At 40.6% G+C, this 72,089-nt stretch overlaps 2 protein-coding genes and 1 long non-coding RNA gene across 3 annotated transcripts; all 3 read right to left on the bottom strand.

Moving 5' to 3' along the window:
- Positions 1–18,541: 18,541 nt before the first annotated feature.
- On the bottom strand, positions 18,542–58,998 carry LOC131240266 (beta-hexosaminidase 3-like). The gene is made up of 15 exons (XM_058238389.1): positions 58,876–58,998; positions 58,456–58,768; positions 52,968–53,042; positions 48,614–48,649; positions 48,359–48,470; positions 37,170–37,240; positions 35,017–35,147; positions 34,865–34,930; positions 34,032–34,132; positions 31,854–31,913; positions 24,136–24,169; positions 21,512–21,610; positions 21,346–21,405; positions 20,592–20,842; positions 18,542–19,004 (listed from the first exon to the last, which is right to left on the bottom strand). Exons 2-15 carry the CDS (start codon positions 58,756–58,758, stop codon positions 18,838–18,840), a joined length of 1,566 nt encoding a protein of 521 aa, XP_058094372.1. The 5' UTR covers positions 58,759–58,768; positions 58,876–58,998; the 3' UTR covers positions 18,542–18,837.
- A 4,098-nt stretch (positions 58,999–63,096) lies between these two features.
- On the bottom strand, positions 63,097–64,503 carry LOC131238631 (uncharacterized). The gene is made up of 3 exons (XR_009167992.1): positions 64,441–64,503; positions 63,626–63,730; positions 63,097–63,222 (listed from the first exon to the last, which is right to left on the bottom strand). It is a non-coding gene; the product is annotated as an uncharacterized LOC131238631 (long non-coding RNA).
- A 1,582-nt stretch (positions 64,504–66,085) lies between these two features.
- LOC131240264 (uncharacterized) lies at positions 66,086–71,059 on the bottom strand. The gene is made up of 6 exons (XM_058238388.1): positions 70,770–71,059; positions 70,382–70,554; positions 67,865–67,972; positions 67,668–67,739; positions 66,420–66,474; positions 66,086–66,273 (listed from the first exon to the last, which is right to left on the bottom strand). The coding sequence occupies exons 2-6, from the start codon at positions 70,547–70,549 to the stop codon at positions 66,254–66,256; spliced, it is 423 nt and encodes a 140-aa protein (XP_058094371.1). The 5' UTR covers positions 70,550–70,554; positions 70,770–71,059; the 3' UTR covers positions 66,086–66,253.
- Between the last annotated feature and the right edge of the window lie 1,030 nt (positions 71,060–72,089).

Here is a 72,089-nt window from a genome sequence, read left to right as displayed (position 1 = left end):
TTTTATTTTCCCTTCATCCATGTCGGTATGATCTTATGAACAGGTTAGATCACAAATAAACATCACTATGGGGCTAGCAGGGTTTCAATGGTGGAAATCATTATTCCCACTGTTTCTCATGGTGTGATACACTGGAGCCTTTTATATGCTTCAATTTTGGGCCCAACCCCTTAAATGAGGTGTAAACACGGATGGACGGTGTGGATAGACCACATACATTCATGGCGGGCCCAACTGAGTTTAGTCAATACGATAAGAGCGTACTGACTAACTCATTCGCAATCTGAATTCAAATTTCGTGCCGTGCAAGGCATGTCAATACAGCAGCTTACAGGCCGGATGCGGATTTCAAAGTTCTTGTGCAAGGATGCTGGGTGGGGCCCATTGCAATGTACGTTATAAATCCATTCCATCCATCCATTTTTAGAGCTCGTTTTAATACATTCTACCAAAAATGAGGTGGATACAACTTCCAAGTAGGTCACACGAGAGGGAAAATTGGGGAAAGAAATTTCTACCGTTGAAACTGTCACGCCCCAAACCCAGAAATCGGATTCGCAGGAATCCCGATCACCGAATCTGGTGCCGACAGCCTCCGTAGTACCCCATTCTCGGGTCCTAGCGTCCATACGCCAGATTCCGATCCTGGGATCCTACAAGGAGGATTTTTAAAATTTTTTTTTTTTGTACATTTAACTTATAATAAGCATAACCACAAGATTACCCAATTGACAAAGGCAACATCATCATCACATATCCACTAATATAATCATTTGAGTACAATGCTGAAAGGGAAAGTACATATATCGAAATCAAAGCTCCAGAATACAACTGCACGCTCTAAGCTCAACGCTGCTGCAACCTAATAACACCTATACGCATCTGTCGTGCATAAGCTTATAGAAAGCTTAGGGGGTGGTGTAAGTATGTGCACAAGGTAAGTGTCAAGTATTCAATACAATGTCATTATCATACAAACTGGAAGTACTGGTAATCCATAAATCGTACAATATCGGAATAAACAAAGATACTAGCAAGATCATGAATTATCTGAATAAGCAGAAATACTGACAAGAGCAAGAATTATCAGAGTAAACAGAAATACTCACAAGATCATAGATCATACGATAACAGAGTAAGCGCAAATACGAACAAGTCCATGAGCCAATCAATATCAGAATACGCAATATATAACAGCTACGCAAACGAGGAGTCATAAAGAGCCAAATATCAAATGCCGAGAATGCAATGGGGTATATAATTCTTATGTGTTCACAAATACGTCAACCATATCTAGACCATATAAATGCAGAAGCACAGTAACCCAAGATGTCGTATGCCGCGGATGTAATGCAATATGCGGTGCGAATGAAATGACCATGCTGGAGTGTGAAGTTGGGATGGTAGTACGTAGTATCGCAAGCTATGGGGTCCATCACAAGGGACTTCTATCCAAACCAGTCCCATACCTAAATTTGGATAGTCAGACTCAATATGGTAAACTCTTGATCTCAGGTAAGTCGCGCACCCCAACCGAAATCCTGGCCATTGCGAAGGCACACGTAACAACTAGTTGCATATCACCAACCCGAGTAGATAGTGAATGAATGAATGCATGAATGAGTATGCAACTCCTGCTCACTAAATCCACATATCAGTACGGTTCATCTCTGGGATCATCACCGGGGTTTAGTACACTCCAAATGGCACTGCCGCTCTCCCAGTCGCACAGTCCAAGTGAGCGTAAGAAACCTCACTATCCGCCTGACCAATAGTCTGCCATTACCTATCCGGCATGTCGATAGCGGACCCATTCACGAGCTGGTCAAACTCAGCCTAGTATTGTCCCCTACCCTCGGGCGGGTAAGGCCACACCCCCTCCCAACCGACCACGACACAGTGGGAGACGCGACCTCCTGGTATTCGGCACTCGGGCGCTCATGTATCCACTCGGTCTCGACGTTGGGGCGTCTCCTGGCCACGAAGGTTTAGGAATTTTCACCCAGGGACATCTATGGCGCCCGTATGCTAGAACAAAATATTTCCGGTGTCCCATTTGGCCATCCACGATACGCCTGTGGAGGCTACGACCCTGGTGTCGCTAGGGCGTACAGTAATCATAATGCGAGATGCATGAGTCATACAATCCAGTCATGCATCAATCCTGTGCATACTGCGTGCTCAAGTGAGATAACCTTCGCCTATCAGGGAGTCTCATAACAACATGCTCAATGACATATGCAATGATCAACCACATCTCATAACAAACATGCAGATGATGCGTATGGGCATGTATCATGATGCTATGCTGTCACATACTCATAATCGGTATCAGCAACCGGCATCGACAATCGACCCCGACAATGTGGACATTTAACCAACATTGCCCCCCAAGGAATGGCCCTCATGGATCCTAACATATAGTGGACCCATGACCTCACACAAGGGCTAAATATAGAACACCATGGGCCTTACTCAAGAGCTTAATACATATCACGATGGGCCTTTCACATGGGCTTAACATACATCACAATGGCTCCATAGCCTAGCCCTCAAACACACCACAATGGGCTTCGTACAATCATAATGGGCCGCGTCACATGGGGCTAATACGCATCACATGGGCTACATATACATGGGCCTTTATACATCATAGTGGGCCTCAACCTACGGGCAGAATATACATCACAATCGGAATCCATAATCGACCACGATGATTGGCCTTGATCGATAATCAGCCAATCGACCACAACAATCATAATCGGTAGTCGATAATCAGAATCGGCAAATCAGTCACGTCAATTAGAATCGGTCAATAATCAGCCTCGTTGATTGGTCGAACATGGCCTATGGGAAGGTCACAATATGAACATTCAACCATCATCGCCCATCAAAGTGGACATTTAACCAACATTGCTCCCAAGTAGTGGCCCATGTAGAGTCAAACATAAGGTGGGCCCAAATATCCGACAGGTGGCCTCAAATAGTCATCACAAGTGGGCCTTACACACGCAGCCATGGGCCTACGCATCACTGTGGGTCGATATATTGGGCCGCACACATCACGGTGGGTCGCATCAATGGGCGTCAATCCAACAAATGGGCCGCATCAATGAGCCAGAAATACATCTCGATGGGCCTCATCACATGAGTAGGAATATTTCACAATGGCCTCACTAAATGGGTCGGAAACACATCTCAATGGGCCACGACGTATGGGCCGAGTATATATCACAATGGGCCACGACCCATGGGCCGCTACCCGTGGGCCTCAAATACAAGTGGGCACATTAATGGGGCCCATATATAAACCTCAGGTGGGCCCTGCTCATGGGCTTCAAATACATAATATGTGGGCCCTACCCATGGGTCTTATACGCATCAAATGGGTCATGCGTCATGGGCCCAATACATGTCACAATAGGCCTTGCATCAATGGGCCGCACTAATGGCCTCGTACACATCAAGTGGGTTGTATCAAATAGGCAGCATTAATGGGCCTCGACCCATGAGCCCTGATATATATCATAATGGGGTGCCTACCCTGGATGGCGTGGATAAAAATACATCAAAGTGGGCCTGACAAATGGGCCACAACATACATCAAAGTAGGCCTCATAACATGGTCATACATACATCAAATGGGCCACACCAATGGGCCTCATGTATATTAAATGGGCCATACTCAAATATAAGTGGTGATAATGATTTCCACTACTAAAATTTTCAAGGCCCGCCATAACATTTATTTCCCATCTAATCTAATCATAAGGTCTCAAGATTTCAAAGATAGTCGTTCAATCCTCACCGTGCACTATGGTCCACTTGATAAATAAATCTATATTATTTTCATCCTAAACCTTAAAATCATTTTTCCAAAAATGGTTGGACGGTTGGATGAAACACATGCATCGTGGTGAGTCCCATAGGGATGGAAGGCATAGATAAGTCACATATCCCGTTATGGAGGTCCACAATTGTGGACACAACACATACATAAATGGGTCTTAAGTAAGACCCACCAAAATGTTTATTTTCCACCCATCCTAGGGCCCAACATACTGTCCATCCAAACTGGGGCCAACATGATGTTTATTTTCCATCCAAACTAGTCTGGTGATAGGGTCACATGGGCCTAGGGCCCGCTATAATATTTATTTGCATCCAACCTGGGCCACTGTAATATTTATTTGCATCCAACCTGTTGATAAGGTCATATAGACCTGGGGCCCACTACAATATTTATTTATTTATTATTATTATTATTATTATTATTATTTTAACCTGTTGATAGGGTCACACGACATTGAGACCCACTATAACATTTACTTGCATCCAATCTGTTGATAAAGTCACATGGGCCAGGGGCCCACTGCAATGTTTACTTGCCATACAACCTCTTTATAAGGTCACGTGGACTGAGCCACTGTAATGTTTATTTGTCCACCAAACTTTTGGTACGGTTATGTGATCCTGGGGTCCACCATGATGTAGTTCACAAATCCAACCCATTCATTGTGTGTGTCCCACCAATTTAAGGGTCCAAACCGAGTTTCAGGTGGATCCAAGTTGCATGTGGACCCCAGCAATTGATTCCATGTGGCTTGACATACCACCGCATAAAAGGTGATGGTGTGGGCCATATGAGAACTTTTTATGACTGATTTTTGGAACCAACGTATCAAAAAAGGGGACCTATTAAATGAATGGCATGGATGTAAAACATACATCATGGTAGGGTCCACAATTGGGGTCCCATTACGTTGGACGTCCCGAGAGTCTGGACGTCAAGGTACATGCATGCATATTTATTTATTTTTTTTCTTTTATCCTAGGTGGGACCCACATTAACCAGATCTACTCCGTCCATTATATGTGTCCCATAAAATTAGAGGTCCAAACCAAGTTTCAATCACATCCAAAACTCAGGTAGGCCCCACCAAATGATTTTATATGTTTAGGCATGTTTTCACATGATTTTAGATGGTGTGGCCCGCCTGAGTCCCGTATAAGGCTGATTTTTGGGATGGACACTTGGTTTGTATGGACCCGTCAAATGCACGGTGTTGATGGTCGACACACATCACGGTGTGGCCCACAGCTGGAGCCGTGAGGCCCAGCTCGTCCGCTGGCAGTGACAGCAGCAGCGTCAGCGATGCTTCCTCTTGTCTTGTTTTTTTTTAAGAGAATAGTTTTTCTAAAGATTTTCCATGGTAGGGCCAACATCAGGGAAATCCGTCCCGTCCATTAACTTCTACGGATCAAGACAAGCCAAACAACACCAATATGCAGCATATTTGGCAAATAAAAACATCAAGATGGTTTCTTTAACGGTAACCACTACTATTTCCTATAGTATGGCCCAGTTGATTGTCAGATCAGCCTCATCTTTTGGCTCAACGTCTAAAATGGGCCGAGAAACGAAATGGACGGCGTGGATTTTATACATACACCAAGGTGGGGCCTGCATCAACAGCCCATCCCAAAAGCCCCTTTTTTTTTTCTTTCTCTGGACGATTGTACACCCACTGTCCTCATACTTTACAGTGGCAACGTCCAGCGTCCCTGGACGCTGGACCGTTGTTTAAGATATGCATTTTAAGGTGGGCCCCACCTATGGACATGTTGTCCAGATGGGTCACTCAAATAGTTGAATGATGTGGGTAATACACACATCAAAGTGAGGTCCATTTGATGAGCCGTTTGAACATTCACAACTCATTAAGTGGGCCACACAATCACATCTTCATAGACAAAACAAATGAACAAGAGAGGGAGAGAGAGAGAGAGAGAGAGAGAGAGAGAGAGAAAGAGAGAAACACCCACTTGATCTTCTCATTCTTCTTCTTCCCATGGGTTCATAAGCCTTCCAGGACTCCTTCTAATGGTGGAGATGGGCTTCTAAGGGTTAGATTAGGAAGGATCTAGATGTAAGAGGGTTGGAAATGGAGCTTGCTTAGGACGTCCATGGCTAGCAATGGGAGTGAAGAAGAAGAGAGAGAAAGTGAGAGGATAGAGAGAGTGAAAGGATGGGTTGTAAGAGGTGTAATAATGAGTTTTGAAAAAAAAGGAGAGCATTTATGGGGTAGGCTAGGTAAGGGGGGTAGGTTAGGTTGTAGAATAGGGTGATGTCATCCCTAGGATGACATCATCCTCATTATGATTATGGAAAAATGTGTACACCATGGCCCGCAACGTGTGGTCCACCGCTATGATCGTACACGGGTCATATCTTGAGATCTAGACGTCGGATTGACACACGAGACGCGGCATCGGAATCGTAGCGACGACATGGTCGCAATGACATAGGTCGCGGGTCGAACCGACTCAAGTGAATAGGGTGTGACTCACAGTCAAGCGCAAATGAAATCTACAGGTCGCGGGTCACCAAAATTCGACCGGGAGGACCACAGAGGCATACGGAACGGTACGAGCTAGGATACGGGTCTTACAGAAACCGTACTGGGCTCCACCTTGATGTTTATATGATATCCAAACCTTTTACAAGGTTTTTCCCAATGGGATGAAGTGAAAACACCAAAATTATAGCCCGACACAAAACTTTCACGGCAATAAAAACGCTTCAACGATGCTCACTGAATGCCCACTTTTTCCTCTTGTATGGGCCACGTGACTGTTGGATATACCTCATTTTTGGTCGACATCCTAAACTGATCTTATAAAACGGATGGATGGGATGGATTTCTCAAAAACATTTCGGTGGGCCCCACCTAGCATCCTTGCACAGGAACAAATCCGCATCATTACAGGCTATAGCTGTGTGTAGATACGTGCCGTGCAAAGACAAGCGGAGACTCGCCTCAAGCTCCGAGTTGTACGAACAGCCTAAATGAGATCAAAATTACATGGCCCACACGACGTATTTATCATATCCATACTGTTTATCCACTTTTCACGATCATTTTAGAGCATTTGAAAAAAAAAATGACCCACAGACCCAACCGATCCGAACCATACCCAACCCGATCTGACTCAGTTTTCTTGACCGAGTCGGACTCGGTTCGAGTCAGGCCAACCCTACATCAGATCGGGTCGGGTCAGATGTCCCAGACTTGGTCCCGGATCGGGTTTCGGACCGATTCGAGTTGGACCCAATCCGATCTGACTCGGTTCGTTGCCCAGCTCTAGCTGTAGGTACGTGTCGCGCGAAGAGGAGCACGGATGCTCCTCGAGCTCCGAGTTGTACGAACGGTTCAAAGGAGATCAAAGTTACATAGGTTGCTTGTGTTGGTTGCAGGCATGGCCATGCCAGGTTGCTCCGGTTGTTGCATACCCATGTTGTGGGCCATGGTTCCCATCATAGTAGCTAACATCTATTATTGTTGTTACATAAGAAGCAAGATCTGACCCATTTGGTCCATAGCCGGGGTTGTCAGAGGCGCGGATGCCGTGGCTTGAGTTGGCGACACTTCCGGTACCACTTCTTGGGTAGTACTACCCGTATTATGGGAACCGGCCGCCCCTTGGTGACCTTGTTGATCATCTAGAGTTAAGTGATCCCTCTCAACCAGGCCGCCATGAGGTAGGCGGACAAAACGATCCTCACGTCGAGAGCTCATTTCCTGGAAAGACATTCCTTAGAGGGTTAAACACTAGGACATCGCCCATGCAAAGGTCATACGCAATATACAAGGCCTATAGGTTCCATTTGTGAGTATAGGCAACTATACATACAAAGCATTCACAAGGCAACGAGAAAATTTCAAGGCAATCCATACATTCATATTAAATTCAAAATGTCATCAGCATGGCCAACTACCTCCTACGGCATGGATTACATGTGTCACTAGCTACTCCAAACATAAAGAAAATGCAGCCTAATTAAAGCAAAAAGTTCCAACTATCCTTCAATACATGGAAGTAATTCTAATTGATTCAAAACAAACTACTAATTATCAGTAAGTTAAGCTATCAATCTTCTGGGTCGGACGAGGACGAGGGTGCTTCCTCCCCTTTGCTGCAGCAAATCAAGGTTTTCATGGCCTGATATATTTTCTTGTTCCATTTCTCCTGCTTTGCTTGGTGCCTTGCTTAGTTCTCCTCGATCTTAGCTATCTTCGTCGAGCGTATCCAAGCGCTCGCATATGTCTGGAACGGTAAGCGCCCCTTCGTCGATCTCCTTTGCCTTTTCAGCCCCTTAAGTATCTTCAGCTTCTTCCTCACCCTCATCACTTTTATCGCCTTCTTCTTCTTCCTCATCAGCATCCCTAAATTCCTCAATGTGTGCATGTTGTTGTTTGGGTCCCATTCCTATAAGGTTTAACATCTTATCACCTAAGATTTCTGTCGGTACAGGGTTCCCATTTGATCCGCCTATCCCATACTGTCAGGCCATATGGCAGACTAGGCGGCCAAATGGAAGGACTATGTCCTTCCATGTTGCCTTAGCGGCCTTCACGATTTGGTGGAGTACTATGCTGGGGGAGCACACATCTGCTCCTGACTCACCTGATAAAAGAATTCCACCATATAGCGGGTGCACTCAGTGCTGTTCTTCAACCTCGGGTATAGATTATAGGTAGCAATGTGGTGAAGTAACCGATATTCAGGGGGCCAAGCTTGTCGCGTACAAGCCGACATCCCATGTCCATTGCGTCGCTTGGCCGCACAAGAAGCAAGTTCGTTCATCGCGGCCTCGACCCGATTCTAAATTCCTTTCGTCAATTTGCACTCCCCCTAATGGCACTCCCAGTATTTTAGAAAAATCCTCAACTCCAAAGTGGATGTTCTTGCCACGTACTATAATATCGAATCCCAATGACATTAATTGAGGGTTCCTATTTCGAGTGTAAAATGCTCTGGCTTGCCCCTCATCGGCCCGCGAACCTCCATAAAACATGGGAACCCATCCCTTCTCCATAAGTTGATTGAGTAGCAAGTAATTACCTAACAAATGTTCCTCCACGGAGGCCTCAAAGGTGACCTAGCGCACGCGGAAATTTCTCAAATTTTCAATGGGCGTTTCGTCGTCTTGCATTAAAAGCTCCCTTTGGGCATCGTTTCGTCTCTTGGATCGAACTTCCGAGCTTGGTTTCCCTTTTGGATCGGCCGCCTTCTTGCTTCGTCTTTCTCGGCTCGGCCCTGCATCCTCGGGAGCCGGTCGTTTCTTCCCCATAAGGGAGAGGACCACCGAAATGGAAAAGAATGAGGCAATAGTTGCAAGGAAGGCCATCTCCCTTGGCTAAATGTGGATTGGATGTGAGGAATTTTCTTTTTTGGAAGGGTTTGAGAATGAGCCTTTAGAGAATGGGTCTTTAGAATGGGGTTTGATGTTGGGTTTTAGGAATAGGTTTTGCAAATGTATGTTGGAAAGGGTTTGGGAATGGATTTGAGCATGGGTTTTGAGAATGGGGTTTGATGTTGGGTTTTAGGAATGGGTTTAGGAAAAGTTTGAGACTGGGTTTTATGAGTGGATTTGAGGAAGGGTTTTAGAGTGGGTTTTGTGAATGATGGTGTGACATGGATAGAGAAAAGAGGGTTGTGAAGGAGGGGAGGATGGGAGTTTATTGGAGAGGTGAGTCTTGAGAATGGGTTGTGGAATGTGAGGATTTGGAAGACGAGTTTGGAATTTTGAGAGGAAGAGGGGTTCTTTAGGGGTTTGGAAGGTTGAAGTGAAGTGAGAGGGGAGGAAATGTGGCTATTGGCCTTTTAATTACAAGAAAAGTGGGCCCCGCACGTGGTTAAACTAGCAAAATGGGCCACTCATCATTGGCCCCAGCGGGGGCCACGCAGACGGGCGGGGGCCACGCGGGCTGGGCAGGGGCCGCTTGATCCTTGGTTTCTCGGGAGCGAGTAATACCCCCCAGGACATGCCATATATGATTTTGGGGTAGGAGAATCCGGTCTATCCAATGAGCCTAGTTATTTCACAAGATTCTTTTCGGTTAGTGGTCAAAATTTTAATTTTTTATTTTTCCACTATTTACGGTAAATTTTAGTTCGTCCATAGATCTTCATCCCCAAATGGGTTAGAAGTATCAAGTTTGGCCCGGCGTTGGCTCATTCAGTCTAGGACAATGGTTTCGGCCGTCCAATCATTCAGTTTCAGGCTCATTCCTATCAATGGGCTGAGGCACTGCAAGACTCTCGGATCCATTTCCTAGCGTCACTACACTCTCTCGCTCCCCAATCTTAACTCTTTGAAAGTCTTACCTTCTGTCTAAGATTTTTCGATCCAGGTGCTTGGGGGGTTCCTAACAGTTCGGTATCTCTATTGTGTTCCCTCTCAAGTCAGCGGACGCACTAGTGAGTTCATGGTCCACGGTTTAATTAATTCCAAACCACTGCTCTGATACCAACTTGTAATGCCCTGAAAATTCGGGGTCGTGCATACACTTGACTCCCAAATTTCCGAGTATCACTCATAACCAATTTTACTGTTTTGTGTTTAATCTAGTTTAATGAGAAGTACGAAATTACTTGGAACATGAGTCACAATCACATCTAGTCTCCTGAAATGGAAGCGGCTAATGTATACAAGTCTACAAAATATAACAATGGGTCGCACAAGGCGTTGCCCAGCAAAAATACAAAAAAATGATATGTCTAAAAGAATAGTTCACTGAGTCTACTACTCAACAATCTAAGTCCGCCCGCGAAATCTACGACGAGCCACCCATCAGCTGGAAGTAGGACAGTTCGTCCTCCTCATCAATGCTCGCGCCACACGGTTCATCGAACTCAGCATCTCCTGTAGCTATTGAAGAGTCTGGTTGGTGTCTTAAAACAGTCCCAGAGTGAAAGTGAGTGATCAACTCAGTGGGTACTATTAGCCTTAGGTTACAACAAATATTAATTCTATGATGAATTTAAATGAAGGTATACATTCACAGATCCATAACTAGTCTTGTTAATGCATATGCATGTATGGTGATATGATGTATGACCTCGCAACAATACTCCCTCGAGCGACTTCGTCTAACGATCGAGCATGAACAACACTCCTTCATTGCGACCTCAACTACCGAGTCGTCAACCTAACTACTGTGATGCGATCGTGATTGTGTTAACCAAGTTTTTAATTAATTTCGTTCATCTAGCAAATTGGAGAAACTGGTATACCCCATGGTATCAATGCCCTCAACTAGTTGCAAGGCTAAGGTCCCTCAACGTGCGAGGCCATGACCTCACGATCCTTGATCCCATCGAGTTCGTCATTCCCGATTTCAAGCACATGGGGAGTGTTGGGAAGTGGGATCGCTCGCAATCACTGCGGGGAGGCTCGTCACCCCAGCGTAGGCCGACAGCTCGGACACAGTGTTCCATTCCACCATTCCCGGCTCTCGAGACAGTGAATCAGTTTCAAATGGTTATCAATGGGCCTCAGTGAGCAAAGGGTATCTTAGGTTCCATACAGGCATGAGTAGACATGGTTAATAAACATGGCTGGTCAGTAAGTGGACTAGACCGTGCGAGTTCACGCGAGTACTTGACGGACGACATCGGGTATAAGCGACCCATGTAGTCCAACTACTGTCGCCCATTCGCATCCGCCCAAACCCGTTGGTCTAGCCATAGGTTGGCCCTACCAATGGGACCACCTTCTCCCACCTCAGTTCCCTGACCAACATAGGGATTCGATGGTATTCAATAACATTCCAACAATTCAGGATTCATCTTCTAACACAAGTGAAGTGATGCACACAATATGTCAAGCATAAAAATTCAGATTTTTTTTTATATAATTGCAACTACTCTCAATAATATAAAATTAATGTGTATGTGTGTTATGCTGGTTTACTGAAGAGATTAAGAACCATACATCATTCATAGGACAACATACAACAAGGATTAATGCAATCATGCATGCTACAAGGAAGGTTATACTAGAATCATATATGAGATGAACATGCCATACTAAATTCAAGCCCAATCATATTGAAGAATAAATAAACCACACTTAATAATTGTATGTAATTTGGGAGGACCTATCATGTAGGGTCTTGGCTAAGTTCTCTCTAGATTACTCAAGCACATCACCCTAACATTCATAATCATTAAATTTATACTAAAATTGGTGCTAGGCTACCTAAGAATAATAGTCCGCACCTACGGATCGTCAAGAGCTTGTGGAATCAATCTAGGGTTGCAAACTCGCGGGTCGATTCGTAGAGATCCTGAGTCAAATGAACTTGCATGCTAGAATACATGCAAGGCCTAGCTTAACACAATAGGTTTCTAAAGAAGAAGAGTGGTTACTTACCCAATCAATTGAAAATCGTGCTTGTAGTTATGGATATGGGGTTTCTTGAGAAAAGGGAAGAGAGGTTACAAGATTCTACCTCCCTTGGGCCCACCTTTCTCTCCCTTCTTCTCTCTCCTTTCTCTCTTCACTCTCTCCTCTCTTCTTGTTGCTGAAATTTTTGTGGGAGTGAGTGAGAGAGAGAGTCAAAAGGGTTTTATTTCCTGGATTTGGGCCAAATGGCCTTAAGTTCTAATAATCTCCCTACAATGGCCCTCTAGGGCCCCCTTTTGGCTTTGGGGCTGCCCTGTCACCCCTCTGGCCACCAAATTTGAAGTGTAGGTGTCTCATGGCCCGATGAGGGGCTGTGCAAAATTTGAAGGTAAACGGACGCGGGGTTTTATCGTACGGTTCCGATATTTAAATGGCCTTGTGGGTCCCATTCTGGCATTTGGGGTGGCTCTGATGGTCCCCTGGCCATGAAATTTATAGGATAGGTGCTCCATGGCCCGATGAAGGGCCGTGCAAAATTTGAGGGCAAACGGATGCGGGGTTTTATCGTACGGGTCCAATTTGCGATCAACGGTCACCGTTCCACGATCGGGGTTCAGATTTTGTGGACGTGTGTAGAAAAATGTTTTCGGCCTTCACCGTAAATTTAGAAGAGATCCGACGGCTGAAATGCCTAATATCTCAGTTTCATTAAAAGAGCCAGTGATTTAAATTCTAGCCTTTGAGCCAAGGCTGGGGTGAGTTGCGCTTGACAAGTGCTGTTAGGAAGGTGCGGATAATTAATTTCTAGGCGTCTGTTGAGTCTGCGGTCCATAATAGACCACAAGCCCAGTGAGGTCTACGCTTTTCCCAATTTTTAGATTTTTCTGACCCTCCTTGGCCGTTGCACGGCCCGCACAAGCTGTTGCCAAGTACAAACAGGCTATCTGGCTTAACGGCCCGCCCTTGGTCCGAACATAACCAGACTTGTCCACCTTAATGGGATAACCTAGGTTAATTTGTTGGTGGTACCCCTCACATGAGCGGTTTAATCGAGTGGTCCTACTACAAATCTCACGTGGACGCCTCAGAACATTGTTCTGGTTGAACCGGGTATTACAATCAGGTTGGTGCTTGTATAGCCTAAGCTTGAGATCAGACTTGACATATCCTGCTCGAGCTCAACCCAATGTCAGGTCGGTCGAGTTGAACCAGCCCAACTTTCAGCCCTAGCTCCACATCTAAAACGACACCACTCCCAGCGGTGGTGCGGCGGTGCGTTGATGCGTTGAGGACGAGGATTAGCTACTGATGGGTTGAGTAGCCAGACTCGCTACTGAATTGACGTCACCAAGTTCTGTGAGCCCCACCATGATGTATTTGTTGCATCCATGCCGTTCATCCATTCGGAGAGATTATTTTAAGGCATGAGCTAAAGAATGAGGCAGATCCAAGGTTTGAGTGGACCCCACCATAGAAAACAGTGGGGAGAGTGACGCCCATTGTTTTAACCTTCCTAAGGTCCACCATGATGTTTACTTGAGATCCAACGTGTTCATAAGTTAACATAGACATGAAAGAAGGGAAAACATAAATATCAGCTTGATCGAAAACTTTTGTGGCCCTTAGAAGTTTTCAACGGTGGGAGTCACTCTCCCACTGTTTTCTGTGGTGGGGTCCACTAGAGCTTTGTATCTAAATCATTCTTCGATCATGTCCTAAAATAATATCTCCAAATGGATGGACGGTGTGGATACAAAACATACCGAGTAGCTAATCCACTTCAGTAGCGAATCTCACTACTCAACCTGTCAGTAGCTAATCCGCCTCCATGTGTTGAGTGCTGTGGGGCCAACACGATGTATTTGTTTTACATCCACGCTGTGCATCTATTTTTTCCAATTCATTTTATGGCATAAACTTAAAAATGAATCTGAAGCGCAAGTAAATCACACCACAGAAGGAGCAATGTACATTTATGCCTATAATTTATATATTATCTTGGCATGGCCCACCAATATTTTAGAATGTTCTGAATCTCAATGCCTTCTCAGTCTCACTGGGGCACGCTTGATGAATGGTTCAGATGACATAACACTACATGGTGGACCCTCGCCAATGTCCCCCATTGTTTCCTTTGGTGTGGCTCAACTAAGGGCTGTTTGTTGAATTGGGAAAATATTCTGTGTTTAGTGGTGTTTGTTCATGCGTTGCTTAATGGTGATTGCACCCACAAAAAAAAATTTCTCTTTAAATTTCTTTATGCCCCACCATGATTTATGTGTTTGATCCACACCGTCCATCAACTTTTTCAAATCATTTAAGGTGTGAGCCAAAAAAAAGAGGCAGGTCCAAGGATTAATTGGACCACAAGGTAGGGATTGAACATCCACCATTAAAAACTTCCTGGGAGCTGGAGAAGTTTCGGATCAAGCTGATATTTGTGTTTTCACTTCATCCACGTCTACATGACCTAATGAATAGGTTGGATGGTAAAAAAAACATCACAGTGGCCCTTAGAAAGATTTCAATGGTGGATGTCATTATCACTGCAGCATCCTTTGGTGTGGTTCACTGGAGCTGTGCACCTGCTTCATCTTCAGAATTAGAAATTAAAATAATATGAGAAAAATGATGAATGGCTTAGATAAAACACTTACATCATGGTGAGCTCCACAGAGCCTTGCCTAGACGGTAGGAGGTTCGAAGCGGATGGTGGGGATGGGATTGGGAAGTGGATTGGCTGGTGTACTGACGACAGCAAGTTTTGTGGGTCCCATCATGATGTATTTGTTATATCCAAACTGTCAATCCTTTTTGCAAGCTCGTCTTAAGGCTTGAGCTGAAAAATAAGACAGATCTAAAGATAAACTGGACCACACTGCAAAAAGCAGTGGGGGGATTGAACGTCTACCATTGAAATCCTTTTGGGGTTACAAAAGTTTCGGATCGATATGATTTTTTTCCCTCTTCATACAGATATTTTTGACCTTATGAATAGATTAGATGGAAAATAAACGTTATAGTGGGCCCTGCGAATTTTTTAATAGTGAAAATCATTATCCCGTTGCTATTTTTGGTGTGGTCCATTTGAGTTTTGGATATGATTCATTTTTTGGATAATGCTCTAAAATGATCTCAAAATTTTGATGAATGATGTGGATATAATAAATACATTATTGTAGGGCTCTTGTAACTTTGATCTCCTTTGAACCATTCGTGCAACTCGGACCTGGCGTCGGCGCTCGTCTTCGCACCACACTTATCTACACTAGCTATATATCTAGTGTGTGGTACGGAGACGGATGGGCTACTCTCCATGGGGAACGGATTGGCTACTCCCCCTGCCACTGGTCGGTGCTCTGTAGGCCCCACCATGATGTATGTGTTTCATCCATGCCGTCCATCTATTTTTCCCGTGGCGTAGTCCAACTGAGATTTATATTCCTCTAGTTTTTAAGGTCAAGCCCTAAAATGATCTTTAAACATGGATGAACGGAATGGATGAAACACATACATCATGGTGGGGCCCACAGAGTACCCACCACCAGCCACCGGGCTGATGGCAGGGAGTAGCCCATCCGTTTCCCCTGCCACCCGCCTATGGCTGATGGTCGGTGCTCTGTGGCCCCCACCATGATGTTTGTGTTTCATCCATGTTGTCCATCTATTTTTCCAGATCATTTTATAATATGATACTAAAAATGAGGTATATCCCAATCTCAAGTGGACCACATCACAGGAAACAGTGTTGAATGAGCGTAGACCATTAAAAACCTTTTGGGGGCTATAAAAGTTTTGGATCAAGCTGATCTTTGTTTATTCCCTTCATTTGGGTCTGTATGACCTAATCTAAATATTGGATGTCAAATAAACAGTACAGTGGGCGTTAGGAGGATTTTAATGGTGGATATCCAATCACTATTATTTTCCTGTGGTGTGGCCAACTGAGATTTATATTCCTCTAGTTTTTGGGATCAAGCCTTCAAATGATCTTTAAACATGGATGAACGGAATGGATGAAACACATACATCATGGTGGGGCCCACAGAGCACCGACCACTAGCCACCTGGCTTGTGGCAGAGGGAGTAGCCAATCCGTTCCCCGCCGCGGAAGCGGGCACGTCGCGGGAAGTTCCTAAACTTAGGTGGGGCCTATCGTGATGTTTGTGAGAAATCCACCCGGTCCATCCGTTTTTTGAGATCATTTTAGAACTTGAGACCAAAATTGAATAGGATCCAAGACTCAAGTGGGCCGCACTAAAGGGAAAATGTGTGTATGGAAATTCCTGCCGTTGAAACATTCCTGGTGTTGAAAGTGATGTTTATTTGCCATCTATACCGTTTATAACGTCATTTATATTGGGATGAAATGATAAAACAAATATTATCCAGATTCAAAGCTTCTGTGGCCACACAAATATTTCAACCGTTGATGTTCAATACTTACTTTTTTGGCCCACCTGAGTATTGGATACGGATCATTTTTGGCCTTATGTCCTAAAGTGAGATCACAAAACGGATGAATGGAGTGAATTTTTAAAAAATATCACTTCGGACCCACCTAAGCTCCCAGCGCAGGAACTTTCGTAGGGAACCCCCGTCCCACGGAAGCGGATTGGCGGGCGTACCTCACACCAGCCATATGGCGGCTGTATTGACATCAGCAAGTTCCGTGGGTGTGATCACGTGGTATGTTATATCCAAACTATTCATTCATTTGGCTAGCTCGTCTTAAGGCTATAGGTCATACATGCCCAGATAAAATGAAAAAACAAAAATCAGTTTGATTCAAAACTTTTATGGCCCCAGAAGTTTTTCAATGGACAAAGCTCATTTTTTCGGTGTGGTATACCAGCCCATGGATGCGGATTCCATGGGAAACCTATATGGGACCTACCCTAACTTTTGTGAGAAATCTACCTTGTCTATCCATTTTGTGAACTCATTTTAGAACATTAGGCCAGAAAATGAAGTATATAGGACGTTTGAATGGACCACACCCACAAGAAACAGTTGAATTGAATATCTACAGTTGAAAATTTTCTTGTGGGCCAAAGAAGTTTTGGAGCAAGCCTATATTTTTGTTTTCCTTTCATCCATGTCCTTATGATATAATGAACAGGTTGGATGACAAATAAATATCACTGTGGGGCCTAGAAAGGTTTCAACAGTGGATATTTTAATTTTCTGTTAAGTACTTTATAGTTTATTTAAATTAAATAGAATAATTTTATTTTCATTTAATAAAAAATAATTTCTTTATAATGTAAAACATTCCCAAACAGAAGATAGGGGCAAATGTGTCAAATTAACATATTTCAAATGTTTAAGATGCTTGTTAACAAACAGTTTGTTTCAAATTCAATACTTAATTTTTAGACTTTGGCCTTAATTATCAAGCAAGTTTTTTTTACTTCAGATTTTAGATACAGGCTTCAGATTTAAGATTCGGTCTTTAGACTTCAGATTTAATGGGGCCTTAGAGTCATGCATGTCCCCATTGCATTTGGTGGATGGTTTGTTCACCTGATAGGTAATACTTCAGTACAGTGTTGTACTACCACCGTGTGAGGCGCCTAGATATCAATTGCCTTTTAATATTGTCGGATGACAAATGCCCCACTCAACATGTACACTCAGTCATCACTTCAGTAGAACATCTGAGCCGTTAAAAGGGTGGACCACACATGAAGATTAGATTGAGCAAAAATTGAAACAACCCACTGGTCAGGTGGGCCATGTACATACAGCTATAGATTAATTACAACGTTGTAACCCGCCTGATGAATGGACCATCCTGGATTTAGTATTACAAGTCATTGATCTTTTCTAGAAAACTCAAGTGCGGGTGTATAAACCTCCACCATGCTATTTTATCATCCCTTTAATTTTCCTGCTCGCCAGTGGTACTTATAAAAAGTTGAGCACAAACGCCACACGTATGTTAGTACTGTTGTGAAGTGGCACACGTGCAAGATCCAAGATATCCACAAGGTGGACCCCACCATGTGCATGCCCTGCCCTATTGTCTTGCTAAAATTTAACTGGACTAGTGTACCTGGCAATAGAGATGTTTGATATTTGTGTGGTCCATTGCAGATGGAGCATAACCCAAAACTCCACTAATCGAGTTCCTAACCAACCAATCGGGATTGATCAAATGGACGATTATAAATAAAATGGGGTCAGCAGTCCAAATTCACTAAGCAAAATCAGTTGGGTGGGCTTATTTTTATTACTCCTGAAGTTTGGGCTAAGCTCCATCCACGGTGGGATTCAATTTGAATGGCCCTGATTGCAGCAAATGTATGCTATATGTACAGTGGACATGCACTACTTGAAAAATGGCTGTAACTATCACTGCAGCTAAGCAATGAGTGCATTGATCAAGAAAAACTGTTTCACATAATACAAGGCAAATTAACCCACGACACTGCCCAATTTATGCTGAGGGGGCAAAATGCTTTATTTCAAAAAATAAAAATAACAATAAAAATCCTACCTGAATTTCAGACATCGATGAGGCAATCCTTTCTTCCGAGGAATCGATTGGTCGAATCCGCAGGTCAGAATCATGCGCATCACAACCTGTAGAATGTTACACAAACTTGGCAACTTTCTGGCCAATGGATTGGAGCAGACTACTGCCTATAGCAAGAGCCTGGTTCGTCAGGGGCGACTCGACCAGGTCCGGCCAATGGGGCAGCAGCAACACCTCTTTGATTCAGCAGACACCTGAAGTGAGCCAACCTTCCTGTAACCTTCTTTGGATCCTTAGCCAGCTTCTCAAAGGGCGTCCACAAACGTTCTTTGTAGCCAAAGAGAAGACACAGAAGCACATGCATACAGTAAATGAATGCTCAGTGCAGGGGACAGTCAACAGACTACAAACGAATGCTATATGCGTTTTTACCAGACCCACTCCACTACTGGAAATTCGCCAAATGATTTTCAACTCAGACGCTGGTGTAATCTGTCGAAAACCTTATGGAAATGGGCAATGAGGCACACGGATTAACAACTTAATATAGTTTTTTTTTTTGGGGGGCAGATTAGGCTTTGTTGAAAGCTAATACATCAAAGCAATTGTTGCAGGTTCATATTACTCAAGAATCGAGTGCAGTCATTCATTTTAGTTAGCTAGCATACAGTTGGATTTTAAGAAATTCATCTCTCTCTCAAGAATCACATTGAGAAAGAAGGAAAAAGGTTCTTCCAAAAATAAACATGGTAAAAGTGATTCATGAATTCCATTGAGTAATGGTGGTTTCAGCTAGGGATGCAACTTGGGTGGGTTGGGTCGGGTTGAGGGTCAACCTGAGCCCGACCTGACCTCAAGAGGATGCAACCCACAACCCAACCTGGACCAAATTCCAACATGCAGTTCCCAACCTGAAGTCCTCTATACTGAACTCTAAACCTAACTGATCCAACCTGACCCATATACATGTGATTGTTCCCAATGGAAGTACCGAACCTAACCTGGCCCAAATTTGCTCAACCTGAACCCAACCTGATTTCAATTTGGGTTGGAGTTTTCCAACCCTATTCCAAGCCAAGGACCCCGACAACCTGACCTGAACTCAGGTTGGGTCAGTCAGGTTTGGATTGACCCAAATCCAAGTTCCAGCCCTAGTTCCGGCTAAAGAAAAGAGACCATGGTTAGTAGTAAGTCTATACTATTGGCTGAAACAGCTACGGGCTGACTCAAATCATAGATGTCCCATCATTTTCAGGGTTGGAATACAAGATTGCAGCCCAAATGTTCAGAAGACTACCGATCTTTCCACTCAAAGAAACTCCAAAACAATTGCCGGTTTTAGTTGACCTTAATAAATGTTTTTCTCAAAGATAAAAAGAGAATTAATATCAGAGTAATCAAGTATGCCACCTAGCAGAGATTTTGCAAAACCTGTCACTATGCACAAGAGACAACTTTTCTCAAGAAGAACAAGAAAATGAAGGGGAAAAGGATTGAAGCTCGACAAAGGTACCCAATTATTGCAAGGGTAAGTTGAAGTTTTTCAAAACCACAATGAACTCCACTGGTTTTGGACAAGTTTCAAATACCAAATGTTGATTCAGCAGGTTGCTGAGATTTCAAATAGTTGCAGTATGCCACAAGAGTTGTTTAACTGCTTTTTCTGAAGAATTTAGTGTGCTTCTGGAAACGAGAATATCTCAGTTATTTTACCAGACAAATTACGGAAATTTTCCTAAGAGTTCCATATACATGCACAAATTAATGATAAATAAAAATGAAATGGATGGTGAGTGCTGTATGGCTATCAAGACATATGGCCGGCATAATTACTGGGACCCAAATAGTGTTGGCTCGCTCGGCCAACCCTCATTAAAAAGAAAAAAGAAAAAAGAAAAAAGAAATAATTATTACCTGCAGCTGCTGCAGCACGTGGCCAAATGGTTTGCTCAATATCTGATCCATCAATGTGCTCGCCCCACATGCATACCTCACCCCCAATGACTAGTTTCTGCTGTTTCGGGTTTGTGATGTTTGTGAGTGGCTCGTTCATGTAAAATTGCTGCCATGAGGTATCCAAGTAGTGCAAATACCACTTGTCCTGGTTGCTGACAATGCACCTCAGCCCTGCAGCAACCACTTTCTGAGCAACACCTCCACCGAGCCTATCATCAAAATCGGTCTAGTAAAGATCAATCTGCAGCCCAAAGACTGATCATTGAAAGAAAGAGAATTAAACAGAGATATAATAAACAACTCATCTATTGTATCTTTATTTCAACGGTTTTCATAAGCAACTCCACCACTGTAGGAGATCAGTCAACAGTCATCAAGGGCTTTATGTATTTTAGTCCATATTGAGTAAATGGACTAAAAATCTGTTAATATCTCTATGGCTTGATAACATTTTGTTCCTTTTCAATTTATGTTTCACTATTCTTCATTTTCTTATCTTGTTGAAGATGTTTTGCCATAGATAACTAAACCCAAAATTTGCTTGGTTAATTACCAAAGGAATGGAATGACCTTTTGCATTTCAGTAGCTTGTGTTCTCTGATTGAATGCTATATACCTTTTAACTGCAGCATGCATGCATACACGCACAAAGGCTAAAAGAAGAAAAGGCACATATGAATAGACATCTCATTGAGCATGTCAGAGGAAGTACCAGTTGTGCACCACTGTTTTTGGGCTTAATTTGCTGCCGAAGTTGTTGAATGTCTCCTCCCTGTTCACCTCACAAAGCATATACATGAGTGATATCTGAAAAAAAGAAGAAGAAAGAAGGATAGTACTGAAGCAAAACATGCATTAGGGCGAGCGAGGGCACATACCAGTTGACAATTTCATACCCATGGGACAATGCTATTTTCTGTGCTCTCAAGACAAAGTATTCATAAGCTTGAGATCCGTTCAGTCCTTGTTTATTTAACCTGCACATTAGAAAGTCGTTTAGTCTCTAAGGATTAAAAATTTAATAAAACTAAATGTGAATAAAGAGAGAGATACAGAATGGACAAATTGAGACACCTAGAGAGCATGGCCTATCGAAAGGAAAAGATGCTAGACAAGAAAAGATGGTGAAGATACAACAAGACTAAAATATTTATAGACACGCATGGACAAAATGAGATAACTACCCCTGCTTCCTGCTACTTCTGGTAACCTATGATAACCAGATCCTTGAAAAAAACATAGTATCAAAGTTTAAAACTCTTGAGTACTCAGGTTAAGATAAGAGATGCCTCTTCCCTCATACTTGGATCTACTGTGGTTTTCAACTCAATACCTACTAAATATGTACAAAGCGGGGACACCCAGATCCATAGCTGAAGTGGTAGACTGAGTGAAAGATACCTCGTTTCAACACTGAGGTCTTGGCATCGATTCCCTAGTGGGGGTGGCTAATAGTGAAGTGTGATCTGACAGTGGGTGTACTAACAAGCTAACAATAAAAAAAAATTTAAAAAAATAAATGTACAAAGTGGGGCAAGCAAAGGGAGTATCTATGATTCTCTTAAGCCTTGTCATCTAATTAGTGATGCGCATGAATGGATTATTAAAGCATGTCCTTTCCACTTTTGATCCAGTGGCGGTACATTTGTGTGCAACATTCACCAGTCAAACTGCCCCTTGATGACTCTGCCTTGCTCGCTCGTCCTTTGGGGCATGCAAGCAATATTGGGATGGGGAGTCGATACTAGGTGGGACCATGTAGGACGTGAATGGTGTAGACTCTACCATGGCTGGTTGCAAGAACCTAGGTAAAAGACGAAGGTTGGTGGAAAACCAATTTAAAACTTCTGAAAAATCTACCATTTAAAAGCCAACCCAAATTTAGGGCCATCAACAGGGCATGTTTGGGTCAGGTATTACCATACCTGTATCTGAACCCAGCTAAGGGGCCTATGTTTGGATCCCGTCAAGCTTGGGTCTGGATACCATATTTGGGTTACTGGATCTGAGCCCAATCAGTCTTGGGTGCCAGTTGGGGACCCATTGGGATGGGTGGGGGAGTGCCAGTGTTTAGTTCAGTCTGACTGGAATCTATTCACATCGGGTCTTGGAGAAAGATTGTGTGAGAGAGAGCCCCATGGTGGGACCAACCCATTGGACAAGTGAATGTTACACACAGGAACTTATCCACTGGTTGGACGATAACTTATCATCCAGTCAGTTGGAGATGAGCATCTCTCTCTCTCTCTCTCTCTCTCTCTCACACACACACACACACACACACACACACACATGAGAAGGTCTCAAGTCCAACCAGTTGGACCATAGGTTATGGTCCACCCAGTGAATAACTTCTAACTTACTAAATCCAACCCATTCAATAGATTGGCCCCACCATGAGGAACACTTCATGCAAAAATCAGCCCCAGCTACTGCTCATGTGGACCACACTTGCATTTTGCTATTTATCAATGGTTATACACTGTTTTCTATGGTGTGGTTCACTCACGTCATGATTGGATAGGGCTGATTTTTGCATTAGGTGATCTTCGTGGTGGGGCCAACCTATTAGGAGGATTGGACGCCACAAGCACTTAACAGGTTGGAATTAATCTAGTGGGTGAACTGTAAACTGCGGTCCAACCAGTTAGACAACCTGAGTTTATCCAAGTGGGACACACAACGGGTGGGCTGGATGTCTAAACTGCATCTCACTGGATCCTATATACAATCAGGAAGGTTTCAATGGGTGGGCATCCACTCTCGACTATTGTTTGTGGTGTGGCCCACCTAAGTCATGGATTGGCCTGATTTTTTGGCCCTTGTCTCACCACAGAAGGGTGCATCTGATTAATGAGATGGATGTCCATCACATATCATGGTGGGGCCCACAGCTCGACCTCATGGGAAGCTCCCATGAGGTCAACCCCATAGTACCATTTCCCACACACCACACACACACACACCAAAACACACACACACACACAACAGGACCTGATTTGGTAACCAACCCAACCCAATTTCTAAACATCCCCAATGTTAGGTTCCAGATTTTCCTAGATCAGGTCCAGTATCTGTGGACACTAGACAACCCCACTCAAATTGCTAGGAGAACAGCTAAGTCGAAGAAGTGAATCATGCCATTGGGCTGTAATCCAACGTGCAATATTGTTAAGGAAATGTTTAAACACAATTGTAATTGTTAGTTGTAACCAATCCTTGTTGCACCCATATCTTGAGATTTTTTATTTAGAGGATCTGACGTGTTTCATCCTTGCTGTACTTGATATATGTACCCATATGTAACTTTGATGTACGTCAGGTTCATCCACTCAAACATTTCAAACATGTTTAATCACTTAGGTGTTCAAAAAATCACTTAGGTGTTCTACTGTTGTTTTTAACAACCTAGAAAAGTAGCAGATGAATAATTTCACACTTGTAGATATGATATTTCTGAAAATTTAAGAGTGTCAAAGGCATGGGTCACAGAGATTTTTACCATTTCTTTACATGAGGAGTTACCATCCAGCAACCTGAAATCCATAACTTGAATGATTAAGTATTGGCAAATTTTGATTATACAGCTTTAGTCATTCCTACCCAAAAAGTATTCCAGGCAGAAGGAAAACAGTTTAAACAGTCTAGCAAATTCTCTTGTTGAATCATGAGTTCAGCACTATCACTCAAAACATAATACTCATTGATCATAAAAGAAGCTAACAGAGAAGCACGTTTGGTGAACCTGTTTATTGAAATAAACAATACAACATACGAAGATTAATAAAGTTCTCTCCCTCTCCACTCAAATATTGTTGTGGGTGTACTCTTGTCCATTTCTTTGTGATCTAGGTGTCAAGATCTCATTGATAACCAAGTTGCACCATTTTACTTTACATCATCTCCTAATGGCTTCGAAAGGGATGAAATAGGAAGAGTTTGCACAGGTAACCAAATTGATCCGCGTACTAAAAAGGTGAGTAGATCAACCATGCATACAACAGGAAATCTCACTAATTACAAGGGAGAACTCCAGCATGGAGGAAATCTAGAGACCCAAGTTGGAGCACGTGGACATATAGTGAAAGGTCTCCATCAAATTCCTAATCAACAATGGGTGACCCTGGTTTGTGAAGACACCAATGATCAAATCCTTCGATTGTTGTAACATAACAAAGAGCCCAAAATTAAGGTAAAAATTATGCAATTCCATGGTTAGTTGCTTGTTAACGACTTCATCAATTGGCTAAGCAAGGCAGAAAAGGTGTTCGAATACAAGGAAATTGTAGAAAATTGAAAGGTTAAGTCAATAGCTTTGAAGTTTTCCCTGTTAGATTTGTTGTCAAGTGGATGGCCCATTTGAAGAATTTCAGCTCAGATGCGTACTACAATGCCACTTCTTAAAGACAGTTTACAACTCCAATGGTGCAAAAGAGCGCTTGCATATTGTTCCTGGGATTCAACTAAGTCCATACCCTCATTGAGTCTGTATCTGGTCCTAATACCAGAATAGTGTCTATCGTTGATTTGCACTACCAAGAAGGTAGACTATTGTCTTTTTAACCATACTCAAGATCAAGAGGAGCTCAAAGAAGGAAGAATGAGAAGAGAAGGTAGGCATTCTAATATTTAAGTGTGACTTTTTCTCAAGTGTTGTTAGAGAAGTTTGATATCAATGAAGTTCTCTCCCTCTCTACTCAAATATTGTTAAGGATGTACTCTTATCCATTTCTTTCATGTCAAGATCTCATTTACTCGATAACCAGGTTGCACCAGCCATGCTAATTACTAACATGGAAGAAACTCCCAACAAACAAAGCCGAATTCCCCTTAAGCCAAAATGTCACCAATAGAGTTGTACACGAACCGAGTTAGCTCAGTTAACTTGCTCAACTCGACTCGAAAAAGCTTGATTCAACTCGGTTTGAAATTGAGTTCGAGCCGAGTCGAGCTGATTTTTTGAGCTCGAAAAAATTTCGAGCCGAGTTCGAGCTTGCCCGAGCTTGACTCAACTCAGATCGACCCTTAACTCGAATTGACTCGTATTGAATCTGCTTGGTGACTCGGTTATTTTGATATTCATGTTGCTCGCCAAGTGTTTGATGAAATGACTCAATGAAGTGCTATTTCGGGTGCATACATTCTCGGTGAGATCGGCTAGTGGCGAGGGAGGAATGGATACAAAACAAATCACTAGAAAAAAACAACTTCACATTATAAAAGTGACCTCAAATCATGATTTTGATGTTGCCCGTACAGTGTTTGATGAAATACCTGTATATTGCTGTTACTGTTTTGCATTCTGTGAAAAATTGAAGGTGCACTATATGTGTTTGAGAAAAGGTTGCATAGGCTTGAACTCGACTCGAATTTGGCTCAAACTGGCCCGAGCTATTGACCAAACCTAGTTACTGGTCGAGTTGAGCCGAGCCGTGCCAAGCTAGACTCGGTTCGACTCGTGTACAACTCTAATCACCAATCACTTTTGGCTTCCCTAAAAAAATGACATAATGAGACATCCAAATCCTCCAAAAATAAATAAATAAATAAAAATAATCAATAATCTCATTGATCATGACAAAGAAAAGGACATCTCCATGGAATGGACGAGCCATAGTTTGAAGTCCACCTAATCACATCACAATAAGGTGTTCTGACAAAGATTAACAACACTATTGGATATGGCACTTGCAATGCATGTGGAAAGAGAGGGAATGGTTTGCAAGATGTAGGAGAAGGGTAGAGAGGTTGTGGTTTCTATGTATAGCCATATTGTAATATTTTAATTTACTTTTCTTCCATGTATAATGAGATTCATAGGTTGCATATCTCTATAAATAAGACCTTTTGGGGCTAGATCAATACAACCAAAAACTAAAAGGAGAATTCTCCAAAATTTTGTATTTCATATGTTATCGTGGTATCAAAGCAACACATTTGAGCCATCGATCCTTCAATCCTCTACCATTGTGGTCCTCATCGTAGTCACTAATCCAATTATCGCTCATGGTTGTGCCCGCATTGCTCCTGTCTTGTCATAGCAACGTCAAAACCCTACCACCTGTCGCACACACCTCTACAAACCCCATCTTCAAGTTCCCGATTATAGTTGTCGCAAACCCAACCCCTACGCCCAATCGAGTGTAACCCAACCTCCTGCTATCTCCACTAATCTCCTCTCGCCGCTGCCATCTCTACCGATCTTCCTCAGATCCCAAACCTCTGTAACTATCTGCCCCAAATTGATTCCTGCCATCTCCTCTATCATGGCTCTGTTAGCGTGCTCGTCATCAACACCCATCCAAACCCCATCTGTCTTCCCCATTCTAGAAATCCGGCCCATTGTCGACCAAAGACTCGATTCGTCTCTGTTATCATCATCTCCGACTGCTTCTGGTATATCTTCGGATGCTTCCTTCTCGTGGCTGCATCCTCGACCTTTGCCATTGTTGACTAGCATCACTGGCACTATCGTTGCTCATCTCTGCTATGGACGCCATTGCTGGTACGGTTTTGTCAAGAACGCCTTTGCCATTACTATCAACGCTGTTGCTGCCATTGTTGCTCGTCTCTACGTTTGCCATTGCTACCGTCGATCGCCAATTGTTACCACAGGTTGTCGTAACCCTTCCATTTCAGATCTTTCTTGTAACCCCTCTGTGTTCATGATTCGTTGAAGATTTGTTGCTGCCATCAACAACATCAACGCCATCAACAACACCAGTGCCATTCAACCCCAAACAACTGCCGTCGTTTGAGATTTATCGACCTACTGTTGTCATTCATATTAGATTAGATCTCTGTTGATTAAAACAGACCTGGTTGCAGATCGTGACCCACCTTTGAAGATTCGTTGTCCATTGCAGATTACAGTGTGCGTTTGGAGCATATTAGTGCCACCCACATACTGTCTTACTAGGTTGATAATTGCAACCGTCTATTTCGGGCCCCTAAAATTGCATCCAGGTGAATGCATCTGACCTATCTGATTGCTCTCTGTCAGCAAGCTACACGCATATCTGTCTGCTGCTCGGGTACGTCAAGCACATATCTTTCCATTTTCCTCGATTGTTTGGTGTTATTTGTATTTATTGACTTATATCATCGATCGAGAGTTTTTGTTTCGTTGTACCTTTGATGGCAAAAATTATGGACTTTGGTCCATTCACATTAAGAACTTTCTTCAAGGGTGTGGATTGTGGGGTATAGTTGATGGTACAAATCCTATTCCTACAACGAACCAGCTAAAGGTAATGGCTAATTGGAAAATGAAGAACGGAAAGATAGTCACATGGATATTAGATTCAGTTGATAAGACAATTGTTGTGGGCCCAACTCCTCATCGAACTGCGAAGGCAATGTGGGATCATTTAAAAATGATCTATCAGTAGAGTAATGATGCTCGGTTATATAGGCTAATGCAAGAATTGGCTCAAATCACCCAAGGTGATCAGACCGTTCAAGAATTCTATAATGCTATCGTGGCCATTTGGACCGAGATGTCGATGAAGGCACCCGTGTTCGTCAATTTCTTATGAAACTAGGCCCTGAGTTTGAGCATTGTCGAGCCGCGTTACTCAATCTAAGTCTACTTCCTACACTTAGTGTTATGATATCTAATTGGTTGGCAGAAGAGCAACATCTCATAGCACTTTCGAGCCCGCCCCAGCTTGCTGGCACCTCAGATACAATCCTTTTGGCATATTCCTTTACACCAGGAAAATAGGACATGTCTCGCGTCTAATGCAATTGGTGTAAGAAGTTCGGTCATCTCACAACGACCTGCAAAGATATTCCTTTTTGTACATATTGCAAGATTCATGGCCATAGTATCCATGAATGTCAAAAGAAGAAGCACAAGGATTGTTGAGGCACAAAAAATCAATTGCGCGCCCGCGCAATAAGTATGTGTTGGGCAGCCGTGCAACGGGAATATGTTGCACGACCGCGTAATTGAATAAAAAAAGACATGAAAAAGGGTTATGTTGCTATGGGGTAAGGAAGCAGGACAAGATGGGAAGATTAGTGGCGCGACCGCGCAATATGCATCTCGCGTAACATGTATGAATTGTGCGACTACAAAATAGAGAAGTGTTGTGCACCCACACAACAAGGTTGTGTTATGTACATTTGGTGATTCCTGCGTGCGGCTTCCTATAAATACCCCATTACCCTTCTCATTTGGAGACTTGGGGCATTTGAGAGTTCCCAGAGTAGAAGAATCACAGAAGTCAGGTATCGAGAAGCCCGCAGGTGGAAGGAAGAGAATAGAGAATGAGCCTGTTATGTGACCACGCAACAGTTGTTGTGCGCAATTTGTTCATGATAGCCGCACAAGCAAGCCTATGGGTTTTCAATTCAAGACTTTTAGTTTGTGTATCAGCGTGAAACACGGGTTTTAAACCCGTGCAACTCTTTTGTCATTTCGATGGGCACTTTACAAGGCTGAAATGCTGCTGGAATTGCTGTTTTCAATTATTATTTAAAGTTTTACAATTGACTGTAATTTGTTTTACAATCAAGGGCAGTGTAAGGAATGTAATAAGAATCCATATTAATGAAATGATTGATCATGAGTATTCTTTCATCTAAATTTCCTCATTATTTTAGAACATAAGATATTCCAATCCCTGAAACACGTTTTTTTTTTTTTAAAAAAAAAAAAAAATCAAAATAAGGATAGAGGAAAATCTTATTTAACTGCATATGAGGACTCGTCTGCTACTGCTTTGTCTACTCCCCCTACTGGTGGACCTCTCTCTCAAGAGATGATCTAGCAGATCATACAAGCATTGTCTGTTGCTGGACTGTCAGGTAAGGCTTATAGGCCTTCTTGGTAATTTGATTCTAGTGCATCCAACCACATGACAGGTACTGTCTCCTATCTTCACAATGTTCAACCATACAAAGATAATTGAGCCATCTCTACTGCTAATGGAGCAAAGTTACATATTTCTTTTGTTGGGTCGTTATCATTTTCTCCTTCTCCACATCATATATTTACTCTGACTGATGTCTTTCATGTCCTCCGTTTGTCTGTTAATCTTATCCCTGTGGTTTAGCTTGTACAAAACCATTGCTTAGTAATCTTTCTTCTCGATTGTTGTTTTGTGCAGGATCTGGCAACATGGAAAGTAGTTGGGACGAGTAGGAGAGAAGGACGGCTCTTCTTGCTTGATCTTGACAGCTCAGTTACTCCGTTTTCTTGTTTCTTTCTCCTTCTTCTACTGAGATTAGTAATGCTAATAAAATGTGGAAACTCTGGCATTGTCATCTTGGGCATCCGCATTCATCTGGGTTATCATACTTACTTCTAGTATTTTAGAACAATTGAAAGTTAATAAAACTTCTATTGATTTCTCTTGCCCTTCATGTTTTTTATTTAAAAGTAAAAATTTGCATTTTTCTCTTCGTACTCCTCGATCCAAAGCTCCTTTCGAGCTTGTGCACTCTAATGTTTGGGGACCTTCTCCAATTCTATCAATGTCTGGCTTGAGACATTATGTGATATTTATCAATGACTTCTTAAGATATACATGGATATATTTCTTGAACTCCAAGTCATAAGTTTTCGCAACCTTTAAACGGTTCTACATGATGGTTGCAACCCAATTTGAGAAAAAGATTAAGGCCCTACGTTCATAATGTCTTTCCGTATTTTGTTTTATTTAGTTCCCTTTCTTTTTACTCTTTGTTTCATATCTTTAGTTGTGTTTGCTACGTTCATCTTTCTTCACAAGCACGTAATAAACTTTCTCCAAAATCTGTTCGTTGCGTGTTTCTTGGAATTGAAGAGACTTGGAAAGGTTACCATTGCTATGATCCTATTGCTTGTTGTGTTCATGTGTCAAGGAATGTTATTTTCTTGGAAAATATTCCCTTTCATACTCCAATCTCACCCACTTCGGCTACCTCTTCTATTGATTCTAAAGGATTAACCCACTTTCCTGATATACCACCTGTGGTAAGTTTATCTCCTGATTCTTTGCAGGTCTGTCAACAAGCCGAGTTAAGAGTGCCTCCTACTCAGCTATTATAGATAGATTGTAATATCGTGGTTTCCATGTAGAGCCATATTGTAATATTTTGATTTACTTTTCTTCCATGTATAGTGAGATTAATAGGTTGTATATCTCTATAAATAAGACCTTTTGGGGCTACAAATAAAATAAATAAAATAAAATAAAACTAAAAGGAGAATTCTCCAAAATTATGTATTCCATATGTCATCACTAAGGAGTTCAATACTTCGGTAGAATGTTATATTTGATACTCTGACACTTGGAAATTTAACACGTGGACTGCATTAACACAATCAAACTGTCCAGGTCGTTAGACACACTTTAGATAGCTTATTGTTAAACATTCAGATTGATCTAATCGTCCTGACCTCTGGTCTATAAGCACTTGTTTCTTAAATTCACAATTAACTATTTTTATTGCACATGTAATATCACATCATACTAGTATCACATGTAAATGTCAAGGTATCCCTTTTATGGTAGATTGACTTCTGAGAGGTCAATAAGCAATTGCAGATTGACCGTCCCAGAAAATGGTTAAGTACAAGAAAGTAATTCCATTTTCTCGTGTAGTGAACAATTCTCCTAAGGTCCATTTCCATTTTTAAATGTACCATCATCCGGATCCATAAGCTTCCCTTTATATTTGAAAAGGCCTGGTTGTAAGCATTGTTTGGGCAGTTGGTGTTGCAATAAAGGCTAAGACGGGGGAAAAACACTGACGATAAAATAAAAGAAGAAAGGTATAATATCATGATAGTCGTGTCAAGATAGATCTTGAAACTAGACTTGCAACCAACATCTAAAAGCATGCCATGGTGCCTCGAGAAAAAATTCCCCACATCTCTATTATTAAAACCATTTATCTCATCCGAATTGCATTTTAGATGTGCAAGAAAAAAAAAAACTAACACAAAGCATTTTATTTACAGATTGTAACATGCATAATGCCCATTCTTCTCGAAGCATCATCATGAAGATAGTATATCACGTACATAACTATGGCATTTCTTTGGATAATTTGACCAGGTGAACATGAACGCCATTGTGTGAATAAATATTTTCAACACAAATGATATATAAATGACAAAAACAGAAACAACTACAGGAAGAGAGGATTGCATATATAGTTAATAATTATTTTAGTAAGAAGAATCACAACTAAAGGTAAATGCATAATTGCATGCTTCGGACTTACTTGTGTCAACCTCATCACCTCCCAAGTGAACAAATCTGAACTTGAATACCTTGCTGAAATCTGAACATGAAAAGTTTAAGGAAATATAATGACCATTAGTAATTAACAATCAAAACGTTCTCTATATAATCATGCTTCATGTGGACAGATTGAGAAAGCAGGAAAGAGAAGAAAAAAAATGAAGAAAAAGAGAAGAAAGGAGAGAGAATGAGAGAAAGAGAATGAGGATTAGGGTTCACACGTCCCCACTTCTCTTAAGTCTATTAACATAATTTTCAATATTTACAAGAATGCCATCAATAACAAAAGAAAAATTACTCATTACATCCTAAACCTAGATGGGCCTAACAATGAGCCATATAACAGCCCTCATTCATATTCGATAATACTCCCCCTCAAGTCATAAATGCCCAACTTGATAAAGAGACAATCCAATTGAGTACGAGACAGAGTTTTCATAAATATAACAATCAGGCTCTTGGGACGACAAGTTGCACGCCAATTTCCTCAACTACAACCTCCTCCCGGATGAAGCGGCGATCAACTTCAATGTGCTTGGTCCTTTCATAATAGACAGGGTTGCTGGTAATATGAGAGGCTGCTTGATTATTACAGTCCAACTTCATACGAATCTCAACTATAAATCCAAGTTCACCCATCAATGTTTTTAGCCAAATAAGCTCATATGTTGCATGAGCCAGTGCTTTGCATTTTGCCTTAGCACTTGAACATGTGCATCACTTTGCTTCTTACTCTTCCATGTAAAAAGATCACCACGTACATATATCAATTGCCTATCGGATGGATAACTGGCCCCAATTTGCATCAGAATATTTGATGGGGACATCAGAGGACCTACTCGGATGTACCAGAGACGGAGACGACCACTCACATCAGCGCAACTTTCTTTGTGGATAGGTACCGAGTTCCAGATGGGGCCCGTCGGGCCATTTTGAAGACCCCACATGCATTGGATTGCATCAGGAAGACCCCACCTTGGGATAATGCATGTGGGCTACTTAGGAGATCATTTTAGTCATATAATTTCTATTTCTTGTCGATCCGACCATTGGATCTTGTCGATCAGGCTACCATATCTATTACATCTAGGCCCCTTGGACTCTGATCTTGCTTTCTTTTTGTTTTGTGTTATTTTTTATAGTTATTTGATAGTTAAGTTGATAATATATGTTTTAATTTTCTTATTTTGGATGATGGGCCACTTTACTTAAGTGAGTGGCATGGTTGTAATTATGTTGTATTTTAATTTCGAATTTTTAATTATAAAAGCATAGGGAGGGTGGAGTTCCAACCCTAGTGGAGATTTGAGAAGAAAAAACTAAAAAAAGAGAGTGAGAGAGAAGCTCTCTTGTGTGAAAGAATTTTCCTCATTGTTTTCTAGGGTTTTTTGAAAAAAAAAAAAAAAACCTCACTTCCAATTGAATTGTGGAAGGGTGCAAACTTTTTTTGTGGTGGATTCCCCAAGGTACATCCTTCCTCTTCCTCTTCTTCGAAAGGTATTCTTCTTCTTACATCTTTCCTCTCTCTTCTTCGAAATGTATTCTTCTTATTCTCTTGTCTCCCATTACAACCTTATAAACCCTAGATCTTCAATTTCTTATTTTTCCCAATTTTTAAAAACCCTAGTCCAAAATCCCCAATTCCCATGAACTCTAATTTTCCTAATTTCAGATTTTCCCCTTTCCTAACCTTAATCGTAAAACCTACAAATCTGTCTATTGAGTGTGGAACGTGCCTATGCTAAATTGGAAGTTCTATCCTTTTATTGGTCTTAGTTTTAATTGATTTATGTGATTTCTTAGCATGCGGGCATGTGATTTAGGTTAAATAAGATTTTATTTCCTATTGTTTACTCTTAATTAACTAGTAGGTTGGCATCTTATGTTAATTGAATTACTTTATGGACTCTTTCATAATCTCCACGTTGCATGCTAGCATTAAATCATGTGTCCCACATCACATGTCCCCACAACTCTCAGTCTATTAACATAATTTTCAATATTTATAAGAATACCATTAATAACAAAAGCAAAAATACCCACTATATGCTAAACCTAAATGGGCCTAAGAATGAGCTATATAACAGCCCATTCACATTCGATAACACTTTAGAATCATATAACTGGAACAAAAATCCAGTTGGAAATAGAATATCACCTGAAAGAATTCCATCTATTACTTTGAACGTAAACTCATTACTGACATCAAGTGGCTGCTGACAATCCAAGGATGGCCATAGAGAAGGATAGCCAATACCCCTACAAAATAATAATAATAATAATAATTTCATTAGTTTCATGCAATCAATGATTGTCAGAGTTCAACTGCTCCTCTTTAAAGAATTGAAAGTCACAACTACAAAGCAATTTTGTTACGTAGTCAAAATTATCTCCATTGCTTTCAACTACAATAACTTTCTGATGAGTCCAACTTGTTAAGACGGATGTATTACATTTCACTTAACCGACGAAGCAGGGAAAGGTTTAATGGTTGCCTTTGTTGAGTGATTCCCATCACCATGAAGAAGGGGAACTGGTTTGGGGTATTAAAAACAATAATAAGATTCATAATCTTCTATTAGAACAATATAATAGACTATTACATGGCTCTTGTGGAAGTTTTGTGCTCTCATTGCCGGTCCTAAGCCTGGATAAAAGAGGGTTGTGTCAGGTTGGTAGCCAGCATGAAGCGTAACTGGATTCATGTAGCCTATCCCAATTAGTTGGGAGAAGGCTTAGATGATGATGAATCTTCCTATGTAAAATGGTGACTGATAATGATCAGGGTAATCGGCCGTATAATGTACAACAGAAAAATGTGAAAAGGAGTCCTCGTTGTAACATCTAGACTCCTAACATAAACAACTTTAACAGAGATTTGATGATTTGTTAACGACTTGAAAATTTTGATTGATCGTCCTAGGCTGCTTGCCTAATTATTCTACTTTCCTTGCACAATAAACAGTAGAATGATGCTTAGATAAAAACTACCATGAGAGAGCATGCCCTGGTACATCAATCTCGGCCAATACATTAATCCCTCGTTTCTGTGCATACCTGCAAAATTCATGATCAAGCATCTTACCAGGGTGCACCAATAAGGGACAAAATGCAATTTTAAGCCAAAGGCACAAAGATCTTACTGTACAATTTCAACTGCATCAGCAGTTGTATAGCGTTCTGAAACAGAATAAGCACCATTCCACAGTTTTGGATATGAGGGTATCTCCAATGGAAAAGACTCTGTATCTACGATATGCCAATGTAGAACATTCTGTATGGTATTGAACAAGATATATGCATTCATGTCAATATTGCTAAAATTTTACCACTGAAAAAGGAAAACAAATGAGGCTAGTATTGAGAGGAACTGGGAAATCACTATAAACAAACAGACTTTTCACAATGCAGATGTCAAGCATTCATGAATCATGACTGGCCAATGGAGAAAGAACTTCAAATTCTTATGATTTGGTGCTCGAAATTCAAGACCATGGTTCAATTATGAGGAATATCAGTCGTGGACACACATTAGTGCTGGAATTTTCTGTGAATAGAGCCATTAGAAGACCGTTTTCTTAGCTATAATTGGAATTTCATGTGAAATTGTGAAAATTTTAGAGAAACCTTGGTGTTAAGTTTAAACTTCAACTCCAAAGGAATTATCTGCACTGCGTGAAAATCGGTTTACTGGTAATGCAATGTTGCATTGACATAATTTCTGGAAGACGCATTTCCTTATTTATCATATAATTCCACGTGGAGTTTCTGAACTTATTAGAGAAATCTTAGTGAAAGTTTACATTTCTGGTTTGCTTGTTTGATAATTTCATAGGAATAACTCCTGCAGAAGCAATTGAAAATCAATATATTTACCAATCCAAGCAGTTTTCTGTGGATAAAAATCATTACTTGTGATTTCCTAAACATTGTTTGATTGCATGTGAACTGTTAAATGAATTAGAGGAAGTGTCACGGTTTCCCTATATTTCTGCAAAATTGGCATTTTTCTTGGCATCTCTTCTGCTTGCACAAGTACATTGATTGATTAAATGCAAGTTTCTGCAGATAAAATCATATGAACAAGCATTTTCTTAATTATCTTTGGAATTTCATTAAAATTAGCAATGATATTAGGGCATGTTTGATAGTTAGTAAATAAAGGTAATTGGTGGAAAAAGCACAATGATAACTTTTGCTGGGTGTTGGAAGAGGCGGAATTTCCACCTCGAAAATCAGACAAATTTCAACATCCTTCCAATCCAAAAATTTGTGGGCCCCACCATGATGTATATGTTATATCCACAACACTCATTCATTTTTCAAATCATTTTAGTGGATGAAGTCCAAAAATGAGGTAGATCCAAAGCTCAAGTGGACCACACCACAAAAAACGGTGGATTTAACGGAGGATGTCATTATTCCCATTGTAGGCCACTTAAGCTTTGGATCTGCCCCATTTTTGGGTTCATGCCCTAAAATGATCTGACAAGATGAATGGAAAGCGTGGATGAAACATATACATCATGGTTGGACATTTCTAGACATGTCGCACGGTACCCAGCATCAGACTTGTTTCAGATGTCGTACATTTCCAGAAAATGCAGAAGTAAATAATTATTACTTTTTTACATTTGACTACCTGTAATTATGGCCAATCAAACAGGCCCATTAGAGAAGTTACCACCCACGCACACACATACAGAGGAGATCTCACACACTAGTTGGACAAGGTTTTATTGTCCTACTAGCACATATATGCCTACATATTATGTGAGTATGACATACAACCCAACAAACAGGTTAGCCCCACCATGAAGATCACCAACCACAAAATAACACCATTTACTCATCAGGAGAGCCACATGTACTTTGGGCAGCTCAATTGTTTTCTATTCTTTCTATGGTGTGGCCCAATTGATGAGCAGATTGGCCTGATTTTTGCACTTGATGCTCTTCATGTTAGGCCAAATTTTTGGACAAGTTGGATTTTGTACACACTTGACACGTTGACGTTTCGGTGCTAGTTGGACTGTAAGACTATCAACCAACTAACACAAAATCAGCTACATGACATGTGTGTGTGAAATCCAACTGGTCCAAAAGACTAGTCCCACAATGAAGAGCAAGATGCAAAAATCTGGGCAGTCCACTCACCATGTGGCCCACATCATAGAAAACAATGTAGAACTGCAAATCTGATCCAAAAGTGCATGTGTGATTGGATTGGAAAATGTAGAACACACTTGATGCAAAAATCAGGTCAGACCACTCATCATGGAGAAGCATTACATACCAACTTTGTATAGGCCATAGCATCAATGACATTCTTTATCATCGGCAAAGGCTGATAATGTCGAGAAGTATCTGCATTGCAGTCATTTGTAAGTAACAAATATAAAACTTTAACATGCATTAAGATGCTATTTGGTTCTTTATTGGCAAGAGCAAATGCAGAGCCAAGAAAAGGGACAGTTTTGGAAGATTTCTCAAGCTGTATTCCATGCTTTGTGAGAGCCACAATCATCTGCTCTCTAGTCTCAATTTTATCAGATGAAAAAGATCACTTTCTTTACATTATGGCAGTGAGCTAGGTTAGGTCTATCCTAGCATATTAATAATGAGGCAGACATCAAAAGTTCAAATGCATAAAGATAGAGATATGCTTGAATGAGAAGGGTTAATAAATTTTATTGAAGTACTGCATAGCGTTGATGAATTTACCATGCACTCACAAATTCATTTCCTAGTAAAATTTGAACTCTCGAAAAATGTTTTAAACTATAGATAGTGAATCAAATGGGAAGAGCTTGTTTGGCTGTGACTCAATCCATATGTTGCCCCATCATCTTATTTCAGGAATCCATCCCCAAGTAGGATTTGAACCTATAGCCAGTCCGTTAAAAAAAAATTTCTCTATGACTGAGCTACAAAGGAACAGTGGGAGATTCCATTGTAGAGTTCAACTCCTGCTTTGAACCCATGACCAATTGATGGGGACATCATGCACACACGCGCACGCACGCCACCCTCCCTACGCACGTACGTACGAAGGAGGGCCCCACCGTCGATTTGGCTCGATGATGACGTCCAGGGAAGGCCTCCTAGTTAGAAGAACGAAGTTTGATTCAAAAGAGTGGGCCCGATAATCAAGAAAAACCCATCATGGGATCTCATGATCGTGGCCCACTAGTCGGATTAAGTTCATATTTTAGGTTTTGCTTATTTATATTATTTAGAACATCATGAATGCTTTAGATTTCTTTGATTGGTTTTCATTTTAGTTTACTTCATCGCCAAGTAATAGGTTGCGCACATGGCGCGAGTTGTGAGGTATAGGGTTTTCCTATAAATAGGCACCCCTCGTAGTTCTTTTTTTCATTGAAGTTAAATAAAATTCCTGCATGTTTTTGTGCTCTCTGAGTTTCTGAGTTGTGGAAAAATTCAAGTGGGTGCGAAGCCCTCCCTTTTCGAAGGGCTAAATTCAAGTGGGTGCGAAATCCTCTCTTTTCGAAGGGCTAAATTCAGGTGGGTGTGAAGCCCTCCCTTTTCGAAGGGCTAACTACCGTGGTGCGAAGCCACGTTTATCCCAATCCGCCCCTCCATCTTATTTCATCCATTCCACGACAATCCTCACTTCAAATCTGCTTGTTTTGCAGTTGTTCGCCTCTCTACAACCAGTTTCCAGAACTGGCCCTGCAAGAGGGCCGAAACTTCGACGGAGTACTGCGTTTCGACCGTACGTTGGATCGCCATAAAACTTGGAGGGTTTGGAAAGCTCCCCTGGTTGACCAATGCCAAGGAGTCTGTTTTTGGAAACGGGCCCTGTTCGCACGTGCGGCCAGGCTCGTGCGCCAGGCCCTGCCACTGTCCGCATGCGTGGACGTTTGCTAATTCAAGTTTTCCTTCTTAATTTCTCTCTTTTATACCAGTTTTCATAAACCCTAGCCCTAGATTGCATTATCCCTAATTTATTTACCCCTTTTCTTACCCTAGAGTTCCTTGAATTGAAATTGGGGAATCCATTTGATTATGGACTGATTACTATGCATGTGTGGCTGATTTCTATTTCCCTTTGAGCATCGTTTGGTCCATAATTTTATTGATCCAGTCCTAGCCTGTGTAGGCCTGGACCGGTGCAGATTCCCCTTTACTTGAATGTTTGAGCTTTTTGTGTGGGATGTGGAATTATTATGTGATTGTTCTGAATTAGTATGATCTAAGCCTGAAATCTTGCATATCATATTTAAATTTCATCTCCTGCATCACCAATATGTACCCGAAGCTTCCTTTGTAACTCCCCAAGCTTACTTCTTAGTGGCTCCGTTCCACCCCTAGTGAAAGACGAGTGTTTGGTTAAACACAGAAACACAGGTGTCTGACCTATTATTCTGCCTATGTTTTCCACCAATTCATAGATTGGATGAAATTATCTCCAACCTACTTCCATCTCGTGTATGAATTGTGCAGGCGCCTGCTGCCTAGTGACATACTTAGGAAAACACATTAGTCTTAACAGGGCCTAAAAGAGCCCCAATAATTCAAGGAATGGTCTTCATAGGAAAGAGAAAAGATAGGCTGAAAAGCCACTGAAAACCTTGAAATAAACGCATCCCTCTCCCCCAAAGACAATACTGTCAGAACACTAGCATGAATATTGGCAAAACAAATTGCAATGTTGAGGCATAAATAACATCGGATGATTAAAGGATAAAGAGGACAACATTTACATTTCTGAAAAAAACTGGCCACCCAATACCGTGCGAAAGCAAAGACAAGCAAAGCGCAAAGCCAGTTACAACCATAATGATTAATTAGGGGGGGCAGGGGGACGAAAACAGAAACCAGTCCTTACAGACTTGAGACTATCTTGGAATTCTGTCAAATGCAAAAGCAATTTGTGAATGTATAAAGATATCACTTCTAAAGAGTTTTTCTGAAAATCAGGAGAGATGCCCTACTTTGATAAATTTTGGCATCTAAGCCAATGAGGTGAGTGGATATCTGGAGGTCACAATAAAAGGAGGATTAGATTTCATTGTTTCAGCCCAATTGACACTTCTACCTTAGGTCCATCACTCAGTGAATCAATTCCTTGGGATAATGGCAGTGATGCAGCTCCGGTTCAAACACCCAACATGATGTACTGAAAAGAAAGAGATGGTGTTAACATGAATATCAATTGAAATGTTGGGCTTTGTAAGTTTCTTTCATGTATCTAAATTTGTTACTACACTAACTTTTAACTCTTAATGGTGCCATCCCTATATTTCAATATAGGAATGAAGAAGCAGTGTTTAAAGGATGTGTTGAGACTCGAAATAAATACTAGAGTAGACAAAGCAGCAATGCTTAAACCAATCAAACAGGAAACACTAGATATTCTCCCTCCATAATAACATACATCTAAAAAATCACTTTATAAACTATATTAGGTTAGCATGTTGATCAAAAGTGCATCTGCCTTGCCATGAGTTATCTTAGATAATTAAATGAGCTCAAAAAAGTCAGAATATAAAGGATAACATGTAATGGCCAACCCTAGCTCTGATCATGACTGTATATGGCGATTCAAGCTCAATTGCAATATAAAACGATGCTACTCGTACTGTGATCATAGTTTGTTCCAGATTTTAGTTGTTGGTTGATTCTCATGATTGTTTGCCTTAAGTTTGATGACATCAGTGGCCAACCCCCTTCTTTATCGGGGCTTGTAGAGTAGATGATGCATTGGTACCAAGCATAGTTAAAAGTGAATTCTCCTCCTATGATCATCACCACCACCACCACCACCATCGTATCCATGTCTTATTAGGGGTCAACTTTATGAATCCTATTTCACTATATTCGAAGCAGGAAGTCTTGTGATTGATTGGAAAAGGTTTGCCTGTTGGGGTTATGCCCTGGAAAACCAATGCGAATCTTATCCATTGATGACGTGGTTGGTATCTAGTGATATTGATGATCTTGAATATAGATCATGATGACCATGGTCTTAGATGGACATGTGATTATGCCATAGTTAATATGTGGGATTATCATGAACATACATAAACATGGGTTAAAAGAGAGGGAGTCCTTTGGTTGTCCTTGGAAACTTGATAGTGGATACGATGGTCATAAACCAAGGGCCATGAATCTCAGTAGCTGGTTATACAATGGCCACCTAGTAGGTTATAGGATAAACTTGTGGTTATTAATTTGCATGTGGTCATCCTATGTTAGGGCCTTAGGGGACTAATGATGAGTCTAGATGAAAAGTTTCAACCATTGGGCATGATGACAAGTCGGTGTGCCTTTGCCTTACCCCCCATAGGAGTGTGAGTGTACCATGGATATAGGCTCCTAGTTTGGCTTTGTTGGGCACATGCATTAATGGATCAAGGTCAAGTCTCTTGACCAAGAGAACCATCATGCATGGACTAGCCGCGACTAGAGGATGTACTGTCATTGATTAATCCTTATACCTGAGGATGAGTGAGGAATCAAGGTCTTGATTATAGGTGCTTTGGCTCGTTTACGAGGTCATCACATGGTCCGTTGAGACTCACATGGGCCAACAAGGGGTCCATTAGTTTCCTAGGAACTTTCTGATAGCTTACATCTTGGGGATTAGATGTTCATCAAGTGGTTTTCCTGCTAGGCCCATCACTCAAAAAGGTTTGCCAAATGTTTTCAACCGTTAAACTTAGGACTCATATGGATGCTTGTAATTGGAATACACCAGAATCCAAATGACATGGTAAAATGGAATTGATGCAAATTGGAGTCCTCTATTGTGTTTAGATAACCCTAATTAGAATACACTAGAATAAAAAATTGTGTTTGGAAGCCTCTAATTGGAATGCATAAGTAGCTCAGTTTTAATACCCCAAATTGGTATATGTGACATTTTTTTTTAAAGATGATAATTTTATTAAAAGGCCAAAGCCAATATATATAAAAGGGGAAAAAAAAAAGAAGCCAAAAAGGCCAATTACTACCAGCCCAATGGGAAAGAAGAAGAGCAAGCTGAAGCCAAAAGCCCATTCTACAACTAGAGATTTAACCCTCCTAAAAACATTTTTCACTGAGCCGCTCTTGTTCTTGAACACTCGACTATTTCTTTCTAACCAAAGTGCCCACAAAACTGCTAGCCCACTAAGCCTCCAGATCTTCTTCTCTGCTAGGCCCATCACTCAAAAAGGTTTTCCAAATGTTTTCAACCGTTAAACTTTTGTTTTAACCGTTAGGACTCATATGGATGCTTGTAATTGGAATACACTGGAATCCAAATGACATGGTAAAATGGAATCGATGCAAATTGGAGTCCTCTATTGTGTTTGGATAACCCTAATTAGAATACACTAGAATAAAAAATTGTGTTTGGATGCCTCTAATTGGAATGCATAAGTAGTTCAGTTTTAATACCCCAAATTGGTATATGTGACATTTTTTTTTTAAGATGATGATTTTATTAAAAGGCCAAAGCCAATATATATAAAATTAAAAAAAAAAAAAAAAAAAAAAAAAGAAGCCAAAAAGGCAAATTACTACCAGCCCAATGGGAAAGAAGAAGAGAAAGCTGAAGCCAAAAGCCCATCCTACAACTAGAGATTTAACCCGCCTAAAAAAAATTTCACCTGAGCCGCTCTTGTTCTTGAACACTTGACTATTTTTGTAACTAAAGTGCCCACAAAACTGCTAGCCCACTAAGTCTCCAGATCTTCTTCTCTGATTTCCCAACTCTCCCCATCAATTGGGCCCGGAATCACCCATATAACCCTAAAGAGATGGAATAAGGAATCCCACACCTCTCTAGCGAAAGAACAATGAAGAAACATATGATTTACTGATTCCGCATCTCGCAAACAAAGCGAGCAAGCATTTGGAAGAATCATAATCCTCTTTGAAAGATTATCAATAGTAAGCACCTTGTTCAAACTGACTAACCACCCAAAAACTGCTACCTTCAACGGAGCACCATACTGCCAAACAAATGTTGTCGACGCAAGCCCTTCATTATCCCCATCTTCAGTTATAAATTGATACAAAGATTTAACCGAAAAATTTCCGGACTTGTCTTTTAACCATCTTAGAGAATCCGTTCTTCAAGCAACCAGAGAAGCCTTCTCCAAATAAAGGATAAGAAAAGTGAATTCTTGAATTTCTTCTTCACCCAAATTCCTTCTACGAACCCCAAATTGCTTCTTAACCCCTCCACGAGAAACAACTACGACCTTCATGTTTGCTTCCTTAGCTATCCCCGCTAATCTAGGAAAGGAATCTCTCAAAATATAGTCACCTAGACATCTGTCTTCCCAAAAATGAATATTTTCCCCTTTCCCCAATTCGAAGCCTTTCCCTTCTCGAACTTTTTTGCTTTAAAGATGCCACCGACTTCCATAAGTAAGAACCACGATACAACGAAGAAGATTTGGTCCACCACCCAGATTCGTCAATCCAACATTTCTTTTCTAGCAATCTCCTCCACCTAACTCCCCTCTCCACCCCAAACCTCCATACCCATTTCCCTAGCAATGCTAGATTCATCTCTTCTAACTTTCTCATACCCGCTCCTCCTTAGTTCCACGGTTTGCACACATCTTCCCATCTCATAAGGTAAAACTTATGAGACACTTCTGATCCTTTCCAAAAGAAATCCCTCCTTAGTTTTTCCAATTTTTTAAAGATTTCCTTAAGACATTTAAAAAGAGACATGAAACAAACTGGAAGGTTAGACATAGACGTTTGGATCCAAGTCAATCTTCCGCCTGTAGATAAATATTTCGATTTGCATTTAAACATCTTCCTCTCACATCTCTCGATCACTATTAGAGGTGTACACGAGTCGAGCCGAGCCAAGCTTTGCCCAGCTCGTGCTCAACTCGAACTGCTCAAAGTCTCAGCTCGTGCTCGGCCCGACTTGGCCTTTGAGCTCAGAACAACAGCTCTCGAGCCGAGTTTTCAAGTCGAGTTCGAGTTCGAGTCTTCGAGCCAGTGGTCGCTGGTCGGATGGGTTTGTCCAGCCAGTGGTCGCTAGTCAGATGGGTTACGTTACTCGGATGACCTAAAAAAATGGAGAGAGTGGAGGTCGGAGGATAGGACTCACTTTCGAAAGAAATGCCGCCGGACAGACGTTGGACGAACGAAATGCCACCGGACAGACGCTGGACGAACGAAATGTAGCCGGACAGATGGCCGATTTGGGCGATTTGGAAGGAGAAATGGGGCAATTCGGGCGAAAGGGAGGGAGAACGGGTAGGGCTTTCTGGTTTGGGCGTACGGGTAGGTCGGGCGACTGGGTAGGGTTTTAAAAAAAAACTTTATATATAACTTAGAGTCGAGTCGAGTAGAGTTTAATACCGAGTCGAGCTACGTCTAGCTCGAACTTGACTCGAAATGTTCCGAGCGCCCAAAATATGGCTCGACTTGGTTCGAACAGCGTTTTGATCCGAGTCAAGTCGAGCTTTTTCGAGCCAAGTTGAGCTAGTTACGGAGCTTAGGCTGCTCGTGTGCGGCTCTAATCACTATGCCCCACATGTGTCTGGCCGGTTTACTTAAGCATAATGGGAGGCCAAGATATGAACACAGGAAGGACCCCTTGCTACAATCAAATATCGACGCACAATTTTGGGTTTCTTCTGTAGAGAGCCGAACTCCGAGAATCTCGCTTTTACTGATGTTCACCCTCAGATCGGAAACCGCCTCAAATGATACTATAATCGACTGAAGGTTTTGCACTTTGAACTCATCTGCATATTGCAAGTGTAAAACCTGCAAATTTTGACATGTCCACCCCAAAGCCTTCCACCAACCCTAACTCTTCTCCTCTCGCCATCATTTTGCTAAGGGCTTCCATCACCGAGACAAAAAGGTAAGGAGACAATGGGTTGCCTTAACAGAGTCCTCTTAAAGCAGGGAAGAAGCCATTTGGCGAGCCATTAACCAGAATAGAGGATTTAGTTGATCTGACACACGATTGGATCCAACCTCGCCATTTTACCCCACAACCCAACCTCCCCAGCATATAATCTAGAAAATCCCAATCCACATGATTGTATGCTTTTTCGATGTCAAGTTTGCAAACTACTCATCGATCCCCCCTTCTCTTACAAGAATCAATACATTCATTCGCTAGCAAGGACCCATCAACCATCTGTCTACCCTCCACACATGCTCCTTGAGCCGCCGAAATAACATCTCCCAACACCATCCAGAATCTGGAAGCCAACACCTTAGCCAAAATCTTGTATGGACCACCAATCAAACTGATAGAGTGAAAGTCTTTAAGACTTTCAACACCTTCCTTTTTGAGAGCCAAGGCTATAAACATGGCTCCTAATTCTACCGCAATGAAACATTTATCAAAGAATTCATCCATAAAACAAAGCACATCTCCCCTTACCACCTCCCAAAATTTCTGATAGAACGCTATAGGGAAATTGTCTGGACCCAGGGCTTTATTGCCTCTCAAATTTGCCATTGCTTTCTTAACTTCTTCCTGTAAGAAAGGACTCTCCAAAGAATCTGCCACCTCAGCCAAAAGACCATCGAAGCATAAATCATCTAACGGGGGTCGACGCAAAGTGTCTTTAGACAATAGATCCTTATAGAACTCCTCTATGGCACCACAAATTTTTTCTTTCCCCTCTAACTTCACACCATCCTTGTGAAGAACTTTGATCTTATTCATGCGGGCTCTAGCACTAGCAATCGCATGAAAGAAGTTTGTATTCTTATCACATTCTTTAAGCCACAAAGCCCTCGATCTTTGACGCCACTTAATCTCTTCCTCCTAAAGACATTTGACATAATAATTATAATAAGCCCAACGTAATATATACTTCGGCCAAAAATAAGGAAATTCAAAGCTTCGAATGGGCCATAAAAGTGGGCCCAATTTCGAAAATCCAATCATTTTGGGCATTTACATCTGATTCTCAGCTTTTTGAGAGTAATCCAATTCACATGATTTTGTTGCATTTCATTTCATATTTATTACAATCAGTGTTCGAAATATCGGTATCGCATTACGTATCGCATTCTTGGGATACGGATACATATCGATTATTGCATGGGATATATCGGTTGTATCGTGTAATGTATCACTGTTGTTGGAAACATGGGGAAACATTGGGAAATTGGTTAAATTTTTCAATGAAACTTCAATGATTGTTAAATAAGACATCAATACACACTTATAAATCAAAACATTACAAAAAACAAGTACACATAATAGGTTTTCTTTATGTGGGGTGCTAATCCATGCGTTGTCTAACTGAATTGATGCAAGTATATTCAATGTCTATTCATCTAATTTATCAATGTAAGAAGACGCGTGGAAACACAAGTGATACATTCAAAAGCAAAAGAAGAATCACTAGATTAGGTTTCATGTTTGATTTGATGTTTGGACACAAAGATTGCAAATGATTTGAGAAAAATTCCCTCCAAATCTCGAAATTGAAGCTCTCAATCCATGATTTTTCATGCAAAACATGAAAAATCATGGATTTGTAACAATTTGACACTAATTTAACATAGAAAATAAAATGATTGAAATACGAAAATGCTCACCAGATCGAACATGTGGGATATATCGCACTACTTGTGCGTTTCATATCGGAAAGGTGGGATACAAGATATATCGTGGGATATATCGGCCGATATCGTTGATATTTAAAACATTGATTACAATTACCATTTTTACCATCAACCAAACAACCCTTTGTGTCCATGTGCATCCATTTACTGCCGATCACCACTGTTTACAATCAACCAAACGACCCCTTAAAATGGTTTTGATCCCATTTGATGATTATGATATGATGGTTTAGATTTGGTCTGGCCCACCACTTGATCTGCATAAGTATTAAGTCAATGGTGGATGGCCATGACAGTGGAAGGGTTGGATCAATTTGGCATATGGGATAAGGCAGGATCACAAACTTCCAATGTAGTGGGGCATATAGAAGACTATAGGGTGGTAGTGTCTAAGCCTGAAATCTTGCATATCATATTTAAATTCACGTCCTGCGTCATATTCCCTAGAGAAAGAGAGCTTTAGACATCTCCCCCTTGGGCGTCACTTGTAGAGAGTGCAAATATATATATATATATATATATATAGAGAGAGAGAGAGAGAGAGAGGATATTTCTCATCTCACCTTCCTCCATACATCACATGTTCCACATGTAGGGTCCACTGTGTCGATGGCTCTTGCGTTTCCCTTGGCCCTACTCCAAGGGCTGGCGCGTGACTCTCATCCTCTCTTTCATCTGGGATAGATTGGCGAGAGATCTTCTAGTTGAAGGCTTAACACCAACAAAATCGACGGTTCATCGGCGACACCATTTAGGTAAATCATAGCCATAAGAATGTCTGAACAAGTATCCATGGGGCTATAAATTAAAATCTATATTTTTCGAAACTTTTATTTTCCATTGCGTTTCGAAAATCCCAAAACAGCTGCCTACCTGACATCAAGTTCTCCTCCTATCTACAATAGAATCATTTTTATTTCTTTTGAAGTAGTTATTTCTCTTGACAATAGGTGGTCATCTAGGTCTAGGTTGCGTAGGCAGAAACCTCAAGACACAGGTATGATAGTATTACAAAATATAGCAAGTGGAATGTATAATATTTCAAGAAAATAAAGAAATGATACGACTTCAAGATGATTTTCTGACAAGCAATATGGATTCAGAATCCAAAATCCTCTTCCGATAAGCAATATGGATTCGCAATCCAAACTTCTACAAGTGAGAAGACAGCCAAAATAATCTGGCCCCAACATAAATATGAGAATATAAAAAAACTAGCAGGAAGCACCCACTCCTCACCTGTCTGTTGTGGTGGAATGCTCTAATGTGGATGTTACTCTATTCTATGATAACCAGATCTGCTGTTGTCAAAATCTGACAATTTACAATTCCATATACGATTTGAATCCACTGGTGGATAAAAACGATTTTCCATCAACCATTCAGAATGTTTATCATCAAAGCGTACAATTCACAGCTGAATTGCATGATTGAAGTAGTGAACTGTATGACCGAGTGGTAGGATTGTAGTTCAGTTGTAGTGAAAACAGAGGGCTGCAGTTCAGTTATTTTCTTTCTTTCTTATTTGATTTTGTTTTATGTTTTGAAGGTAGCAGTGTCTATTAATGCCTTTAAAATAGGGATTTTGCTCTTATCTTATTCTCCATTGGTCATTTGGGGGTTTTCTCTTGAACCTTAAAACAAACCATGGTTTTGCAATTTCTTTGCAAGCAGGATGCCAAATCAAGTGGCATATCTTCGACAAGGTTTCTACAAACAAGAGCAGTCATGTAGACCCTTGTGTGGTCCTGGTCTATGAGAGGGGTTATTGCCAAATCCAATCTACACCTCAATAATAAGACATCTGGTGCCACATGCAGAAGAGGCTACCTAAGCAGTCAATTAACATATCAATGGACATGAAGAGCAGGCATAACTTCCAGCTAAAGGGCTTCTCACCAATTAAAAGCCCACGATAAGAGAACCTTGGCTGATCTATGATGACCCATGGTGCCCGGTGAACTTCTATTATCCTGGTTGTGAAGTTGAAATGGCACAATTGGCTAAAAGTCTGCAAAATTCATGCCATACAATCATGGTGAGAATTGGAACACTATTCATAAAACCCATTTCCAGAAAACTTGTATCGTATATCTTCCATTTTCAATGATTATAGGTGTGACAAAATTCAGTAACCATGTGGATTTGAGTTACCTGCAATCCATGAAGAGCCCCGTATACTGTCTGTGCCTGCATCAGCTCCCAATCAATCAAGTTAATTAGAGAGTATAAAATTGTAAGAAGCTGGAAAAACTAATTCACTGCTGACACTGGTTACTGGGACAGTGACCATAACCATAGCAGTCACAAAATTGAAAGTGAGAATGGATTCAGTCTCATCATCCCAAGCTCAATTGAACTATTTTGCTCATAGTTAACACCATTTTAGTTTATATGGATGTCCATTCATATGCTGGTACTCAAGTTAACTGGTTTGGCTTGGGCGATGTGCAAAGTCAAAGAAATTCACTGATAATTTACATGTTTTGAGAAAACGAAAAGAAATGTCAGCTGAGCTAATCAACGTTAAATATTCAAGAATCAGCCATGTTGGTGATCACCGTCTTACTAATGTTTTGATGGGCTTTTCTAGTAATTTTAGAAGCTTTTTTTGAAACCCCTTACCACCATCCACTCAAACCAGCTTTGCCTACCCAAAATACCAAAAGACAAACTTTACTCTTTTCTTTCACCTTCTCAGTTCATCGCTCTTAGCTCCCTTGCAAAAATTAAACTAATTCACCTACTTAAACGTTTTAGTAACCCCACGCAGGTCCTCAGAAATTTTCGTTTATTTGTCCTATTCTTCATAGTTCTTTTTTGCCAGTTGTTGTCACAGTTTCTTCATCATCAACCCCCCACATCTAAACACGAAAGTAACCAAACGCAGGTTTTCAGAAATTTTGTTTATATTTCTTCTATTCTTCATTGTTCTTTTATGCCATTGAAGTAGTTTTGACATATTCTTCATTTTCATCTTTTCTTTACCTACTTTTGCTTTTCAACTCACCAAGCTAGACACGCACAGGCATGCACGCACACATGCAGAGAAGAACTCATAAATATAGCAAACACATTTCCTAATGGATTTCAAGTTTTAAACATCCATTTGTGCCAAAGGGCCCAATTGGGATATGCACACTCACAAGTGCACACAAAGACACACAGCCGTTCTCATAAATCAGCTGACGGATTTCCTAGTGGATTTCAAGTTTTAAACATACATTTGTACCAAAGAGCCCGTTTGGATACTTTGAAAAGTTTTCATGGAATGGTTTGGCTTTCTGAAAATACGATTGAAACGAAATACATTGAGATGGAAATGGAAAAAATAAGTTTAGGGGCATTTCCATTTCCCTTTGAAAAACTAGGCATCCATGATGTAGCACGTCATTTTCATTTTGACATTAGAAAGATTTCAAAGAAATAGAAACACAAGTTCCACAGTAAATGAATGGCATGTCTTGGATGCTTAAAGTTGTATGGTGGCACATGCGCACCTAGACGCATGTGCTACCTTGGCACATGTGGGGTGCTTGAAAATGGATGGTGGCACATGTTAGAACCTTGAAATTCTATGAAGCACTTGTTCGGTGCTTGAAGATAAGTGTGGCAATGGGCTGGGCTAGGGCCGAGTTAGGGTTGGCCCTAGCAAGCAAGCCGGCCTGGTTTTGGTGCTCAGTGATCTTCATGGTGGAGCCTACCATTTGAATGGTACTGATCCCACACAGGTGGCATGTTGGCATGAATAAGATGGATCATTAATCATCAATTTAAGTGCTACCATCCGATGGGCTTGCCTGGGAATAACCCATGGGTAAAGGGTCACATTGAACAATCCATCCTAATTTACAAAAAATAAAATAAAAAATTTTAAAAAAAAAGTAATAAAAAAAGAGCTTTAGGGCTAATGAGCCAAGCCAGGTTATTCATCATTGACATATTGACCCATCTTGGCCTGGGAACCGAGCTTGGATTTCAAGCTCAAGCCTGGTCCTTAGGCCAAGTTGAGGGGCCTAGGCCTTAGCCCTATAGTGCCGGGCCGCTTGGCCCATTGCATCCCTACTTGAAGATGGATAGTGACACATATGGCTTGCAGAGCACTTGAAGTTGAACAGTTGCGCATGTGGGACACGAAGTTATGGTGGCACACATGACACTTTAACACGTGCCACATGTAGGGCACTTGAAGATGGATGGTGAAACATGTGGCACATGTGAGGCATTTGGGAATCTTAAAGCACATGTGAAACACTTGGGAGTTGTATGGTGGCGTTGTGGCATATTTGGCACATGTGGGACCATGGCACATGTAGCACATGTAGGATGGTGGCACATGGAGATTTTAACCTCTAATGGGCTTAGCTCTAGAGTTGGGCACTGAGTTGAGTCGGATCGAGTTAGGGTTGACCTGACTCGACCTAGTTTTGAAATAGACCTGACCCGAACTCAACCCGACTCGGTACCGAGTCCAGTATGCCTTACCCAATCCGAGTCCGGGCCTGGACTAACTCGAATCGAGTCTGACCCAGTCACAGGTACCGAGTCGGGTCGAGTCAGCATCGAGCCGGGTCGGTGCGGCGGGTATCCATGGGCTGAAATCACAGCTTAGAACCTAAGTGCACCTACCATAATTGCAGCCTCTCCATCTGCTACACGGCATCTCAAATCTGAAACATCAAATCTGGGGTTTTTTATTATGTTTGAGTCGGGTTTCTAATTGAGTCGAGTCAGTACTGAGTCGGTTTTCGGGTCAAGTTGAGCTACTGGGTGACTCGAACTCAACTCGATTTGAGTTTGGATTGGACGAAGTCTACTCGGTTCAGATCGACTCACCCTCTCGGTTCAGGTCGAGTCGGGTCTGAACGAGTCAGATGAGTTGAGTCGTCCCGTGCCCAGCTCTACTCAACTCCCCTCCCAAAAAAAAAAAAAAGATGGATCCACTTTTTAGGAAATGAGGCATTTCTCTGACCTTGCAAATACAAGACAAATGGTGTTTCCACGAAATGCATCTTTAGTCTTAGTCGGCACATCCAAATGGGTCCTAAGGCAAGTAACACTTAGAATTGATTGGATATATAGGTGTAGACCTTGTTAGTTGCCTTAATAATTAGAAGTCCACCTCTAGCTACGTTTTCGTAAAGGAATTGTATCATGAAAAGCGTGAAATAGTATGGCTTCACCTACTGTGAAAGCAAAATACATAGCTTCTCTTGAGCCCACACATTAGGTGATATGGCTTCAAGTTTTACTCAATGCAGAATTGTTAAATATCTGTAAAACTCATCAGCACGAAACAGATGTGGTGGATATACTCCCTAAAGGTCGTTCTCTCACACTACTTATGAGTCATGTCTTCTATGGAAGTTGTTGACCCCAAGGAAGTATTGGACGAGTGGGAGCTTTAGCTTAATCCGATTCACGTACAAACATTTAGAGATATCATTTATCTTAACAATTTTCTTAGACAATTTATTTTTTGCTTCTCCTTCAGCATATATATTTTGTTATACCACACTCCATGTCTACCATCTATGTTATTAAGGTTATTGGTATTTGTAATCATGATTTGTCTCACTTCGAACTAACTAAATGTTGCGATGAGTACCATGATCCAATATCATCGGTCTTGACGGACCAAGGTCCAAATCTAAGAAGCATTGTTGATGCAATCCAATGTTAGAGGGTTTTTTTTTTATATAAATATAGCGGGTACCCATTGAGAAGTTTCAAGCTAATGTGTTTTGTAAACTGTTTAAATTTTTTTCTTGATTGATCAGTGTGGCTCAAGTGGGAGAATGTAAGACTTCTATTAAGTGGGCCCCACATGATCAATGATTTGGATGATTTGATCATTGGATATTTAGTTGAGCATACTGGTGGACCCCACATCAGTTGTGATAGATTCAGATACATAATGGGATGGTGCACTTGGACGATGTTATGTATCCACAGTACTTCAATTGGACATGGACTCTTATCTAGTATGGAGACTCTTGATGGAGGAGTAATTGTGATGGGAAGAACTACTCCAGGCCTCTCTTCTATAAATACATGTCTTGGTCCCCACACCCACATATACAGAAAACTTAAGTCCTATTCAAAAGGGTTTTCAGAAAGGTGTAAGGCGCAAAAGGCTAAGTTTATCAAAAAACATCCCTATCAATGCAAAGTAGGAATGGCTTCCAATCAGGTATGCAATTCAGATTCAGATTCAGTTTTATGATCTCCATAATTGATGCATAGATCAATCCTTCATTCCGCATATAGTCTTACAGTTGGTACAACTAGGGATTTCAACAATTCATCTGGTTTCTAGTTAGCTATTCAAAATTTCAAATTAATCATGAGAGCACTTCATAGTTCTTCAAAACAATGAATAGAAAAATGAAACTGCTCCATAGCAATTTACTAGTACTTCAACAGAGAGTTCCATGGTACAGGAAAAAAAAGAAAAGAGAGAGAGAGAGAGATTAAAATAATGGTCAGAAAACTGTCTCCCACCCACCTCAAGATGAGCATATATAGGACTTCTGGTTGCAGGTATAGATAACTTGTAGGACTCATCAATACCAAACTGTAACTGCAAACCAACAAACAAACATCATTTTTCATATGATTAGATATCTCGCACCCCACCCCCCCCCAAAAAAAAAAAAAAAAAAAACACATACACACACACACAAGAAGAAGAAAACTAATCCAAAACAAAATGAACAAAAAGCCTCAGATTTTATTTCAAAAAAGAAGAAGAAGAAAACTGATCCAACACAAAATGAACAAAAAGCCTCAATTTTTACTTCAAAAAAGAAGAAGAAGAAAACTAATCCAGCACAAAATAAACACAAAGCCTCAGTTTTTATTTCAAAATTTTGGTTATTTTGCCAATTTTCACAATAAAAAGTATCTTCAGTTTTGAAATTCTTATACAACACTGCATCAACAAAACATGTCTTAGAAAAGTTCCCTCAAAAGAAAGCTTTGTTAGAAAGAAAATCCTGATAAGATATTATCCAGGGACCCTAGAATGTGAAAAGGGATCATGATTCTATTTCTAGGAAACAGATTCCTAGTGAAAGAGATCATGTATATGGTGATTGGGTACCGGGAAAGCCATTCGCCGGAATACAGTTTTTGTATTTGGATACTTACAAAGAGTTGTTAGGAGAGGAGAGAGTATGATTGTTGGATGGGAATCCATTTCCCAAATTTTTACAAGCCATCTTAAAGTTGAGAATCATAAAAGGGACAAATTCTGAGAACTGGATTCCCATGGAATTCATTTCCCTACTTTTCCCAAGACAAACACAAATTCAGCCTCTTGCTAATGGAATCCATTTCCCAATGGCTGGATTCCCAGAAGTTGAATGACCCCGTGTCTAGTGATAAATTTGGATTTTCCATGGAAAGATGAGTTCATGCATGGAACATAAGTTTACATGACTCTTGCCAAAACAATAGGCATTCACACAAGTAAAAATTGAAGAGGTGAATCGCAGCGCTTGGGAAAGAGTGGCAGAGGAGAGAGCCATCGGAGAAAGAGGGGTATGCATTGGAGAGAAGTGGGACTGGAAGGGATTTTAAAAGCACCCCGAAACCCGTCACTGGGAGGATTCATTTTCCCTCGAATGTGCTCCCTTAGTCTTTGCAGGGAATGCAAAAGTGTGCATAAACAAAAGATGAAGTGGTTTCAACTGAAAACATTTTCATAAGTGCTGAGTAGTCAATTCCTTGCATCCAAACAACATGGAATCAAACAAATCCCAAAAGAGAACCGATAACATCACATACAACAGGAAGTGCACTAACTTGCTGTGCGGCCACATACTTTCTGCCAACATGCCACTTGTGTAGGAAACCTGCACAATGCAAAAGGCGAGCCCAACCATGAAGATCACCTGGCACACAAATCAGGATGCTCCTCTCATCAGGTGGGCCACATTTACATGTTAGCAGACCGTGGAGGTCCATTGATTTCAACAGTGTGATCTAATAGAGCCATCGTATCTTATCTGATATTGTTTTCAATAAGTTTTGTTTTTGACTTTGTATTTGTTATTTGAATTCTGTTTCATTGTATTTAGGAGGATCTTTCTGTTTCCTTAAATATAGCAATTAGTTTAGACAAGCTGTTATATTTGAAATCCTTAAATATTGATCATGGAAAAGCCATCATTGTGTGGCCTTTATTTCCTTCTCAATCATCTACGTTTCTCAATCTCTTTATGGTATCAGAGCAGTTTATTTTTTCTATTCCTCTCTAAGCCACCCCCGTCATGACTACAAATTCATCCCAACCTCCAATTCACAACACCAACGAACCAAATCAAACCTTGATCACCATCAATATCTCAGCTCAAGCCCCACTAAAACTCACCAATAACAACTACATTTCCTGGAAGCTTCAATTTCAAACCCTCTTCATCGGATATGATCTCCTAGGATACATAGATGGTTCAAAACCATGTCCAGCAGCCACTGTTATGTCCAACGCCACCACTACACCAAATCCTGCTCACATCTTATGGGTTCGACAAGATCAATTAATCCTAAATGCTCTTGTTGGATCTCTTTCTCCCACTATCATTCCTTTCATTGCTAGCGCCCAAACATCTAAAGCAGCTTGGACGATTTTGGCAGACACGTATGCTAAGCCGTCACGAGGACGCATTAAGCAGGTAAAAACTCATCTGAAAAATCTAACCAAAGGCTCTCAAACTGTTACAGATTTTCTGCAAACAGTGAAAGCTCGTGCTGATGAGCTTGCAATTCTTGGAGCGCCAATGGAGGAAGATGATCTCATGGAGAAAATCCTAGATGGGCTTGGGGATGAGTATAAAGAACTTGTTCGTGCCGTCCAAGCTCGAGACACTCCGATCACCTTTGTCGAGCTTCATGAAAAACTTCTGAATTATGAAGCAGCTTTACCCGGAACCAAGTCTGCACCTGCATACTTTCCGGCTTCGGCAAATCCTGCACATCGATCCAACAATGGCTGGCGTCCTTCCAACCTATCCAACAACAGAAACATCAACACGGGCTGGCGCCCGTCGCCAAACTACACCAATAACACCCCTGCATACAACAATGGACCAAACTCCAGTAGAAACACTCGGCCTCCTCGTCCCTATCTTGGTCACTGCCAAATTTGTGGAATTCAGGGACATACAGCCAAGAAGTGCCCATCCTATCACCTTGTTCCTAATTCACCATCCACCATAGCAAGTGCTCCAACGACAAATTCTCCAACACCATGGCAGCCTCGAGCCCATTTTGCTGCAAATACTTCGTCCAACAATCCAACATGGTTACTGGACATGGGTGCTTCTCATCATGTCACAGCAGACTTGTCCAATCTCTCCCTTCATGCACCTTACACAGGCTCAGATGATATCATGATCGGCGATGGCACTGGCCTCCCCATCACTCACACGGGTTCAATCTCTCTTCACACTCCCAACACCTCTTTTCAATTAAACAATGTTCTCTGTGTTCCTACAATGAAGAAAAATTTAATCTCCATCTCACAATTTTGTCTCTCCAATAATGTGTCCATTGAATTCTCATCTTCTTCTTTTATTGTGAAGGAACTTCGCACGGGGGCAACTCTCTTGAAGGGCAAAACGAAAGATGGGGTGTATGAATGGCCATCCTCTACTCCAATTCACTCTCCTCTGTTGGCTTTTTCCAGTGTCAAGACAACCTCTTCTCAGTGGCATCATAGACTAGGTCACCCAGCCTCTCCTATTTTAAAGCACATTCTCTCTCATTGTCAAATCAACTCCTCCACATCATTGACTTCTGATTTTCTATGTAACGCATGTCAGTGCAATAAAAGTCACAAACTTTCTTTTTCTAATTCTTCTATTGTGTCTTCTCGGCCTCTTCAAATCATCTTCTCAGATGTATGGACTTCCCCTGTTTTATCAGATCATGGTTTTAAATATTATGTCATCTTTGTAGATCACTTCACTAAATACATCTGGTTTTATCCACTAACGCATAAATCTGAGGTTAAAGATGTTTTTATCCGATTTAAAGCTATAGTGGAAAACCACTTCACACTCAAAATTTGCACACTTTATTCAGACAATGGTGGTGAATATTTAGCTTTAGCTAACTTTCTTGCTATCAATGGCATCTCTCATCTCACTACCCCACCACACACTCCTGAACATAATGGATATTCTGAGAGAAGACATAGGCATATTGTTGAAACAGGCTTATCTCTTCTTACCCATGCTTCCATACCTTTAACCTTTTGGCCTCAAGCGTTTGCTACTGCAACTTATTTAATTAATAGAATGCCCACCCCAACACTTGATCTTTCATCTCCTTTTGCAAAAATTTTTGGCACTTCTCCAAACTATTCAAAACTTCGAATTTTTGGATGTTTATGCTACCCATGGCTTCGCCCCTATTCCTCACACAAACTTGATGCTCGCTCCAAACCATGTGTCTTTTTAGGTTACTCTCTAACACAAAGTGCTTATCTTTGTTTCCATCCACCCACCTCTAGAACATATGTCTCTAGGCATGTTAAGTTTGTTGAGTCAGTGTTTCCATTTTCAAAAGCATCCACTCCTTCATCTCCTACACAACCAGATCTGGTGTCTACCTGGATTCCTCAACCTCTTCATGTGCCCTTGCCAGCAGCTGCTTCTTCACCAGCAACTTCGCCATCAGATGTCACCCCATTTGCCGTGCAACCTATTAGGCAGCCCTTGTGTGTGGGACCAACACATTCTAGTGGATCCTTACCCTTAGTCACAAACAGCCAATCTTTGCCACCTAATTCCACCATCATTGCATCCTCATCCGACCCACCTCCTCTCCCTATCACCACTTCCATTCCCTCTACCCATCAACCAACTCCCACCCACACAATGATCACAAGAGCCAAAAATAACATTCGCAAACCTATTCAAAAGCTCAATCTTTCCACTCAACTTTTTCCACCACCGGACACAGAACCCACCACTGCCACCCAAGCCCTCAAGGATCAAAAATGGCGTCGGGCCATGTCTCAAGAATATGACGCTCTTGTTCGAAATGGAACGTGGGAGCTTGTGCCTCCTGCTTCCAGTCACAATATAGTTGGTTGTAAGTGGATTTTTCGAATTAAACGACACTCTGATGGTTCCATTGACAGGTATAAGGCCCGCCTAGTAGCTCAAGGGTTTCATCAACGTCCTGGTGTTGACTATCATGATACTTTTAGCCTTGTGGTCAAGCCAACTACAGTACGCCTTGTGCTCATGTTTCCAGTAAAGACCAACTTGCTGATGCTCTAACAAAGCCCCTTTCTAGGACACAATTTCTTACTCTCAAGACCAAGATTGGACTCTCTTCTCGAGTTCCATCTTGAGGGGGCATAATAGAGCCATCGTATCTTATCTGATATTGTTTTCAATAAGTTTTGTTTTTGACTTTGTATTTGTTATTTGAATTCTGTTTCATTGTATTTAGGAGGATCTTTCTGTTTCCTTAAATATAGCAGTTAGTTTAGACAAGCTGTTATATTTGAAATCCTTAAATATTGATCATGGAAAAGCCATCATTGTGTGGCCTTTATTTCCTTCTCAATCATCTACGTTTCTCAATCTCTTTATGATCTTCCTGATGAGAGGACCAGCTTGATTCTTTTCTGCTAGGTAATCTTCATGGCAGGGGCCAACCGTTCACATATTTGGATTTTCTACACAAGTGAAATGTTGACCAGAATGATTTAACTGCACAACAAGATAACATACTTCAGGCTGCATGTGATCAGTTCTCTTACCAGAAATCCAATCCAGTATAAAATCAGGCATAAACCCTCAATTTTGTCACAAAAACGGGGTTCTCCGCAAATTCCAAAATTTTAAAAATGATTTTGCTTTTCAAAATCCTATCAACAACATACAAAATTTCACCAAAATTCAAAACCAGAACATTAACAATTTCACAAGAACAAAAACAGGTAATCCAGAGAGAGAATTCAGTTTCCTATATACCCCATCATCTGACGATGAAACGACCACATGCAATCCTTCAAGAGCAGCTGCCTGACCAGTCACTGTCCCATCAACAACATGCGCAGATTCGATAACATCAAGAAACCTCGAGAATCCTTCCTTCAATATCCCGGAAGCATCTTTATAGTCAGTTCGAAGCTCGAATTCCTTGCTCAGATACAACGACAACGATCCATAGCTCACCGACTTTGGCATCGGCCAGAGATTTATCCCATCAACCGCCACTACAGTAATAAACCCTAGAAAAATCACCAGAGAGAAGGTTCTGATAATCTTCATCATCTATCAAATCCTAAGAATAAAAAAAAAACAGTAGAATGAGAGAGTTTTAAAAAGGTTAGACGAATGGCATTTTGGTAATTTAAGGGAATTTAAAGCTCCTGAAACAGAAAAAACAACCAAATTAAAGAATTTCTGCAGGGTTTTGCAGGAGCTCTAATGAGTGGCAGTTTGGTACTTAGAAGAAGGATGGCATTTTGGTAATTTTAAGGAATCTTGGAAATGGAGAGCTATAAGAAAACAGAACGCTGTGGAGAGGGAGTAAGGTCGTGCGCTACTTATCAATTTCGGATTGTCAGGTGAGTGGCATTTTGGTAAATTTGGGGGAATGGAATCCGAGAACCTTAGATAAAAAACAAGGAGATTGCAGGGGTTTTTTGTAATATTTTAAGAGTCACGGGAGCTCTCAAAGCAATGGCGTTTTGGTAATTTTACGTGAGATGTAGTATGGGAAGAGGAAGGAAGCAAGGGGATATGGGAAAGATTCGCGAGGGGTAGTTTTGGTAATTATCTGCTGCCGGCTTCCGTTCCACTTTCATTTCCCTCTCTCGCGCCCACACACTCTGTTTTTGTCTCTATCTGCAGGAGATAGAAGCTGTGGTAGTTTACCAGCATTCCCGCCATTTCCTATAAGTTAACGGGTAGGTGACTCGCCAGACCATGTGAAAGTGTGATCCCACCTTATATCTGCTATCGTCAGCGTGGATCCGAATCTGAGACCGGCAATTTTCGGTTCAAATCGACCCGACCCACTCTGGAGCCGGGTCTAAGTAAAGTTAAGGGCCTGATTTTTTACTTAACGCGGCGTGTGTGACGAAATTTTTATCCTTTAAATAATACATAACTTTTAATATGTGGAACTTCTTCGGACCTACCATAATTTATGTGTTCGATCAATACCGTCCATCAAATTTTTTATATCATTTTAAAGTATGATTCAAAAAAAATAGGCACATTCAAAGCTCATGTCAACCACACCATAGAAATTAGTGAGAAAGAAATGATTATCATTAAAATCTTCCTAAGATCCACCGTTAAGTTCATTTGCCATGTAACTTATTCGTAAGGTCACACGGACATGGAAGAAGGGAAAAAACAAAAATCAATTTGATCATAGCCTTCTATGGTCCCAGGAAGTTTTCAATGGTAGGTACATAATTCACACTGTTTCTCATAGTGTGGCCCACTTAATCCTTACATCTTTCTTAATTTTGTCTTAATTTATAAAATGTTATGATAGTATCCAATCCTATGTTAGGCCCACTGTTATGTTTGTCATAAATTTAATTTGTCCATCCATGTTTTGAGCTCATTTTACGAGTTTAGACAAAAAATGAGCAGGATACAAAGATTAAGTGGGCCACACTAAGGAAAGAGTGGGTAGAGAAATTTCTACCATTGAAACCTCCCTTAGGGTCGACAGCGATGCTTACATGCCATCAATACAGTTTATACTATTGAGACCAACTGAAGTCACAACTATTAGCTATATTCAAATTTTATGTGGGTCCATGAATATTTCAATTATGGACATTTAATCCTCACGTTTTCAGCTCATTTGAATATTTAATATGGCTCATTTTTTACTATATGCTCGAAAATGATATCACAAAACGGATGAACAGGTTGGATTTCTAACAATACCACCCCCCCCCCCCCCCCCCAAAGTTTCCAGCGCAGGAACCTAGGAATGGTTTCCGCGGTAAATCCGCGTCTGCTAGATACGGGGGGAGTATGTTAGGTGCGACCCCGGATCCACGGAGGTGGGTGTGACCCTGCTTGTGGGGCTTACTATGATATATATGACTACATCCACACCATCCATCTGTACTGAAAGCTCATTTTCGGGGCATGATCCAAAAAATAAAGTAACTCTATATCCTAGATTGACCATCGTATAGGAAATAGTGGTGATTGACCGTTTAAAATTTCTCATGAACCATGAAAGCTTTGGATCAAGATGATGTTTGTGCCATATCTTCATTTAGCTATTTGTGACCTTATCAAAAGGTTGGATGGCTAAAAAACATTTCAGTTAAAGCTTTTAATAGTAGGGATTCAATCATAACCGTTTCCAACATTCAACTGATAGTTAATAAACCGATTGTTCTAGATTCATTACTAATTTTTTTGACTTCATACTCAATCTTTAAATTCAAATTTTAGATACACCTTCAGATTTCATATTTAACAAACAAGTGCTAAGGATAACTACACCTTCCGTCCACATTTTCAGCTAGACGTGATCCTAAATCTTAAGTAGATTCAAATATCTGGTGGACCACACCATTGGAAATAGTACTGAATGACCATTAAAAACTTTTTGTGGGCTACAACAGTTTTACATCAAGCTAATCTTTCTATCTTCCTTTTGTCATGAAATTGCGTAATGTGTAACTCAGTACGCTTTTATCGTACTGAGTAAACTCAATTGGGCCCACTGTTAATGTATGTGGTTTATCCACGCTGTCTATCCATTTTTACTGATAAATTTAGGGGTTGATATCAAAATTGAAGTGAATCCAAAAGCTCAAGTGGACCAGTATACAGGAAACAGTGTGGAATAATGATTTCCACCGCTGAAACCTTCCTAGGGTCCAAATTAATTTTTATTTGTCATCCAACCTGTTCATAAGATCACAAAGACATATATGAAGAGAAACCACAAACATCAGCTTGATCCAAAACTTCTTTGGCCTCCAAAAAATTTTCAATGGCAGAGGTTCAATCAAACTGTTTCCTGTAGTGTGGTCCACTTGAGATTTTAATTTGCTTCATTTTTGGGATATAGTACTAAAATTATCTTTTAACATGGATTAACAAAGTGGATAAAATAAATAAATAACAGTGGACCCCACACAGTTTACTAAGTACGCTAAGGGTTTTGAGTTACTCATTACACAATCCACTTCCCTTTTATATACAGAGAGAGATGCTCCCACACAACTAGCCAAATTGGTAACTAGCTTGACTTTAAATTGCATAAATATTGTTCTTTATTTACATATAATGTCCACTCATGATAGAGTATGTAACATCAAGTCTCATATAAGTACAACAAAAATATGTGATGAAGATCAACACCGTTCATCAAATATGATATACTAATTAAATTTTATTTACAAAAAATTAGTAACTAAACCTCATCATTGAATACATATATGAAAATTAAATTTGAATTGTTAGAATGGATTTTTAGCAACTTATTTTTCTAGTATAAATATATCATACTATTGATTACAGAAATAATATTTTATATCATTTACATGCTTACAAAGAACCTTACCTAATTAACGGACTAATGTTTTACACACGTGGCGCATTAATCAAATACATCACACATGTAATGCTTGTCTTCTCATCCTACTTTCTACCGGAAAAAGACTCTTCCTCCTCTCCATCTATCTTCATTTAATGTTATCTCCTCCGTTAATGCCATCTCTACCCCTATACTATAGGTAGCTAGGTGGAGCCCACTATGACTTTTGTGATAAATCTGTGCCATCCATCAGTTTTTCTAGATTATGTTAGGACATGGGCTTGAAAATAAGGACATCAAAGGATATAGTGGACCACACCACATGAGTAGTAGAGATTTATAGCCTACCATTGAGAACCTGTTGGGGGCCACAAAAATTTTAGATCAAGCTGATATTTATGTTTTCCCTTCTTACAAGTCTATGTGACCTTAAGAACTAGTTGGACGGCAAATAAACATGGTGGTGGGTCTTAGGAAGTTTTCAACGGTTAGAGATCAATCCCCACTACTTCATGTGACGTGGTCCAATTGAGCATCCAATTTACTTTTTTGTTTTTTCTTCTACTTCTTCTGGTTCACGTGATATAAAGATACGTGAAAATAGATAAAAGTTGTTGATAAAATATAGAACACGTAGGGCCGGAGAGCCTCTGACATGACCACTCGACTTGGATAAGTCCGATGAGGTAATACTCAATCCGCACCTTCTTTTACGCTTCTTTCACTGCAAGAAAACTATCCTTTACCGGCGGTCAAAACCGCCGGCAAAGACAAAGAAAACCGCCGGAGAATCCTTTGCCTGCGGTTAGTTAACAGCCGGTAATGCCTCAGTCGGTAAAGGCTTTACCGACGGCCAGGACCTTTACTGACAGTTGTGCTGGACGCCGCTAAATCGTAAGCTTTTGCTACACGACCATAAAAGTGGACAAAAGCTACGGATAAAATCCGTAGCTGAAGATGAGTACCCACAGTGCGACCGTAGCCCGAGAGATCTTTCTCATTAAAAAAAAAGAAATGAAATTGAAGACAAATTTCTGGCAGAAATGTACAAGAAAAACATATTGCAAAACAAATTTAATGGATTCACTTACCGAAGGAGTAAAGCCATTAAATGGATTTTTCCCTGCTTTTGAATTTGCTAATAGATTCCTAGCATTTCGAATATATGATGCCAAACCACCTAGATAGCTTGAATTAAGCCGAGTTACCTATAGAAAAGAGCTACTTGACATCAATAAGCAGATATTTGAAGAGTATTAACAATCTTGCTGACAGGTACAAAGCAACGTAGGTTTCCAGAAACCCATCAAAATCAGTTTGGTCTTCTACCAGAAATTTGTGGTCAGCAAGGCTTCCAAAGATAAATTTCAAAATAATCATAATAATAAGAAAAATAAATGTTTGAGTGAGGAAAATGGAAGGTTAAAAGTTGAAACCGATGTTAAACTTTTGCTGCTTGGACTTGGAAATCAACAGAGACCATTTAATATTTCCAGGATACAGCAGCTGAGTTGTAAAAATATACTGAGAATGCATGGAATACAAGGTTCTTGTACTCGTAAGAACCAAAATAATAATAACAACAAAAAAAAAGTGCCATGAAAAATGAACCTGATCAAAGAAACTTTTCTTTTCTTCATCATCAACACCTTGTTCAGGCCAATGTACCAAAAGATGACTTTGTCCCTCCGCCAACAACATTTTTGCAAGCTCAATCTGGCAATCAACAATCAAGATAATGAAGGCAATGAGAATGATATCAAAGTAGAACTTTTGAGAATGGTGCCTGAATCTTGATGATGGTTTAATGGAAAGCCAACATTGAGGGTTAATCTAATTAGCAAGTCTCTGTCATTTGAGAAGATTTCTGCATATTGTTGATGTTCTCAATGAAGTGGTGTTTGGTTCTGTTGTGACATGGGGTGTTTGGTTTCAAACTAAAAGCCTGGCTTTATCTCTACATATAAGACTGTTGATTTAGAGAGACTATGGGACCACTGAAACTCCATTAGTTTAAAGGTTTTTGTCTTCCCTATGTTGTTAAAGATCTACTAGGTTCAGCATATATTTCATAGGCCACAAAATGAAGATCACAAGACAATTTTACTCACTGTCCATGGAACATGCCCAAAAATGGTTACAGTCTCTCAATCTGGAAGAGCCTGCCTCATCCTCAATCTGCAATGGATCCCACATGATCAATATTGTGGATCAACGATAATGAGCCCCCCGTGTATGAAATGGGTACATCAGGATGCCAAGTACCATTTTAAATTCTAATGCATTGGGAGTACACAAGTTCTCATGGCATGCTTGGAAATTGGAAACCCAAGTTTGGTTAGTGAGGTTTGGTTGAAATGGAAACAGGAAGTGAAAATCTTCAGCATCAAGGTAATCCTACAAGCATATATTGTATTAAAAACAACCTGGGTCCTTCAGTCTTCCAAACTCCAGTTGGGCCACAGAATAGCATTGCTGCAATGGGTCTATCACGGTCCTTCAGCCCAATGCGGGAGAGATGGCATTGATAGCATCATCTTGGCCAATCTCACAATTCCTAAGCTGCACAAAACAAGATGGATTGGAGGGTTTTCCTTTGATGTGATGATTTTTGTTGTTTGGATAGCACAAAACAGGATGGATTGGACTCTGCTTTTCCATAACTTAGATTCTTGACGCTAGAAACAAGGTGAGTATTGTAAGAAGAAAATGAGATTTCCACGTACTACACAAACAGTAAAAAAGCATATGTATACCTCCCAAAAATAACAGGTAAATGGGAGTCTGGATTCAAAGATCATGTAACTAGTGTAGCCAAAAAAAAAAAAAAGAATTGCATATGCTTGTGTCTTTCTGAAATAAACAGAGGCAGTTTGATAAAATCGCAGAAATAATCAACCATGCTGGTTAAAAAAGCATGGGAATTTGATTTTGATCACTTCAAATAAGAGAATAAAGAAAATTGATCACTTTCAATGAGAAAAAAGAAAGAAAAGAAAAAAAAGAAGGTTGGAAGGATGATTAATCTGACATGACAAATATTAAAAACTAGCATTAACAGTTCCCACCTTAGCTTTTGGAATGAGAGAGCCCTTGGATTCATCCTTCATGTCAATTGTAGACATCAAAATCCCTGCTCATGATGGAAAAATAGATTATTATTATTAATTCACAAGCGTCGACTAGGGAGCATGATAGGCAACAACCCAAGTTGTACTTACTCTTCTAATAGCCAGCCCTCTTTCTTCAGAATCTCTGCAATTGTGATGGCCGTAGTGATCGTTGAGGTAGAAAAGCAAGCAAGTTGAGCTAACATAATGGTGATAATAAATAACTCAAGAATGCTATTGAATCTCTTTCGGTAAGCTTCCATGTCAAATTAATGTGTATGATAACCATCAATCATGTTTCAGCAATGATCCACGTCAAATGTCTACTTTACACACACAACACAATTAGATAATGATATTCAGACAATCACTGTAAGAGTATCTCCAATTACAGCTACAAGAACATTTGTGTCTAGGTCCCATAACGTGAGAACATCTTCTGCAGCACATGTCAGTGAACATTGTTATGAAAGAGAGATTGATGCATAGATATGCCAAATTATATAATGTATATATGGAAATGCTCTGTCCAATGGCCCATCTGACTACGAGACAGGCCTGATTTTTTGGGCTAACGAATCTAAACGCTGAGATCATCCCAATGGATGGACCATGCTCCAATTGTCTTCCAAATAAAGGAGACTATTACTCAAAACTTTGGCCTATTTCCCTCATACCATCAATTTACAGGACCCTAATTTCAAGGGTTAGGATTGTCCCAACATTGGGATTGAAGTGGTTCACTTCACTTCAGATCAAAGGTCTGGATCATCAAACCAAATATCAGCCCGCTCGTACACAATCCAATCGCAAGACAATGAAATGGAACCATAATTGAAAATCTCAGTTCATTGAAAATCTCCCTAATTATGGCCAATATGCCGCTCCTTGGGGAATCCGTGCAATGAAAGAAATTCTGAATCAACTGTAGAAAAATCAGAAGATAAGAGAAACCCATGTCAGAAATATTAAGAAAACTCTAGCTATGGGATTGTGTGCTTTCCTTCAGTCTTGGAGCAGGGTTTTGTCTCTTTGCTGGTTGGAGAGGTTATCCCTCTCCCCATTTTCATATTAACAAGATCGTGGGTCTCATCTGATGATCAGCTTGGATCTTGTACGTGTGCCATGTTCACATATATGGCTTGTTACCTGTAACAATCCGTGTATTGGATTTAACCAATGTCTAGAAGATCCTTCTAAAATAAAGAAAAAAAATAAAAGAAAAAAGAAGTGTACTGGATTTAAAAATTTTGTAGAAGCATCCTGGAGCAATGTTCTTGACCCAAAAAACAAACTTGCAAATGTTGATAGTTGGAACTTGAATAGTTGCAATTGGCCCGGAAAACAAACCTGCAAATGTTGTCGGGAAATTGTTTTCAGAAAAAAGTTTCACTACTTCCGAACTTCAGTTGGGAAATCTGTAAATACAAAGGGAAAATTAAAATAAAATAAATAATTGCGTGGCTGGAAGAAAGGGCACAAGACACGATCCCAAGGTTTCCTCAGGTTCATATGCCATGTAAAAGGTCAACGCTTTCTAAGAAAAATAGGAAATGGCAGTGTCGCTGAGTTACAGACAGTTGAAATTCCTAACCTCGATTTGACAACGAAGTTAGTAACCACCTAACCTTGATTTCATAAACAAGAATGATTAGTTCCGCAAAACTTGAAATAAATAAATCCCAGTAACACCAGACAAAAGAAATAAAGAAGAAAACAAATAAACAAGGCAATTTGCAGCAAGTTATATGCAGATTTATATGCTGTACCAACCACGATTTTATGCATTGACTTTAAACAATAATGATTAGTTCCACAAAACTTGAAATAAATAATCCCAGTAACACCAGACCTAAGAAAAAGAAGAAGAAGAAAAACAACAAGGTAATTTGCAACAAGTTACATGCAGATTTATCATGGAATAGAAAATGTAAATGCGGTAAACAGTTCCCTAAATTGCCTTGACAAATTATCTGTCGCAGATGCTATCAGTATCAAGCTCCAGTAACAACATTTCAAGGCATCCTACGTAACATGAAAACCAATTACTAATAAGAAATTTAACCTCAAGAAGTCTAATCTAGATCTGCACAGGCTGAAACGAAATAATCGAGAGAGAATTCATGTGAGGATCGAAATTGTAGAAGCAATACAATAACCATGTCCCAATATGCCATAGAAAAACATATTTCAATATCAGGAATGAAAAACCCATCCTTACTAAAAGCCATGAACAGATTTGCTTTAAAAAAAAAAAAAAATTAAACATAATAGTAGGTCAAACACTGAATCCTTTAATTTCCTTTCCCTCATAATAGTTTCTCTTTTTTATCTATAGGAATAACATCTTTCTTTTATCATTTGATTTTATTCTATCGATTTCAGACATGAACAGAAACTAGGACAGGGCTATAGTTTTTTTTTTTTTTTCTAATCGCAGCAACAAGATTAGGGAGCCTAAGAATTTGGAGCCATCGATTAGAACCAACATGCATATTTAATTCACAGTTAAAATGAGAGTTTCAACTTCTGAGGGAGTATACCTTGTTCATCATATTCCATTGACCAACTTGGGGCAAGCAATCCTTTTCTCTACCAGTGTCATGGTATTTAAGCTGCAAAACCAACCAGAAGCAATGATGAAAAATTATAAAGCACTCACAGGAGGGAATTCCTGTGGTTAAATTAGCTAGTCAATGAACCAAATCCCACATTTGTTAAAAAATACCAATTTACTTACCCAAGGTGCAGGTAAAATGCGTGCTTCAACCGAAGCAAGTTTCTCACTGATTTTGATGCCAAACTCCTTTGCATAAGGATCTTCGTGGTAAGCATTGTGGTGAACCGTCTAACCAAAGAAAAATGAAATTTCAGGGTACTTCATTCCAACATAAGCATTAACAAAGTCAAACTATAAGGCCAGTGCCAATCACCATGTTGATGCACTAAAGAATAGTTTCCAGGAATTTCATGTGCTTGCTTTGCATACTTTTGGAATGTTCTTGAGGCATGGTAAGAATAACTTGCAATTTTTTTTCTTGTGCGACATTGGAACATCTTTTGTGCACTTTTACCTCCTACGTTCTTGTTACTTACTTGTATGCATCAACTAATGCTTTTGGTATTTGGGATATCTGGCCACAGAAATTATGAACTAAGTAAACTGAAATTTAATTAGAGAAATGATCCAGTGCTCCCGTAGCTCTACAAATTATGTGCTCCCAATTGCATAGGGCTACCTAGACAGACCAATCAAACGATTTTGACAGTCCCTTTGACCCAACCCACCCTTCATTGGGACACGAATCAAGCCATCCAATTAATAGAACCATAAAATGGAGAGTCGAGATTGCTACGAAAAAGGTCCAATTAACATATTAACCACCCATTTGGTGGGGCACATTTGTTAATGATTCCAAACAACCACCTTGCCCAGATGACTCTAACCAACACATCCATGTTTTGGAAAACAGAATGTCAGCAAATGAAAGTTCAACTTTTGGACAGTTACAATAATCCAATCAGTGTATTTTGCATGGTGGCCCATGAAGTGTGGCTGAACCTAATGGACAATCCAGATCTATTGATTGGATAATCCATGTCTCTTCATTCAACTAGGAGTTGCCTTATCTTATAGTGATACATGAACAATGGATTGTCTCTTTAAAATAATTACCTCTGTATATAAAATTATTTCCATGTATAATTTACCTACAAGACAATTCATATATAATTTATAAACGAAATAGTACTCCATTTAACTGAGTATGATAAACTGAGTGAGAGGAAGTAACTGCTAAATGTGTATGATAACCATAAGTCATTTTTCAGCAATGATCCAGAATAGGAAAGAAAGAACAAGCAATGTACAGAGGTGAAAGAGAAGGAATAAACATACACAGATGTAAGACATGCAAAGTTGTAGGATATAATGAGTAATCGCACATTAAACTAATGAAAACCTTGATTTGACAGCGAAGTCGACCTGACAAAACCTCGATTTGACAGATATAATGAGTAATCACACATTAAATTAATGAAAACTTTAGGTGTACCTGCTGATCTTTTTCAAGAATTCCTTGGGACATTAGTCTAGGACCCTAGATTTAGGAGGAACTGAAATTCATGGAGAAAAAGAAAAACAAATGGTCTAGTAATCCAATTAGTGTGGTTTCTTTTGCTATGCTCCATCTTAAAAGGGCCCATGACTGGGACAATCTGGATTGATTTCCATAGTCCATGTGTGTCATGTGTAGCTCCTAATAATCATAATTCACAAAAGGCACTTTCTTTCTTTCTTTCTTTCTTTAAAAAAAAAAAAACTAATGTGGATATCAGGTCAAAAAATAAAAATAGCATAAATCACCAAAACAGTTAAACACCTTGAAAATCTCCTGCAAAGTCTCATAGTATAAACCAGTTTTAGCCCATCTACCAGTAAATAGCACACTGTTCACCAGGTTGAGCTTCTGTAGTAGATGAACATTGTATGTCAAAGTTGAAATTCATGCCATCTATTTATCATAAAAACAAGTGTAAATAGAAGGAGAAGCCAACCAACATCTTCAAATAATAACTATTTAATGAAAGAACATTCAAGAACCTAAGATGTGGTTGCACACACAACTAAATTGGATTTCAATAGTGAGGTAATCAAATTGCAACAACCTCCATTTGTATTTGTATGAGGAAGTAGCCCCCAAACTGCAATTATGCCCTGCTCAGCACTGTGGATGTGTGGATGTTGAATCTGTCAGAGTATTGTACAATTCCTCTTCTCGATAGTTTTGGTTTCCTTTTTCCTGCAGGCAAAAGGAATTTCTGGGAGGTTTGCGATCCATTTCCGGACAGAGCCAAAGGCCTCCACTTGCTTGTCTGTTAAGGTGTCAAACACAACAGTCAACAGATATAGATAAAAGGGAATAATTTCCCAAAAGAAGGAGCTCAGCTATGCCCACAGCCATACATACCATGGTAATAACATTTGTTTCTCATCCAACATGGGCAAAAAAAAAAAAAGTTTAGCCTAGAGGCAATACTCCAAAACTCATTGTACGCATGTGTTACATACCCACAGCTATAATTCACTGAAGCCATACTGTTCTTAAATGGCCTTCAATAATAACCTTGCGAGAGACCTCAATGTTGGCAGTTTTTCACCCAAGACACAAAAATAAGTCCTAACTATGCTACGAAATCAGGACATCCAGAAATGAAGATATTATCTATTTCCTTCTAGAGATAGGTAGCACCATACCTCTTCCCATTGATGGTGTCCTCTGAGGAGAGTGCCAGTGGCACTGTTGCCGTACATATTCAGTTCAGGAGAGTGCCAATGGCACTGTTGCAGTACATATTCAGCTTTGCATCCATCAGTAACAAGAATTTTGAGAATTACATATCTCCATTCTTTATGGGACTTCATTTATGCTGCTCATCAGATATTTCCATATAAACTTAGTAAAACCATTGATAAATGAAATGAAACATCTAACTGAATAGAGTAAAATCCGACAGCAGACCCTCCCCACACATAAGAATGGATCAGTGCAAATGGAGGAATTGTTTTATTTTCAGCAACGAGATAAACAGAACAAGCATGTTTAGATAATAGGAAAGGCAAGCTTCACAATCAAAAGACTTACTGTTGTCACAGCTAGCAAATGGACCGCATCGAGTCAACTCAACAAGTCTTCCTGAGTTGGTGCAAGAACAGGGCCTTCACCCACACCTACAATAACAAAGAGCAGAGCTCTGCTCCAATTGTCAGTCCACCACTGTCGCAGATCGCAAAATCACAGGACCTTCTTCTTCATTGGCTTCCGTCTTCGATCCTCCATTAAATTCGGCAACCCTCAGAAATCAGCGACCCATGCGCCTCAGGCAGCCATTAAATCCGTCATCCTATGACGTGGCTTATTCAAATCTGGCCTCAATCCAGACCTTCGGCCACCATCTTCTACGGTTGCTCCCAGTCTCGACTTCCACCCCTGCTCCATCGAGCATACGCTGCTTCCACACTTCCTACCATGCTAGGGTTTCAAGAACCCCCCCTTTCGCCAAATGACGACACTGATCTGTCGTTCCAATCGGCGAAAAAGTGGATGGCAATGAGAGCCCGAACCAGCTACTGGAGAAATATCACCTTTGACGATGGTGAGGAGTTCATGCTCAAGGCAGTCGCCCTTGATCGCAAACAGGTATTGTCTAACTCCTATATAGGGTTTGGAAAAATAAATAAAAGGGATTTGAAATCCCTGTTTACGCACGAAAAATCGCAGAAGAAGAGAGATTAGGGATTTGAAATCCTCGTTTACGCACTGGAAAATCGCAAAAGAAGAGAGCTCCCTAAAAACTAGTGAAATGGGAAAGGCAAAAGGAAATCCAAACTAGATCTGCTCCAAGTTGTAGAGAGAGAGAGAGGGAATGGGAATAGGGGAACAGTGCGCTGGGAGTGAGAGAGAGAGAGAGAGAGAGAGAAGGGTGGCGGAGGGCGCTAGGAGAGAGAGAGGGAATGGGGGTGGAGGGCACTGGGAGAGAGAGAGTGACAGAGGAGAGAGAATATAAGAACGAGGGTTTCGTTTAAAAAAAAAAAAAAAAGCATTTTCCGCACCCTTTGCTAGAGGTTGCTTTTAATTAGCGCTGCAAAGATTTCCCGTAACACCATTGGATCGTCATCGGCAATTAATGATTCTTATATTTGCTGGCAGTTCGTGCTGGTCATCGGGAAAAAAAGTGTCGGCAATGGCCCACTTTCTTGTAGTGTTTCCAAATGAGAGTGAATTAGGTATCACCGGGTAATATGTGAGTGGGTGTTACCCTAACCGTATGGGGCCCACCTTGATGAATGTATTGTATATCCATGCTGTCCATCCATTCTTTCATTGCATTTTATGCCTTGATGCCGAAACTTAAGAAGATCCAAACCTAAAGTGGACTACACCACTAGAAACAATGGTGATTCA

The sequence above is a fragment of the Magnolia sinica genome, chromosome 3 (genome assembly GCF_029962835.1).
Source record: "Magnolia sinica isolate HGM2019 chromosome 3, MsV1, whole genome shotgun sequence".
Taxonomy (NCBI): Eukaryota; Viridiplantae; Streptophyta; class Magnoliopsida; order Magnoliales; family Magnoliaceae; genus Magnolia; species Magnolia sinica.
This window is presented reverse-complemented; position numbering and strand designations above follow the sequence as displayed.

Bases quoted from the DNA above. Each gene is read 5' to 3' on its own strand.
- LOC131240266 (XM_058238389.1), bottom strand. From the start codon at position 58,758: ATGATGAAGATTATCAGAACCTTCTCTCTGGTGATTTTTCTAGGGTTT. The intron at 48,471-48,613 runs GTAACTCAAATC...TGAATTTTGCAG, and splicing joins GGGCTCTTCATGGATTGCAG to ACTTTTAGCCAATTGTGCCA. The intron at 37,241-48,358 runs GTGAGAAGCCCT...ACTGCAATGCAG, and splicing joins TTATCGTGGGCTTTTAATTG to ATACTTCTCGACATTATCAG.
- LOC131240264 (XM_058238388.1), bottom strand. From the start codon at position 70,549: ATGAAGTCCCATAAAGAATGGAGATATGTAATTCTCAAAATTCTTGTT. The intron at 67,973-70,381 runs GTATGGTGCTAC...TTCTTTGGTTAG, and splicing joins GACACCATCAATGGGAAGAG to ACGGTTCACCACAATGCTTA. The intron at 66,475-67,667 runs GTATACTCCCTC...CAACATTTGCAG, and splicing joins AATGGAATATGATGAACAAG to GTTTGTTTTCCGGGCCAATT.